This window comes from Pipistrellus kuhlii, unplaced genomic scaffold (assembly GCF_014108245.1).
Source record: "Pipistrellus kuhlii isolate mPipKuh1 unplaced genomic scaffold, mPipKuh1.p scaffold_m20_p_2, whole genome shotgun sequence".
Taxonomy (NCBI): Eukaryota; Metazoa; Chordata; class Mammalia; order Chiroptera; family Vespertilionidae; genus Pipistrellus; species Pipistrellus kuhlii.
The window spans coordinates 69,736,520-69,801,704 of NW_023425515.1; the positions used below are offsets into that span (position 1 = coordinate 69,736,520).

General features: G+C 39.5%; 1 protein-coding gene, 1 long non-coding RNA gene and 1 pseudogene across 5 annotated transcripts; 1 reads left to right on the forward strand and 2 right to left on the reverse strand.

Moving 5' to 3' along the window:
* Positions 1–24,870: 24,870 nt before the first annotated feature.
* LOC118722418 lies at positions 24,871–25,716 on the reverse strand. The gene is made up of 2 exons (XR_004988997.1): positions 25,425–25,716; positions 24,871–25,319 (listed from the first exon to the last, which is right to left on the reverse strand). It is a non-coding gene; the product is annotated as an uncharacterized LOC118722418 (long non-coding RNA).
* Positions 25,717–44,759: 19,043 nt separating this feature from the next.
* LOC118725056 lies at positions 44,760–44,855 on the forward strand (annotated as a pseudogene).
* A 5,199-nt stretch (positions 44,856–50,054) lies between these two features.
* Positions 50,055–60,447, reverse strand: NFKBIZ (NFKB inhibitor zeta). Of its 4 annotated transcripts, XM_036443845.2 has the most exons (13): positions 58,697–59,392; positions 58,444–58,616; positions 57,562–57,701; positions 57,018–57,048; positions 56,792–56,895; positions 55,895–56,670; positions 55,061–55,166; positions 54,513–54,659; positions 54,293–54,356; positions 53,837–54,006; positions 52,895–53,005; positions 52,598–52,765; positions 50,055–51,374 (listed from the first exon to the last, which is right to left on the reverse strand). In XM_036443845.2, exons 2-13 carry the CDS (start codon positions 58,607–58,609, stop codon positions 51,321–51,323), a joined length of 2,037 nt encoding a protein of 678 aa, XP_036299738.1. In that variant the 5' UTR covers positions 58,610–58,616; positions 58,697–59,392; the 3' UTR covers positions 50,055–51,320. The 4 variants fall into 4 exon arrangements, 3 of the variants coding, with proteins under 3 accessions (XP_036299738.1, XP_036299737.1, XP_045439976.1); XM_036443844.2 differs by lacking the exons at positions 58,444–58,616; positions 58,697–59,392 and adding an exon at positions 60,052–60,444; XM_045584020.1 differs by lacking the exons at positions 58,444–58,616; positions 58,697–59,392 and adding an exon at positions 59,607–59,683.
* Positions 60,448–65,185: the final 4,738 nt, after the last annotated feature.

Consider the following 65,185-nt stretch of genomic DNA (forward strand, 5'->3'; position numbering starts at 1 on the left):
TTGCCTAATAATTTTTAAGAGACTATCCAAGTTTTGGAATATGAATATAATTGTTAAAATAACACTATAAAATAGCTTCTATAAACAAGACTGCTTAAGTCACTCTGTAGGTCTGGCTCCCAACCATGAAATCTGCTTTGAACCTAACCATGAGAGCAAGGTTCCCAGATGCACAGCTCCTTCAGAGCCTGGAAGCCACATGGATTCACTGAACACTGCCCTTTTACCAATTTAGGATTTACCTTTTCACTTTCTTTTACATGCAGAGATTCTAGCAGCTTAAAAAAAAAATAGCTTGGAATAAAAAATTCAATATTAGCTCCTTGAATAAAAAGATAAATGTTTCTACTAATAAAATGATATATATTTACTAGAAACAGTAAATTTACCTCTGAAGCAAAATACCTGAAAAAATTACCTTTGAAAATTCACCTTCTTGTAGACTCTTATTTTGTAGAGCCTTCAGAAAAAAATTGTGAATGATCTCTTAAATTGTTAAAAATCTGGATTTTTATTTTTTTTTTACCATGGCACATATACACACAAAAACCTTGCCTTCACATTCTCATCATAAGGAAGATGAGAAAGCAAGTCTCCTTCTCTTGAGGAAAAATGACTATTAGTAAGTGCATGTGATTTTTTTTTTAAAGGACCTTTGCTTCAGATTGTAAAAACAAATTCAACATTTTGTTTTACTTTCTTTGTTAAATGCCAGTCTAGATAGATTTTTAGTGGCATGAGAAGTCTGTGAAAGTAAGTTCTGAATCCATAAATAATTTTGTAACATTACCTTGGACTTATTGAGAAGTAAATAGTAACTTTTTTAAATTAAAAGAAATAAAAAAGGCACCTGATATATTGATGCAAAATATAAATTATCAAATTATCATCACTAAATTCCCCATTTCTCATATCTATGTATATATGTGTATATGCATGTGTGTGTGTGTTTCTTTTTATCCAGCTTGCCTGAGATATTTATTTTTGTTTAAACCTCTGGCAATCCTAACTATCGCCTAGCTTCCCCAAATGCCATCACACCCCTGTCCTAATCACTGAGTACTGCTCAACTGCCTGAGTCTATCATTGCCTACTGGGGTCATAAAGTCTATCATTGCCTACTGGAGTCATAAAGAAACTAGATTTATTTTTTAGGCAATGTGAGTCCATTGAAGATTTCAGATATTAGAAATAATGTACTTTTTCAATATACATTTGTTCAAACAAATGTTGTGCATTAACTGTGCAACAGGCACTGTGCTAGGCTGTGGAGATACAATCACAAATAAGACATAGCCTGTGCCCTTAGAGATGAATGTACAGCTGGTAGGAAAGTGGCTGGTTGGAACCTGAGCCTTTGGGGAAAAAGGCAATAGCAGTTTTTTATAATAGTCTAAGAAAGATGGTACAGTGAAAGGAAATCCAAGGGACATGTCAAAGATAGAATTAATTGGGCTCTCTCAACCAATTCCACCATCAGGTTTTCTTTCCCTTATCAACTCTCAGCTAATACCCTCCAGGATTTTCTTAATGGGTGTTTACAACATATCAGAACTCTGTAAGTGATCCAAGTTCAGAGAAATGTACTAGAGAACCCTACTTTATTTGCCTATAAATAAGTTGAATAAATATTGCCAATGAGTTTAGTCAGGATTTGAGTGTCTGGGTGTTATAGTAACTAAGAAAAGGAAACATCTAGAAAGTTCTGTTTTATAAGCCAGGAAGATAAAGTAAAAGTGCCAAAGTCCATATTAAATAGACAATATTCATCACTTTCAATAAAATACTACAATGTTTTCCAGTATTTCAATGGAAAAGAAGAAAAGGCTCAAGTTTTGGCATGAGCTACAAACTGATGTTTAAACCAGCAGACAAGCCTGCCTTTCTCCTAGGATCTCCTCTAAAGAAAATGCAGTCTGCGTCATGTCAAGAGGAAGAAGCTTTGAGGTGCTATTTTGTTAGCTTTTCAGAAGCAAATGAATAAAACAGGATTAGACCAGAGACACCAAGTTTCCCCAGATTATCACCTGATACATTTAGCCACACAGAATAGGGGAAATTTAGTTGTGTTGAATGAGCCCATCAATGGGGAGCAAACATCTTCCAAGTGTATCTTCCAGGTGAAAAACCTACACACATTTTGTTCTATATAATGGTTGATCCTGCTCAGAATGACAGCTAATTTACAAAGTCTGAGGTCAAGCGTTAGTCAGAGTGCAGGCAGCGGTTACTGTGTACACACTTCTATATCCAACCAAATAATCCTGAGTTCTCAATCTTTGCACAAAAGTGTCTGTGAATAAACAGGGAAATGGTGGTAGACTGAGAAAAGTGAGCTCTCAAATGTCTCTGAAGGCGTTACTGTCTCCGTTACCTATCTGCATAATGCATCACCCAGAAATGTAGTAAGTGGCATAAAATAACAAACATAGCTCCATAGATAGAGCTTTGGCAGGTGGACTGAAGGGTCCTGAGTTCAATTCCAGTCAAGGGCACATACAAAAAGCAAACAATCAATATGTCTTTCTCATATCCATGCTTTTCTCTCTCTCTCTGTCTCCCCACAACCCCCTTGCACTCTCTCTAAAAATCAACAGAAAAATATCCTCAGATGAAGATTAACAAAAAACTAGATTAAAAGATAAAAGGGGAAATATGTACACAGATAATAATTTAATAAAAAATAAAAATAAATAAAAATTAAAAAAAGAAAATGATTAATCCCACACAAAAAATAAAATAAAATAAAATATAAAAGATAAAAGGAGGAAAACAACAGCTTAAATAAAATAAATAATAAAAATAAGTGGATAAGTTAAACATATATACAAAAAAAAGCATAAGAGGGCATAGAGGGGTTAAGTGGTGATGGAAAAAATAAAATAAAAAGTGAAATGGAAAAAAAAATACCTAATACAATTTACCAACCTCTGGTAAGATAGATTTAAAAAGTAAAAGCACAAATAATATCAGAAATTTTAAAAGAAAATCAGCAGAGAAAATGAATCAGAATTTTCCCAGAAACATCCAAAGGGCCTTCAGGTACATTAAAAGGTATTCAGCATCAGTAACCATAAGGAAAATGCAAATCAAAACCACAATGAGAGGGAAACCAAGATGGTGACATAGGTAAACACCTAAACTGCTTCCTGACATAACAATTTCAAAACTACAACTAAAAGACAAAACATCTATCACCCAGAACCATGGGTGATAGATGTTTTGTGGAAGATCTACAATTAGAAGGAAAGAGAAAAGATCATTGAGACATGCACAAGCTCTGAAAAGCTGAGGTATAGAGGCACACGAAATAGGCTGGCAGTGGGCGACTGGGTGGGCTGCTTTTTTCAACCCAAAGGGAGACATGTTCCCAATTACTCTGAACTCCAGATTCTGGGGAGACACTGGGGACTCAAACTCCTAAGGAGAGAAGCTGGACTGTCTGCCATTGGGTCAGAAAGTGAGGGTGGCTTTTTGCAGAGGTGCATGCAGCAATAATTGCTTACTACGCTGGGGCATGAGATGCGAGGACAGGGAAACTCAGAGACACAGAAATGGCTGATTGGTAGCCATCGCTGTTTGCCATGCCCTAGCCTAGTGATTCCCTGAGACCCCACCCTTCACAATCTATAAACCCACCCAAGCTCCATGCAGCAGCTTTTGCATATAAATGGCTTTCCCTATGGCAGCTTAACCTAACAAACTTCAGCCCCAAAACCTCCAAACCCCAAGCAAAGAGGAGAAAACTGTAGTTCTTGCTGTAGTTCCTGCTGGGTAGCCTCAGACAGTAGCTGACATGCACCCCATTGGAGATCCAGAAGCTAGTATATCTAGTTGTCAGTATGAGATGACACCAGATTTCAACTACTCACATCCATAAGTAACACATTCAGGAGGCGGACTCAGTGAGCATCGAAGCCCCACTGAAACAAGTTCTGCCATAAGCATGTCTCCAGCACACCAGTTCTTTCATTATAGACATAGCATGTCCTCACAGCCAATTGGCCTGGAGGTCAATTCCTTCCAGTGTACCAACAGCAAACAAGGCTTAACTACACTAAAACTTTGCACTCAGCCAACAAAGGGGTGCACCAAGAGTGTCCATCTCAGGTGATAGGAGGGGCTTAACCACTGGGCCCTATAGGTCACCTACCACAGAAAACCACTCCATCAACACAGGGAAGCAGCAAAATGCGGAGACAAAGAAACATGTCACCAATAAAAGAAATGGGGAAAGCAAACTACTGAAGATAGAGTTCAAAACCAGTTATAAGGTTACTCAAAAAACTTCTAAAAACCACTGGGAAACTTGATGAGACCTTCAAGGAGCTTAGTAAGATCTTTAAGGACCTTAATGAGAATGCCAAAAAAAATGGGAAAGAAACAGTCAGAAATTAAGCATACACTGTCTAAAATAAAGAATATACAGAAATTCAACTGTAGATCAAAGGACCCCAAGAATCAAACCAAAGATCTGAAATATAAGGAAACAAAAAACACCCAACCAGAAAAACAATAAAAAAAGAAGAATCCAAAAATATGAAGATAGTGTAAGGAGCCTCTGGGACAACTTTAAGCATACCAATATCCAAATTATTGGGGTGCCGGAAGAAGAGAGAGAGCAAAATATTGAAAACCTATTAGAAGAAATAATGACCAAAAACTTCCCCTACCTGGTGAAAGAAATAGACTTACAAGTCCAGGAAGCACACAGAACCCCAAACAAGAGGAATCCAAAGAGGACTACACCAAGACACATCATAATTAAAATGCCAAGAGCAAGAGACAAAGACAGAATCTTGAAAGCAGCAAAAGGAAAACAGTTAGTTACCTACAAGAGAGTACCCATACTATCAGCTGATTTCTCAACAGAAACTATGCAGGCCAGAAGGGAGTGGCAAAAAATATTCAAAGTGATGAACAGCAAGAATCTACAACCAAGATTACTCTACCTAGCAAAGCTATCATTCAGAATTGAAGGTCAGATAAAGAGCTTCACAGATAAGAAAAAGCTAATGGAGTTCACCACCACCAAACCAGGATTATATGAAATGCTGATGGGTATTCTTTAAGAAGAGGAAGAAGAAGAAAAAGGTAAAGATAAAAATCATGACCAACAAAATGACAGTAAATACATACCTACCAACAAGTGAATCTAAAAATCAAGTGAATAAAAAATATGATGAACAGAATGGACTGGTGAATATAATAGAATCAAGGACATAGAAAGGGAGTGGACTGACAATTCTCAGAGGAAAGGGGGTATGAGGGGTGTGGGAAGAGATTGGATAAAAATCTTATACCTATGGCCGAAACCGGTTTGGCTTAGTGTACAGAGCGTCAGCCTGCCGACTGAAAGGTTCCAGGGTCGATTCTGGTTAAGGGCATGTACATTGGTTGCGGGCACATCCCCAGTAGGGGGTGTGCAAGAGGCAGCTGGTCGATGTTTCTCTCTCATTGACATTTCTAGCTCTCTATCTCTCTCCCTTCCTCTCTGTAAAAAATCAATAAAATATTTTTTTTTTTTAAATCTTATACCTATGGATGAAGACAGTGGCAGGGGGTAAGGACATGGGATGGGGTGGAGAATCAGGTGGAGGGGAGTTATGGGGGACAGGGGGAGAGGAACACCTGTAATAATCTTAACAATAAAGATTTATTAAAAAAAAAAAAAAACTACAATGAGAAATTACCCCCACACCTCAGTCAGTTTTTTCAAATTCTCCCCCTCCCTCCGACCAGTACATGGAGGTCAAGGAGATACAAGAGAAAGAAGTTGGTCATTCGAGATTAGGTTTAATAAGTAAGGGATCTTACATTTAAGGCCTATCTTCCGCAGCCGCCAAATAAGGACAGTTGACCCTTGAACAACACCAGTTTGTGCCTTGCAGGTCTACTTATAGGTGGGTTTTGCCTCCTCAGATCAACCAACCCCTGATTAAAAACAGTATTTCAGCATTTCCAACCTCAGATTCTCAACGAGGAATTCCCAACTACAGATGAAAACAGTATTTTCGATATACTGGTTGAATCCTCAGATATGAAGGAAAAATACATTAGAAAACTTTGTTGAAATAAAAAGTAATTTAGAAATACACCACTTACAAAAACTGATTCAAGAAGTACGAAACTTTAATAGTTTTGTAACCATTAAAGATACTGAGTCAGCACTTTAATCTCTTGTGTTGGGTTCTTTGAGATATTTTCCTTCACATGGTGCAAGAATATTTAACTATTGGATGCATACAAATCAATTTTAAAATACAATTTAATTCCAATTTAATATCAATTATTCCATACTATAGAAAAGAAAGAAATACTCCTTGATTATTTATGCTTTTTGCCTAATCTTGATTCCAAAAATTGGCCAACATATTATAATACAAGGAAGGAAAATTACAGTCAATCTCAATCATAATTATAGATGGAAACAAAAAAAACAAACAAAATATGACCTAACCAAGTTACCCCAGGCATACTTAATGCACTGTGATGTTCTACTTCTTAACCTGGCTGGTGAATACATTGAGTTTTTTAAGACATTATCCTTTAAATTGAACAAATGCATATTTTTTAAATGCATTTTGTACACTCTTCTGTTTTAGGCTATATTTCATAATAATAATAATAATAATAATCCCTAGGAGCGCCTGACACACTCACTCTTTCCCATTAAATTCATCTGTTCCTCAAAACCTCTACCAGATGCTTCACGAAGTGTGGCCCACGCACTAAGCAGCAGCAGCAGCAGCACATGAAAACTGGTTAAAAATGAAAATTTGGGCTCAGGCCAACCTACTGAATTAGAAATCCCTGGAGGTGGGACTCAGGAAGTCCTCCAGGTAATTCAGAGGCTCATGTTTGGGAAGAACTGCTCTGCTGATAGCCACAAGTAATAGAGGGCTTACAAGTGAGAGGTGGAATAAAGCCCAAGAACTTGAGCCAGAAGCAACATGGTACCCCAAACCACACCCACTGCCTTGCCTGTAACACATATTGCACCATGCTGAGTTTTCCTTCTCTGAGGAACCAACGTGCATGCACCTGAGCCATTCTCATTTCCCAATAAGAATAATGACCATTTTTCAATGACTCACACCGGAACATGTGTCAATTATAGGGCAATGGTTCTTTAATTATAATACAAGATTCTTTCTCCTCAGTGTTCACTGTGAAGCCATCCAGAGTAAATTGCTGCTTTAGCTCTGAGTAAAAAGAAAATAAGTCCATTCTGAATTATCCAGGGACAGGACTCTCCTCAATTCATAGGTTAATCATCCATCTGTGGGAATATCCAAAGTTCTTCTCCTTCCTGTTCCTTCTCTTTTGTCCTCTTTAATATTTCCCAGAACATTTTCATTCACAGAAAAAAACAGGTCACTTTCATGTAAGCTTCTCAGGATACCTGCAAATGATTCATTGGGCATATGTAAGGTGACCGATTGTCCCGCTTTTGGTGGGACAGTCCAGATTTCTAACAAATTTTCCCGTGTCCCATGGCTTTTTAAAAAGTCCCAATTTTTGGAAAGATTGGAAAGATGGGAAAGACACAAACTGGTTCATTTTCAAACTCTTGAAACAAAACAACAACAAAAACCAAGCAGTTAAATAGAGATTACTGTTGATGCTTTGGTCCTACTAGACTAGAGTTTATCCTCTTAACCACTGCCTTATACTAAGGACCTCTAATGAGACTTAGCACTTCTTGAGCACTTATGCATCAAGGACTGTATTAAATGCATTAGATGGATTCTCTTATTATATAGTCACACAACCTATTCCCCTTATAATTGGAAACAACATTAGGGAGGCAATGTAGCTTAACTCCTAATGCACAGTAAGTGGCAGACAAGGTGGGAAGTGACTGATTCCAGGCACTATTGTCCCAGTGGCACTTTGTAAAAGTCAGTGAGTCTATCAGAAATACGGTTGGTACTGAATCATCTCACATGTATTTTCTGGTTTCCTGGGCTCGGATTTAATCCCATATTAACTCATCAGCTGTTTTCATTATGCTCACCCACTTACTGTTGTATAGCCACCAGTTATCTTAGCTTGTTCACTGGGAACTTCAGAGAAATTTTTCTATTTTCTTAAATTAACTCTCTCTTTGGTTTTTTATTATTTTCTCATTTTAAAATAAAACATCAGGAAAGGATGGAAATTGCTATTTCTTATCACCACCATCATCATCATTCTACATGTTACCAGGTTTTCAGTCTTATTTGGGGTCAATTTTTCTCATTTGTAAGTTCCTTTTGGGCAGGGACCATGTCTTTTCATTGAAAACAAGAGCTTCAGAATAAAAGCTTAAAAGAAAAAAAAAAATGGTTAACAATTGTTGCTCTGGGTTAATGGGCCTATGAGTAATATTTATCCTTTCTGTACTTTACAAAGTGCTTATAATTAGACTAAATTATTATTTTAAATCATGTTAACTTTCCCTATCTAGGATAGCATATGTTGATTTCTATTAAACATCAACACTGAAAAATATCTAGGAGAGACACAATAAGAAACAAAATTCCTACATTAAACCCAAGGCCAGAGAGGTATGTGTTAAAGGCCCAGTGAGAGGAGGGCCACTCCCACAGGGAGAAAGGACAATAGTTGCAGGCAAAACAATGTAGTGACCTCACCATTGCTCCCCTGAATCCATGTGGCCCAGGTTTCCATACCTGCAGAATGCTTTCCATAGGCTCACAGAATAAAACCTGACTGTGTAGTGAGCTGGCATGACTTACTGGTTGAGTGTCAATCTATGAACCAGTAAGTCACAGTTTGATTCCCGGTCAGGGCACATGCCTGGGTTGTGGGCTCAACCCGCTGTGGAGGGTGTGCAGGAAGTAGCTGATCAATGATTCTCTCTCAGCACTGATGTTTCTATCTCTCTCCTTCTCTTTTCCTCTCTGAAATCAATAAAGAGATATTAAAAATAAAAAATTTAAAAATGACTGGGTAAAGTACAGCATAGGGAATATATGTATATATATATATATATATTATACATATATATATACACACACACACACACACATGCACACACATATATATATATGTATGTGTGTATATATATATTGTATATATGGCTAAGCGACTGTCTCACTGTTCGACCAGTAGCTATGATGCACATTAACCATCAGGGGGCAGATCCTCAACAAAGGAGCTGCCGAGCAGCAGTGACTTGGTAGTGGTGATTCTCGGATGATGAACCCGGAAATCTGAGCAGAGGGAGCCAGATTCTGGGGTGTGTCACCCAAGAACTGCCCTCTTACAATCTGGGGCCCCTTAGAGGATGTCAGAGAGCTGGTTTCAGCCCTATCCCCACAGGCCAGGCTGAGAGACCCCACCTGCTGAAGAGACCCACTCACTCTGCAGATGCCCTTTAAGCTGCAGCACCACCCTAGATGCAGCTGGCTGGGGAGGGACCACAAAAGGGTGGCTCCGGGGCATGTCTGGCCTGTCTTGCCCAGTCCTGCCCTGCTGGCTACCTTCTAATTAATTTTCTTTCCATGTGCATGAATCCCTGCACTGGAGCACTAGTATTATGCATGGTGCCAGGTGGGTATTGGAAATATCAGGGGACCACTTTCTAAAATATATGATTGTCTAACCATTACGCTATCCCCCTGAAACTAATTTTAAAAATAATATTGAATGTCAATTATAATTGAGAAATAAAATTTAAAAGAAAAACTCACTTTATTTCACGAGGGAGACAGGCACTATAGTTAAAACAGGATTATCACCTGCCCCAGTGCATGGGCCATTGAGAGTCCCAGAGGTACTTTTTCTAGGTGATATGATGCTTCTGAAATTTTGTCTGTGATTGCTTTAATCATAGATTCTGATATAAAAGGTAATGGGGCTAATTTGTTCTGGAAAAGCCTTTCTCCTTCTATCTTGGGCACAAACACACAAAAAAACAACAACTTAGAAGCTAAAACGACTTGTTTTGTTTTAAATGAGGACTTATATGACTGGCATTGGTAATATTTTGAAATCAGTAGAAATCATTGCTGACTGCTTCCTGGTGCGCTCGTTATTGCTGCTCCTTCTGGTGTCGTCAGCTGTGAGCGGGTGACACCACGGTGCATTGTTTGTGTTGTATTCATCACCCAAGTGCTGCAGAAAGGACAGGTGGTTGAGGATGACAGAGAAAATATTGGAATCTCTCCTAGGCATGAGTCAGAGAGGAAGTTGCTAGTCTTCGTGGCCCACTAAGGGGAATGCACGCCATGTGCTGGAAGCACCCAGGGAGATCCCCGGCTGTCCTTGTCAGCACAACCCTGACAGGAAGATGAGAATGGCTGCTCCAAGATGGAGCCAGGCCACAAAGCAGAAATTACAAGTGACAGAAACAAGGGAAATGAGAGAGGGTGAAGGGCTGGGGCAGACTTTGAGATGAAGTTCTCTAAAGAATGAAATCTCCCACAACACCTCTGGGAGTTGGGAAGGAGGTACAATTCAGCAGCAGGTTACTCTTTGTTCCTTTTGGAATTACAGGTTTTTCTGGGCCAGAATCCTAATGAGGTAGCTCAGTGAATGCTGGAAGGACAACCATTAAAGGCCTGATGTCATGATTTGTATATCAATTAACCAGGTTCAAATCCCACTTCTGACAGTGATCTCAAGTAGTTATTTAATTCTCTCAGCCGTGGCTTCTTGTCTGTGAAATAAATAATGGTACTGAACCCATAGAAATGCTATAAGGATTAAATGAGGAGACGTTTAGAAAGTACTGTGTATGTAAAGTACACAGTGCCTGGCATACAGTAAGCCTACAAAAAAATGATAGCTATTATTAATTATGTGTGTTTTTATATGTATAAAATTGTGTGTATACATATAAATAAATGTATATATGTAAATAAATGCATATACAGGGTGAGGCAAAATGTTTACAGCTGTTTATATGGAAAATAATACAATTGTTAATAAATGACAGTACCAGAATAAACTCTGTTTCACATGCTCACAACTGTAAACCTACTTTTGCCCCACCCTGTATATATGCATATATATATATATATATGTGTGTGTGTGTGTGTGTGTGTGTGTGTGTGATCTCTGGGATACCTTATTTATATTTTATATCTTATGGCAAAGAAAGATTTGACAAGCATTTTGGTTTGGGCTTTGGATTTATTGAAGGCAATTAAAAGCATGTGAAGTATTTTATGTGTCAGTTTCCCCAAAAATGAGTCCAAATAACAAAGCTCCATGATAAAGTTATCCTGTCTTCCTGGTTAATGGCTTTCCAAATTCTCTGAGAGTCAGCTTAGGCCAGTGGTCGGCAAACTGGCTTGCAAGTCACATGCAGCTTGCAAGCCTTGGTTTGCTACTCCATTGCCTAATGAGTTTGCCGACCACTGGCTTAGGTAAAACGATATCTGCTGTTTCTGTAAATGTGTTTTTATTGGTTGAGTATCATTCCATGCACTGAAAGGTCACCAGTTCGATTCCAGGTCAGGACACATATCTAGGTTGTGGGTTTAGTCTTCTGGTTGGAGTGCATGCAGAAGGCAACTGAGTGATGTTTCTCATATAGAGATTTCTTTCTCTCCTTTTCTCCCTCTCTCTTCCTGTCTCTCTAAAAGTTAATAAAAATATTTTTAAAAACAGGCAGGAGACTAGGAAAATATTTACATCTCAAAGGGACAAAGAATCTACAATTGCAATTGCCACCAGTTACCACCCATTTAAGATAGTTCCCCACTCCCATCTATAAGAACATGTCTCTTTATTATTTGTGTGGACATTCCCACCATTTGTGTCATTCCCCATATCAGACAAAGATGGATGACAGTCTGTAAAGACCACTCTTACCATGCTGGTGTGTTTGGGGGGCAGCAATGAATTACCTGCATCACTATTAGCCATGCTCTCAGGGCGAGGCCCTCAGCAACATGTTGAAATAGACAAAGGTTCTCCTCCCTTTCCTTCTTAATGTTCCAGACACCTTGTGCCCCCCAGAATCTCTCCTCTTCTTTTTTTTCTTCCAAAAAACCTTGCTCCTGGATCTTATACAAAATGTAAAAAACTGGCTAAAAGCTTAGAGGGAGCCAGAATGTTTATACTAACTGAATCTTAAACTATGTGGTCTGACCAACAGTGGGTTGGAATCTTAGCAGACCTTCTCCTGGATGCTTAAAGTGGCCCCTTCACAGAGAACCACAAGGCAGGAAAGTACCAGTGAGGACCCAGCCTGACAAGGACCAGCCCCACAGGGGAAAGCAGGCACAACAGGGAATAACTAGAGATGGGGGAGGATGGAGATTCTTGAGGTGTGTGAGGAAAGATATCAAAAGGGTATGTTTAACCCAAGTGAGGTAATGAAAACCAGTGTTTGCTTCCTCTCTTTTATTTTTGTTTAAGATGAGCTCTAAAGATGAAAAATAAGGAACCTAAAAAAAGGACCCTGTTATCCAAATCTATTCCTCAAGCATTATCTCAAGCCTTTCCTTCTGGCTTCAAAGCTATTTTGTGAAATGAGTTTGCCATACTCCAAATATGAATACATGTCTACTGTCTTTAACAATGTCAGTCTTAACATATGTCCCCAGAGCATTGTAAATGAATTAATATATCTAAGTAGAAGGAAGAGTGTTTGGTATGTCACAAGTGCTATATATATTGTAGCTATTACCTCATCATTATGGCAATGGAAGTGAAGATGGTGAAGATGATGATGATGATGATGATGAAGAAGATGGTACCACAGCCCTGATTGCGAGCCATCTTTGGCAAAAGCAGAAGACAAAAGTGCCCTGGGTCAGCAACATAAAACACAGACACTCAGTAAATTTTCAAAAAGGAAGATGTAATCATCCTGTTCATTGTGAAGACATAAGCTAGCAGATGGGTGATGTTTTTCTAGGGACAGTCTTCCCCAAGAATTCTGGTCTTACTGCCTTGTAACTATTTACTCTGAAGGTAACTGAATCTATCCTTATTTGGGGTTATCTCTACCCAGCACTACAAACAAATTCAACACCTGGATGTGGAGTGTTCCCAAATCTCGTGACATCTCCTAAGATATTTCTTAGGAGAAATTCATCAGTAACTCAGTTATAAAGAAAAGTTCTGTGATATTTGAGGAATGGTCTCTCTTAACTTCTTTTTTTTCAGTATTATTTATTATTATTATTATTAAATCTTTATTGTTCAGATTATTACAGTTGTTCCTCTTTCCCCCTCCCCATAGTTCTCGCTACCCAGTTCTCACCCCTCCCCCCAGTTCCTCATTCATAGGTGTAAGATTTTTGTCCAATCTCTTCCCGCAACCCCCACACCCCTTCCTCCTCTGAAAATTGTCAGTCCACTCCCTTTCTATGCCCCTGATTCTATTATATTCACCAGATTATTCTGTTCATCAGATTTTTTTATTCACTTGATTTTTAGATTCACTTGCTGATAGATATGTATTTGTTGTTCATAATGTTTATCTTTACTTTTTTCTTCTTTTTCTTCTTAAAGAATACCTTTCAGCATTTCATATAATACTGATTTGGCAGTGATGAACTCCTTTAGCTTTTTCTTATCTGTGAAGCTCTTTGTCTGGCCTTCAATTCTGAATGATAGCTTTTCTGGGAAGAGTAATCTTGGTTGTAGGTTTTTGCTGTTCATCACTTTGAATATTTCTTGCCACTCCCATCTGGCCTGCATAGTTTCTATTGAGAAATCAGCTGGCAATCCTATGGGTGTTCCCTTGTAGGTAATTAACTGTTCTTTTCTTGCTGCTTTCAAGATTCTCTCTTTGTCTTTTGCTCTTGGCATTTTAATTACCATATGATGTGTCTTGGTGTGGTCCTCTTTGGATTCCTTTTGTTTGGGGTTCTGTGCGCTTCCTATACTTGTAAGTCTATTTCTTTTCACCAGGTGGGGGAAGTTTTCAGTCATTATTTCTTCATGTAGGTTTTCAGTATCTTGCTATCTCTCTTCTTCTGGCACCCCCATAATTCAGATGTTGGTACATTTGAAGTTGTCCCAGAGGCTCCTAACACTATTTTCATTCTTTTTGCTTTTTGCTTTTCTGTTTAGCTGTTTCTTGCTTCTTTGTATTTCAAATCTTTGACTTGATTATTGTGGTCCTCTAGTCTGCTGTTGGATCTCTGTATATTATTTTTTATTTCAGTCAGTATATGCTTAATTTCTAGTTGGTTCTTTTTCATATCCTTGAAGGTCTCATTAAATTTATTGGCTTTTCTAGAAAATTCTTGAAAAACCTTATAACTGTGGTTTTGAACTCTATATCCAATAATTTGCTTTCCTCCATTTCTTTCATTTGTGACCTGTTTCTTAGTCAATATTTTGGCTGCTTCCCTGAGTTGATAAAGTGTCTTTGTGTGCTAGGTGTCCTATAGGTCTCTCTTAACTTCTGGCAGCATCCTTGAAAGTTAGCAGTTAGATTTATTACATAACAACAAGAACTAGCAAAAGCAGTTCTGCTTCCTGGGGAAAGCCAACTTCCAAAAAAAGCAATAGAACTGTTGATATAGGGTAATTGAATGGTAAACTGACCCAGCAGGGGTGTTTTGGTAATATTTTTTTTTTCTTAAAAGGGAACAGTGCAGGAAGACAGTTTGTGTTTATGCATGACCTAAATCTTTCACTTCCTCTGGCAGGAAAGGAGCAGATGTTCAGTGAGGGTTGGGGAGGGGATGGGGAAGATGAAGGAAACAACTAAACTGTGATTCAAGTTGTTCTTTTAAGATATCAGCCAAATGCTCAGTCTCTCATGTAAATCTTAAAACTTCAACACAGAATAGTGTTTTCCTCTTCATTCATACATCAATTCTTTATGCTCTACCTACTTCTTTCTTTTTTTTTTTCTTTCTTTTTAATATATTTTATTGGTTTTTTTACAGAGAGGAAGAAAGAGGGATAGAAAGCTAGAAACATCAATGAGAGAGAAATATCAATCACCCTCCCACTGGGGATGTGCCCACAAACCAATGTACATGCCCTTGACCGGAATCGAACCTGGGACCTTTCAGTCCGCAGGCCAATGCTCTATCCACTGAGCCAAACCAGTTTCAGCCCTACTTCTTTCTTTAAGGTACAAATGTAATACCAGTAAAAGCAGAGGCAACAACTACACACACCATCTTTTTAACAAATGGTACTGGGACAATTAGATACTCACAAGGAAAAAAATGAATTTAGACCCTTCATAACACAAGCAAATATTAACTCAAAATGAATCATAGACCTAACAATTCTTATTAAGTATAAGAAATAAATGTATAAACATTTAGAGGAAAACATAAGAGAAAATCTCTGTGACCTGGGATTAGACAAAGATTTCTTAAAAATGATGTCAAAAGCATAACCTGTGAAACAAAATTAATAAATTAGACTTTATCAAAATTGAAAAGTTTGTACCTCAAAAGACACCATTAAGAAAACAAAAGACAAGCCACAAACAGAAAACATCCTCATATCATATATTTGATAAAGAATTTATATCCAGAATATATAAAGATCTCTTAACAATTCAATGATAAAAAAACAAATAGCCCAATTAAAAATAGACAAAGATTTGAATAAACATTACACTGAAGAAGATATATCAATGGCCAATAAGTAATTGAAAAGATACTTAATATTGTCACTAGGTAAATCCAAATTAAAGTTGCAATAAAACACCACATCTCATCCTCTAAAATGACTACAACCCAAAAGGCGGACAATTGCAAGTGTTGGTGATGAATCAGAATTTTTGGACTAGAACACAGAGTCTTTGTTCATTGGAGTTGAAGAATGAATTCAAGGACAGAGGATAGTATAGCAAAGGTGGAGATGTATAACAGGTACAGACTCCCACGTGGGGAGAGGGAAAGAGTCCCACCAACTTCCTGTTTCCATGGTTTATAAATGCTGCAAGTCCCTGTATCCAGATATCCCCTCTGATTGGCCACTATAGCAACTCCTGAACTCAAAGGTCAAATACCACATGGGACATAAGATGCCCTCTTTCCTCATTGTTCTTTTCTTTCTGGACTTTCTTCCTTTTTCTTTATTTTGGAACTATAGAACTTTTTGGCTATTTCTAGCTCCATTGTCTTATGTAAATGCCACTGTTGCTGCTCCCTGCACCTGGCTTCTTTGGGGGAGATGTACCTGTTGCTGCTTCCTTGTCTTATGGAGATGTGTCTGCACCTGGCTTCCTTGTGTTATGGACATCTACCTTCTCCCAATCTGTAGCCCTGTGTTTTTCTATGGACCCCAATTCTAAAAATTCCCTAAGCCTGTCTATATTCCCCTAAAATCCCTGTTTCAGTGAGGACATGAAGAAACTAATACCCTCATGCATTGTTAATAAAAACATAAAATAGTAACATTACTTTGGGAAACAGTTGGGCAGTTTCTTAAAAAGTTAAATATAAATTAACCATCAATCTCAGCAATTCTACTCTTAGGTATCAACTCAAAAGAAATAAAAGCATAAAAACATACATCCACCCAAAGATTAGCACATGAATATTCATAGCAGCATTACTCAAAATATGCAAAATCTGAAACCAATCTAAATGCCCTTGAACTGATGAATGAACACAACATGGCATATCTATACAGTGGAATATTGTTTGACAGTAAAAAGGAATGAAGTACTGATATGTGCTACAACATGAACCTTGAAAACATTATGCTCAATGAAAGAAGCCAGTGACAAAAAGCCACTTGTTGTATGATTCTCTTTATATGAAATGTCCAGTATAGATCTATAGAGATAGAAAGAAGATTATTGGTTGCCTGGTGCTGGGGAGGGATCTTTTGGGGTTAATAAAAATATTCTAAAATTGAGTTTTGATATTTTTAAAATTCTGTAAATTTACTAAAAACAATTGAATTGTACAGTTTAAGTGGTTTGTCTTTATACCTTAACAATATTTTCATATCAATATTTGCTGACTTTGTTTTTTATAAAGTCAGCAAATATTGATATGAAAATATTGTCCACCATCCAGAACTGAAATATCATTGCTGACATGTATACATAAGGAATTGTTTGACATTGAAATTGGGACTCAAAAGAACTGTTGGCCCACAAAGAAACTCACTAAAGACTAATTCATTTGCCTCTCAGCATAACCATTGTTGATTGTCTCATTTTTGGTTCTTATAAGTATATTTCTAGTATCACATGATCTCACTCACCTAGGGGAAATAATGAACAACATAGACTGATGAACAAAAGAAGACCCAGAGACAGGGAAGCATGGATCAGACTGTCAGACCTCAGAGGTAAGGTAGGGGAGGGTGGGGGTAAGGGGGAGAGATCAACCAAAGGACTTGTGTGCATGCACATAAGCCTAACCAGTAGTCACAGACAACAGGGGGTTGAAGGCATCTGTAGAGAGAGGGGTTGGGGAGGAGAATGGGGAGTGGAAAATGAGGACAAATATGTGATACCTTAATCAATAAAGAAATTTTTATAAATAAATAAATAAATAAATAAAATAAAAAGAAAAAGAATGACTGAGTTTAAAACTGACCTTCCTGACAGCCAAGTCAAAAGCAATGAAATTTACAGGGCTACATATCTTGATTTTTGTGAGGTTTTTTTTTTATTATTAGAAGTAAGCAAAAGTCTTTAATAAAAGACTTTTTTTTTTTTTTTTCCTGGCTGAGGAAAATAGAACAGTGTTTATTGCAGTTTTATCCAAAGATTTTAAAAAAATCCGAGATGTCCTATACATACTATTTTTTATAGAGAGTCTCAATAAAAGTTGAAGGGATGTTGTTAGGTCTTAGGGTGAGTCCAGAATTTTCTGTGTGAAGCCAGAACAATCCACTACAGAATGAAGTTTGGGGCACTGTGACTCTATACCAGAAAATACTAAGAAGCTAAAGGAATGAATGGTTAGCATCTCTATTTGACTGTATTTTTCATATATCATTTTTCACATTGTGGCTTTCATAAGGTTTCTATAGAAGACAATTCAAAATTAATTTCACTGGTGAGTTCATTATTTTCATACCTGGTCTCTGTCACTGATTAAAAAGAGATTCTTTTTCTTTTTTAATATATATTATTGATTTTTTTACAGAGAGGGAGATAGAAAGTCAGAAAGATCAATCACCTGCCTCCTGTATACCTCCCACTGGGGATCTGCCCACAACGAAGTTACATGCCCTTGACCGGAATAGAACCTGGAACCTTTCAGTCTGCAGGCCAATGCTCTATCCACTGAGCAAAACTAGTTAGGGCTGAAAAGAGATTCTTATCTGAGATACTCAGCCTCTACCAGGGGTCCTCAAACTTTTTAAAGTGGGGGCCAGATCAGGGTCACTCAGAGAGCTGGAGGGCCGGACTATATGAACTACTAATTCCTACTGTAACACCTCGGCTGCGCTCACTGCCCAAAAAACCTGGCGGGCCGGATCAGACTCCTCTGCGGGCCGCATGTGGCCTGCAGGCTGTAGTTTGAAGACGCCTGCAGACCAAGCATCTCAAACTCACTGCCCACGGGCCACATGCATCCCACAATGAATATTTTTTGCAGCCCAGACAATATAACAATATGTAAACAACATTTTAATGAAAATTTCGTAACTTAATTTTTACAATATCCTGTTATACGTAATTATTAATAACAAACTACAATGTTTGCTAATGCTTGATTTTTATAATTGTGTTACATTCATTTTCCTTACACACAGGCACACAATTTCTCTCCACTAATAATACTAGCAGTGAATATTGTAGCACCTGATTGCCACATCATTAGTCTTGGACTGACTTTTTTGGTGTGTGCAACAGGAAATATTTCATTTTCAGAGAACAAGAAAAATAAGTTTATCTGCATTAGATTTATTAATTTGTGCAGTTATTCAGTGACTGGTATGTTAATATTCACACAAAAAATATTAATTTTTTATTAAAATGTTCTATTATTTTATGTTAACCATTACTCATTTATTTCAGCCCTTTATATTCAGCATGTCTCTATCAAAACAAACCTATCCTACCTAATAAAAGAGTAAGATGCAAATTAACCATCACTCCGCTACACCCATATTCCACACTCACCAGCCAATCAGAGCAAATATGCAAATAAACCCAACCAAGATGGCTATAGCCACAGAGAGCAGGAGGGAGGCTTGGGTTTCCCAGGCAATGGAAGAAGCCAAGCTTTCTGCCTGCCCTTGCTGGCCTAGGCCTCCACTCAAGGCTACAAAGTTTCAATTATAGAAGGTAAACAAATCCAAACAGAAATGGCTGCTGGCCATGGAGTGAGCGGGAGGCTTGGCTCCACTCCAGGCTACAAAGTTTCAATTGTAGAGTAAATAAATTCCAGATATCAGGGCCTCCACTTAGGTCGCCAGGGGTGTGTGACTGGCCTACAAACCACCACAGGCCCCTTGCCCAGGCCACCCCAAACTGCAAAGGAAACCCACCCTGATCCGGGACACCCTTCAGGGAAAACCAGCTGGCCCCCACCCATGCACCAGGCCTCTATCCTATCTCATAAAAGAGTAATATGCAGTTTGACCATCACTCCAACACACAATAGCTGCCCCCATGTCAACACAAAATGGCTACCACAAGATGGCCAGGAGGGGAGGGCAGTTGGGAGGCACCAGGCCTTCAAGAGAGGGCAGTTGGAAGTGATCAAGCCTGCAGGAGAGGGCAGTAAAGGGTGACCAGGCAAGCAGAGAAAAGAAGTTGGGGGCAAACAGACTGGCAGGGGAGCAGTTAGACATCAATCAGGCTGGCATGGGAGTGGTTAGGGGGTGATCAGGCTGACAGGCAGAAGTGGTTAGGGGCAATCAGGAAAGCAGGCAGGTGAGCAGTTGGGAGCCAGCAGTTCTGGATTATGAGAGGGATATCCAACTGCCCATTTAGGCTCGATCCCACCGGGCCTAAACGGGCCATAGGACATCCCTCTTGGGGTCCCAGATTGGAGAGGGTGCAGGCTGGACTGAGGGACACACACACACCCCGGCCCTGTGCATGAATTCCATGCACCAGGCCTCTAGTGTTTCTATAAAAATTGAAGCTTTTGGTTTTTTGTGGCCCACATAAACTTAAACCTTATTTATTTGGCACGTGTTAAATTTTGAATTTGACATGCTTGCTCTAGAGCTATAAACAGTGAGGAGACTAGAAGGCCTGGTGCATGCTCTTTCCCAATAGTATAAGTGGGCTAAGAACACCTGTAGGTAAATCAGACTTTTCTCAAACATTAGCTTTGTACCTGTATCCAAAGCACTAAGGAGTACAGCAAAGCCCTAAATTTCTGTATCTATAGCTCTTAAGAGAAATCCTTGGCCAAAAAGATTTTTAGAGGAGAAACTGGCAACTATTTGTACTGCCACTTATGAACTTTTTGTGGAGACATTAATTTGGAGCAGAATTGAATCTCCATAGCTCCAATGGGCAGTGTAAGTGCCAATATAATGCACACCACTACCCTACCACCCCTGCATCATAACTACTCTTGTCCGCTCAATAGAGCTATGTAGTTCTACCTCACAAGAACAAATTCTAAATAAATAAATATATATATATTAATATATATATATATATATATATATATATATATATATATATATATTTTAAAAAAACAAAACATATTTAATATTGAGCTTTTACTCCTGATAGAAACCAACCATTCAGTGTGGGACCATGTCATCAGCACAGAGAATGATGGATACCTATTTATTTGCTATACTAAGAGACATAGCATCTAATTTATTTCTTTAAAAGTTGACCCAGATTATCATAAGTAAAAGTTAAAGACACATATTTAATGCTATCTAAAATTAGAATTTAGCCCTAGCTGGTTTGGCTCAATGGATAGAGTGTTGGCCCACAGACTAAAGGGTCCCAGGTTCAATTCTGGTCAAGGGTATGAACCTTGGTTGTGGGCTCAATCCCTAGTAGGGTCCCTGCAAGAGGCAGCTGATAGATGTTTCTCTCTCATTGATGTTTCTCTTTATCCCTCTCCCTTCCTCTCTGTAAAAATCAATAAAAATATATTTTAAAATAAATAAATAAATAAAATTAGAATTTATCTCAAAGAGCCCACAGTGTTTAAAAGCAGGAACTGGGATAGAGACACTGGAGAAAAGTTAAAAGCCTTTGTCATAAATAGCCCTACCACATCACTCTAGAAACATGCCACAAAATGTTAAAATGTTCTTAATTTCAACAACATAAAAAACAACCCAATTAAATAATGGCCATCAGGCTTATATAGGCATTTCTCCAAAGAAGATATACAAATGGCCAATAAGTACATGGAAAAATATTCAACATCACTAATCATTAGGGAAATTCAAATCAAAACCATAATGAGATACCCCTTCACACCTATTAGGTAGGCTACCATAAAGCAAAAACAAAGTCAAAAGTAACATTTTTATACAAATGTGGAGAAACTGAAATCTTGTATACTGTTGGTAGGAATGTAAAATAGTGCAGTCTTTATGCAAAACAGTATGGTAGGACTTCAAAAACTTCAAAATAAAGTTACCATATGATCCATCAATTATACTTCTGGGTATACACCTAAAAAAATTGAAAGTAAAGACCAAGATATTTGCATACATATTTTCATAGCAGCACTATTCACAATAGTCAAAAGATCAAAGCAACCTAAGTGTCCATTAATGGATGACTAGAGAAACAAAAAGTGGGGTAAAACAAAATATTATTCACCCTGGAAAAGGAAAGAAATTCTAACACATGCTATTAAATGGATAAATCTTGAGGACATTATGATAAGTGAAATAAGCCCTCTGGTCCATCACAAAAAGTTAAATATTGTGTGAGTCCACTCATATGATAAAGTATTATGGTTGCCAGGGACTGGGGGATGGGAGAATGGGGAATTGTTTGATGAGTATAGTTTCACTTCTACAAGATGAAACGTTCTGAAGCTTGGTTGTGCAACAATGTGAATATACTTAACACTACTTAAATTAGAAATGGTTAAGATAGCAAATTTTGTTAGGTATATTTTACCAGAGTGTAAAAATTATTTTAATGTTCTTAATCCATTAGGTGTGTCTTGAGCCAACAATCTATTGCAGAACTGAGTCCAAAGGCTGCCAGATTCAAGCAGGATATCAAACCTACTGAACCAGACCTGTGGTTTCATTAAGAAGAAAGCTAATACCGAGTTGCACTTTGAAAGCTGTTGGGTACTGTGCTAGTATTTTGAGCCAATCTTTCAACGCCTTCGCCACATATTTACCAAGTTTGAGCTTTGAGATGTAAAGACAAAAACAGTAAGATGAAAATGAAAGATCCCTGGCCCAGAAACCTGACCCCTCATAATGGCTTTGTTCTTACTCTCTGTATAATTAGGGCCTCTGTGTACGAAAAGGCTAGAAACATCTCTGACACTGTATCAACCAGCTAACCTTGTGGGAGGAAAAGAACCCTCTGATTAACTAGCAATGTTGATAAACTGCCCCCAATCCTCCCCACTATTCCAAGTGTCAGGAGGGAATGAGAAATGAGGTCATGCTCAACTCTGGCTATCACTTTACCTCCATAGTTGCAGAGGGTAGAGAGGGGAGTGGCTTACTAAGTAACCCTGCAACGAACCTCACCTCCATGGCACAGTGAAGTAGAGTCCATCAGGCAAACATCTCACATTCCTACAAAGGCCCATGCCTAAACATCTATCTACATCCACGCCCACAGTCCCATCTTCCTCTCCATTACAGGGCAGCAGAGTCTCTTCTCTCTTTGACCCACACTCTGGATTCATCTCTTCTGCATTCTCAGGAACCATGTTTCACCCATTATTCATTCTTAACCCTATATCTTCATTCATTTCCCTCCTTTTAGCATGTGCTCACATCTCACCCATTCTTTAACTATTTATAACTCAAATGTATAAAAAGTGTAATATATATATATATATATATATATATATATATATATATATATATATATCTCCTAGAAAAGAAAGGCAATCTTGCCATTTGCTACAATGTGGATGGACCTTGAGGGTATTATGCTAAATGAAATAAGTCAGAGAGAAAAACAAATGCTTTACGATCTTACACATGTGTGGAATCTAAAATAAACAAACTCTTGGAAACAGAGAATACATTATGGTTTCCAAAGGTGAAGGGTAGGGGCTGGGGAAATGAATAAAGGTAATTAAAAAGGCACAAACTTCCTGTTATAAGATAAATAAGCTCTGGGATGTAATGGACAGCATGGTGACTACAGTTAACAATATTGTGTTGTTTATCTGAAAGTTGCTAAGAGAGCGGATCTTAAGTATTCCCTTGAGAAGAAAAAGTACTTGTAATTATATGAGATGATGGATGATAAACTTTCTGTGGTAATCATTTTGCAATGCATACATACATCAAATCATTAATGTTGTAAACCTTAAAGTAATACAATTTTATATATATATATATATATATATATATATATATATATATATATTATATAATATACCGTATTTTTTGGTGTATAAGAAGACCCCCTAATTTTACAGTTAAAACATAGGTTTGGGCCTATATTCGCTGTATAAGACTACCCCCCACTTCAAAGAAAAGACTTACTTTGCCATCAAGATCTGCAGGTAATTTTTTGTGCAATTTTGGTCTTTTGCCCCCTATTTTCAGTTGACTTTTTTTCGTTTCAAAAGTCGTCTTATACGCCGGAGAATTTTATATATATATATAATTAAGATTAGATATATATAGATATATATAGATATAGATTATAGATATTATATCTTAATAAACCTGGGGGAGGGGGACTTCTAGACCCTTTATTCCCTGTCAAAGACTATTGCTTCACAGATAGAATTTTTAAAAATCAGTGCCCATTTGTTTTCATTTCCTTATCTCCTCAGCCAATGGAAATTTTACTGCAATCACCAAAGTCACCAATAACCTCCTTGCTGTCCCTTCAAAGAGATGTTTTAGATTATCATATCACGGGACTAGTCTGCACACAGACCATTGACCATTCTGGAAGCATCGCCTTTCTTCACGCCCCTGAACACCCTCTTCAATGTCCTCCCTCCTCAGACTGAGCCCTCCTCTAACCCCATTGGCTATTGTCAGTGCCTCTCTCTGGGACTCTCTCTAGTCCCAGAATGTTAGCACAATATCAATATATAAGTGAACCTCTAGAAATTCTTGTTGATAGATTGCTTCAAACAAAGCAGTCATTCCCAACTATGGCTGCTCACTAAATTCATCAGGAAGTTGTACAGGGGCATCAATATCTCAACAGGTAGTATTTTTTACTTAATTGGTCTTGGGGGAGCCCCAGGCAACAATATTTTCTAAAAGCTTTCTAAAAGTTGAGTGTTAGTGCTGTCCTGTAAACTTGTCACCCCGTGCTAGGACTACAATGAAAGGAAATTTGAAAATGCATAACTGTCATTTTAGAACTTAATCCTTTAATTGGACTTTAGGTGGAGCTTTCGATTCTGAGACAGAGTAAATTTTAAAGGTCTCCTTGTAAGTTTACAGAAGAAAGTTGTTTAAAGTCAGCTCATCTACAGTCATGCCAAATCTGTAATTCCAGATTTCTCAGCTGGGAGTCCAAGGATCCAACCAAGTTACAGATTTTTTCAAATGGACAGGTGGTCCTGATGGTTGCAAACCTGGGGGATTTCTCTTCCTTTCCTTTCTGAGACGGCCAGGATTCTTGGTAATGCCTTTCCCCCCCTGCACTCCCCCTAGTTTCCAAGAACCAACCGGCCCAAACCCTTCCAGAAGCTCTGGCCTTTCCTCTCCCTCTGCCTTGAGGGTGCAGAGTCTACCATGTGCCTTGCCCATGGCAGAAATCCCGCAGGTTACTGCTTTTGAGGGAGGAGTCTCATATGGATGGCGTAACCAGAAAGGCACATTCACACAGAGGCAGTTTTGTTTGTTTTGTGTGTTTAATTAGTTGACTGTGGTTGTGGTTTATGGGGTTTAGGGTGAAGAAGTGGGGAAAGACTTGGTAAAAAGATGGCTGGGAGGGCAGAAGCAAAACAACTAAAACGGCTGTGAGGCCAGCCCACAGTAAGAAATTCATCCAGCCAGCCCACCCCTTCCGCCCATATTTCACTACACATGCATCCACTCACCACCTACCACCTATTCTAGAGAGGGAGGAACAGAGGTCACAAAGGGTAGTAATACTTCAAAACTATATCTTGACTTGAGACCCACTTGCTATTTTAAGATAATTTGGACAGTCATCTTAGTATCAAGGGGACTAAGTGCTAAAAGTCTGAGCAGAGGTTGTGGAAGATCTCATATTGCCAAAATATTCAGGAGGTTTAGATATTCCCTCTCTATGAAATCCCTCTCAGCAAAGCTACAGAGTCTCTCTCTCTCTCTCTCTCTCTCTCTCTCTCTCTCTCTCTCTCTCTCTCTCTCTCACACACACACACACACACACACACACACACACACACAAACACACACACACACACACACACAAATCCATCAAAGTTTAATTCATAGAAACAGGCCTTTACCTAAACCCACAATAAGATTGTGTATAGTGCTCCATATAGGGAAAGGCTTAGCAAGAACAAAGAATTTATTTGTCCTTTGGTAAAGACCAGATTCTTCATATTTACAAATTAGAAGAGTGTGCTAAAGATGAGGGAAAGTGGGGCAAAGGGGATGAAACAACTATTTGTGAAAACAGTAAATTCAGTCGAAGAGTGGTTATTGCCATGAACAAACAAAATAAAAACAGACTCATAGATACAGAGAGCCAGAGTGGGTGGAGGATGGAGGCTGGGAAAAAAGGAGAAGAGATGAAGAAGTACAAATTGGCAGCTACAAAATAGTCACGGGGTTATAAAGTACATCATAGGAAATACAGTCAATCATATATAAACATAGTCAATAATTATGTACATTGCCAGGTGGGTACTTGAAATATCAGAGGGACCACTTTGTACATGGTTGTCAAGCCACTATGCTATATCTCTGACACTAATACAAAATATTGAATATAAACTTTAATTTAAAAATAATTTCTTTTTAAAAAGTGGTTATTGCAAAGCATTGGGCACTGGTCCTAGCATTTGCCAGGAGCAAGGGATGCTGTGCTTATGATTTTAACCTTGTTTATCCCCCTTCTCTGCTGTGAGAAAAGAGTAACAATTGTTCCATGCAGGAGAGTGGGACAACGAGTACTGGGTGACCTTTTGGGGAGGCAGGTTTTGGTTCTGTCAGAAGAGCTGCCTACAAAGGCGAGGAGTTCACTAAACTACAGGTTCACAGGTAAGCTAGCTGCACTTAGAGTTTAGCAGGGGATCAAGTTAGAGCCACCGGATCTTTAAAATATCTTATTTTTCGGACCATAAGATGCACTTTTTTTCCCCCAGAAGAGGGGGGGAAAAGTCCCTGCGTCTTATGGTCCAAATATAGCCTACACATATACTTTTTTAAAAAAAAGTTTTTTTACTTGCCCGGCTCTGTGTGGTCTCTGTGTGCTTGCCCGGTTCTAAATGCTGCTGTTTACTTTACAGGGTTGATTACATGTGTTTATGACTGTGATGTTGGGTTTTAATGCACATAAAATATTTTAGGACACTATTTGTTTCAGAATCTTTTTTTCTTCATTTCCCTTCTCTAAAAACTGGTGCGTCTTATGGTCCGGTGAGTCTTATGGTCCGGTGAATCTTATGGTCCGAAAAATACGGTACTTTTTGGGCTAGAGTCAAAGATAGAAGCAACATTATATCACTGAAATTATCTTTCTACTGCCATTACTACAACAATCTACTACATCTAAATCTGGATTCTTCATTCCCATTTAACCTTTTAAAATAAACTATTTTAAGGGTCTATTTAGTTCTCTGTACATTGAGAGGATTTCTAAAGAAGAGAGAAAATGTATTATTTCAGAGAGCTAGGTTAGAGAGAATGAATGGAGTAATCTAACTAGGAGGAAAAAAAAGGTGGGGATAACATATGGCGGGCAGGGGAGACTAAAAATCAGAAAATTCCAGAACCCCTGGAAATCTTTCTTCCTGTTTATGATCATGGTTCTTCTTTGTAAAAAGCCAGACTGCCCTGACCTTCTTCCCGGGTACTCCCTTGCTTGACTCATTCTCATCCAAGGGTAGGGAGGGCAAAATCAGAGTGAGGTGTTTATTGGGTTTCAGCCACACATTTAAATTCTCCTAGCTTATGCTCTGTGTGGGTGGCACAGCCAGCTGCCTCTCTTTGGTGATTAATGGAGCTACACTGAAACCTCCTGCTTTCTGTTCCCCCCGGGAGCCAGAGATGCTCAGGCTGAAGCTGAGAGGCCCCTCTGAAGAAGGCTTATCTGTGAGGAAAGACAACAGGGCAATAAAGACCTAACACCGTGCTTACAGTGGCATCCCCGAGTTCTCCTGAACCTGGAAAGCTGTGTAAGGCAAACACCCTTATGAAACCCCATTTGTCCTTGCTGAGCAAACAAGGACGTCAAACCTCATCCTTCCCTGGCATGTGTGACTCAGTTGGTAGAGCATCTCCTCCACCCCTCACCACGGTGCACCAAAATTTTGCTGATTTAATTTCTTTCCATCAATGTTTCTCTATTACATTGCGCTCTCTCTCTCTCTCTCTCTCTCTCTCTCTCTCTCTCTCTCTCTCTCTCTCTCTCCCTCCCCTCCCCTCTCTCCTCTCCCTCTCTCTTCCTCTTTCTCTTTCTCTTAAAAAGAAAAAATCAACAGACTCACTCATATCAGGCTTTTGTGGACCACAACCCATCCTCCACACAGGTCTTTCTTCAGTTCTTTTTAGATTATATGATCCTAGTTCTTCCCTGACTGAGTTATTTCTAGGTGTTCCTCTCTCCTATATACCAACTCCTTTGCATAGAATTTAAGGCCCTTCAAGATGCAGCCTTTGCCTCTTTCTCCAATCCCATTTCCCACCATTCCAGGTCTCAAACACTTGTACATAAGCCAACACAACATTCTGTTTTTTCTCTCTGCCTTTGTGTATATTTTTCCTGCTATTCAATGTTTGACCACTTGATAAACCCATACAGGTGTAGTCAACCCTGGTTTTTCTTGAGTTAGAGCAATGACAGGCCAGTTCCCCTGGGGCAGTATGTGAATGGAGCCATGAGGAACTGTCAGGTTCTTGCTCATTTTGTTGTTGCCATATGCAAAGAACTCACCTAGACTCCTTCAGATCTCACTTTAGCAAAGCAACGCCTCTTTCGAAGCCACGTGGTTAGCTCTCTTTTACCTAGAAGGAAAATGATGGAGAAAGACTTAAGTGGAGCTTTCCTTAATGACCCTGGGAGGAGACCACCCTCTTCTCTGAAGGTTCTGGGTAGCACAAGCCCACACTCTATTGAAGGAAGTACCTTCTTGTAGAGCACAGGGCACGTGACTACAATAGTCCTCCACTAAGATCAGCTCCTTCCCCTCCGTCTTTCTCACCACTTCTTTGTATCTCACCACCACCATTTCCATTAGCATTAGTGTTTCATGGCCACTGGACATGTAGGAAAGAGTTAACATAAACAATCAAGTTAGTTTGAATTTTCTTCAAATCTTTCTATTAAAGTCACATATGGCTTTGTTTGAGGGGTTTTGATACATTGGAGAAAATGTATGTCTTTAACTGGCAGACATTTCAGATACAGTTTCCTTTAGGTAATATGGAAGGTGTTTTATGTTATAAATTCCTTCACTAGTTATTTGATAATTCTTCATCTTTCTAGGGTACATCATCTCTTATTTCCTTAAATATATTTGTATTGATTTCAGAGAGGATAGGAGGAGGAAAGAGAAATAGAAGCATCCATGATGAAAGACAGTCATTGACCAGCTGCCTCCTGCATACCTCCCACTGGAAATTGAGCCCACAACCAGGCATGTGCCCTGACAGGGAATCGAACCATGACCTCCTGGTTCATTGGTTGATGCTCAACCACTGAGCCACACTAGGCAGGCTTTCTTTTATTCTTAAGCACATCTTATTACATTTAATCCCTGCATCAGTCCAAAATCATAGTTAAAATTCATGTTTGTTCTGTCCCCTAAGTATCTCTCAGACTTGACCCATCCTTGCTTTTGCCTTAGTGCAGGCTTTCATCAGTACTGACCTAGACTTTTATATTAGCTTTCTAACCAGACAGCCAGCAGCCTGAACACTGTCTTGCTTTTTCTTTCTCCCCACCATCTCCCTCAAAAGCCCATACCTTTCTAAATAACACCCAATCCTGTTACCTCTGTGATTTAATTACTTTGGAGCTTCCCTTTCAACCACACAAAACCCACTCCTTTGCATACATAGGACACAGGGCTGTCCAAAATCTTCCCCTTGCCTCCCTCTAACCTCATTTCTTACCCTCCTGATCTCAAATTTTTGCAATTGACTAAAGATATAATACTTGCTTAAACACTGGTGCCTTTATATAAAGATCAAAAGGGCATTGCAGATCTTTATCTACTTTATGAGATCTATTCATCCTTTGATAAACAGTTCTAGTATCTTCTGCTCTGTGGAGCTATTGTTCCCCACTGCCCAAAAGCAGAACTGATTATTCTCTGCTCTGGGTCACAACTTAAGCTTGTACTTATTTCTACAATAGCATTTACTGTACTTTTTTTTGAAATATTGTTATTATGTTACTGGCTCCCCTAGTAAGCTTTAAACTCCACAAGAAGAAAAATGTATTATATCCATCTGTATATGCTTACTACTTGCACAGTGCATTGTGTTGTTCATCTATACATCATCCTATCTAAGAAAAAAGTAATATGCAAATTGATCATCACTCCAACACACAAGATGGCCACCCCCATGTGGACACAAGATGGCCACCACAAGATGGCCTGCAGGGGAGGGCAATTGTGGGTGATCATGCCCACAGGAGTGGGCAGTTAGGGGTGACCAGGCCACAGAGGAGGGCAGTTGGGGGTGACCAGGCCTGCAAGGGAGGACAGTTGGGAGGGACCCAGGCCTGCAAGGGAGGACAGTTGGGAGGGACCCAGGCCTGCAAGGGAGGGCAGTTAGGGGTTACCAGGCTGGCAGGGGAGGGCAATTAGGGGGGCAGGCCTGCAGGAGAAGACAATTGTGAGGGACTAGGCTAGCAGGGGAGGGCAGTTAGGGGCAATCAGGCTGGCAGGGGAGCAGTTAGGTGTCAATCAGGCTGGCAGGAAAGTGGTTAGGGGTGATCAGGCTGGCAGGCAGAAAAGGTTAGGAGTAATCAGGCAGGCAGGCAGGTGAGTGGTTGGGAGCCAGCAGTCTTGGATTGTGAGAGAGATGTCCCTGATTGGAGAGGGTGCAGGCTGGGCTGAGGGACACACACCCTTACTCTCTGCACAAATTTTGTGCATAGGGCCTCTAGTTATTAAATAAGTGAATATGTGAATAAATGAATTACAGGATGTGGGGGATAACAAAGAATAATGCAGGTCTGTTATTATTATTTCCAGGTAATTGGAGAAGCAACTGGGCTTAGATGCTGGTCTACAAAACTGAAGGCAGGTAGAAAAGTTAAAATCTACCCTGTTTCCCTGAAAATAAGACAGTGTCTTATATTAATTTTTTCTCCCAAAGATGCGCTAGGTCTTATTTTCAGGGAATGTCTTATTTTTCCATGAAGAAGAATATGGTACGCATTTATTGTTAAATGAAAATAAAGGAAATTTATTACCTGTATACTGTACGGTAGTACAGTAGTTGTCAACACAAACCAAACGGTGAATCCTAGAGTATCAAGAATTTACTCATTTATTCAATGACAATCACGTCATCATCTTCTGGAAAATCATCATCATAACAATCCAATTCCTGAATTTCCTGGTGAATTTCTTGTGACTCCATTTCTTTCAGAATCAGTGGACCAAATCTCTCATCTTTAGCAATAGCACTGCCTTTAAATGAGTACTTCTTGTCAAGGTAGCCTGCTCGCAGTGCATTTGCAATGCTACTGTCAGTGATTTTCTCCCATGAGTTCTTCACCCAAGTCACAACTTCTTGCAGTTTAGGTTTCACAAGTTTCCACACTGATATCTCTCCATTCTATTTTCAATGTAGTCATTAATTTCCATGCGCAAATTGTCTTTGAATGGCTTGTTTATTGCAATATCAAGGGTCTGGAGATAGGCCGTCATTCCTGCGAGAATCATTATCTGATCTATTTTTCTTTCGTGAAGAAATGTCTTTATGTCTTTAGCACGGTGAGTGCTGGCCGCATCCCAGACTAGCAGACCTCTTTGGCTCCCTTGCATAACAAGCGGCAGCATTAAATCGACCCACTTCCTTAAAACTGCTTGTGTGGCCCAGGCTTTTTCAGTTTCAAAAATAAAATGCCCAAAACACATTCAATCTTTTCCTTCTTGCCCTTATAAATGATTAAAGTTGGGATTTTAGTGCCATCCAGACAAATTGCCAAAATACAGGAAACACGAGCACTTTCGTAAGCAGTGGAGGGAATGTACACTAAGGAGGCACTCTGCTGTTCAATTGGCCCATAAACACTGCAGTTTCATCCATAGCAATCATGTTGGAAAGATTGTATTTAGAGAAGTCAGCATCATCAATAAAGGACTTGAATGCAAGTGTTCGCTTAATAACTTGAGTATATTCCAACCTAAACTATGTTGTACTGGTAGATCTTCTTAAAGACAGTTCACTTTGCTGAAGGAAATTATCCAGCCAGTGTTGTGATGCTTTGAAGTCTTCAGGGGCTATGTCAAACTGTGGTGCCATTGCAAGGCCAAATTCTTGAATCTGAGCCCTATTCACAACCAAAGCCTTTGCTCTCCTGTCAATAACCCATTCACAGATCAGGTCTTCCAGCTCAGAAAATAATGGTTGCCGACCTGATCCACACTTCCGCGTTTTAGCATTTCCCTTGTCCACTTGTTCAATGAGGTTACCATACTCTGCTCACCATTTTCGGACCAATCAGATACTCAACATCTTCTCTTTGCAGAAAGCAGTAAGATTTTGACCCCAAGAGTCTTCCATGCTTCCTTTCTTTTTACACTCATTTCTAGGGGTAAAAAAAAGGAATTGGGGTATCAAGGTGGGGGGAGAGGGATCCCTTAAAATGACACAGGGGGGATCAGAGAGGGGAATCAAAATGGCACAGGAGAATCAGAGGGGGGATTACCATTTTAGTAACCCCTTTTGATCCTCCTGTGTCATTTTGATTGCCCCCTCTGATCCTCCTGTGTCATTTTAAGTAATCCCTCTCCCCCCACCCCTGTGCCACTGAACACCTTCACCAGATATCCCCCCTACCCCTTTATCAGACATTTACCCCCTGCGGCCTGCCTGGCGCCTGTCACTGGGCTTTCTGGGGCCTGGATCTGGGCTGGAGCAGGGTCTGCCACTGACTGAGAACCTTCAGGCATCATGAGGGCGGCCGGGAGCATCAGGTAGTGTCACCAGAGACAGACCAGCACTCACCACCTTTACCGCAGCGCGTCCACTCTAATCCTCCTGTTCATCTACACTCATCTGCGAAAGTCTCCTCCTCTCTCCCACCCCACGCTCACTGCTCACTCGGACCTCCGCTCCGCCTCCACACAGCAGCTATGTCAGGACTCCGAGTAACGTCACTGGTTGCTAGACGCCAGTCAGGGTAGCCCTAGCGACCAGTTTACAGTAAATTAATTTCATTCTGAGACAGAGCCTAGGGGAGGCCTTATTTTCGGGGGTATGCCTTATATTTCACTCAGAAGGAAACCTATAAGTAGGTCTTATTTTTGGAGGATGTTTTATTTTCGGGGAAACACGGTAGTAGCTACACTACAAAATAGAAGGCAACACAGAGTACTATCGAAGCTCAATGACAATAATTTTCAATTGGGAAGATCTGGAAACTGTCATTATATAGATCTTTAAGGATGAGTAGAAATTCAGCAGGAATGAAGAGGATCACATTAAGACGTTTTCAGAATAAAGGGGGAATAAATATAAAACCCTGAGAATAAGGGAGAAAGACTATTCCATAGAAACAACAGGAGCAAAGGCTCAGGACAGGTGAGTATGGAGGGAAGGCCCAGCAACTCACTAACCAGACTTAATGGCAGTATCAGGTCTGGAAAGTTAGGCTGAGATCAATCAGAGCTTGACATTTTGACTGCAAAGGAGGAAAATTGGGATTTAAAAAAAGTCACTTTTTAAAATGTTTTTTTTAAAAACCACCTCTTGTAAAGGAGATCAGAGCAATAATAAATGGGAAGTCCTCAGGGAAGGCTGCTCAAGGCCTGAGTTCTTGGTTCACCAATTTCTACTACCCAGTTTGTTCATCCACCTCACTTGGTTTCTGATGACTTTCGGCTCTTTCCAAAATTCAACTTCATTTTGAAGAGCAAGACTTAACACCTTTGAAGGTATTAAAAAACTAAAGGTTCTGCCAAACTGGTTTGGCTCAGTGGATAGAGCATTGGCCTGCGGACTGAAGGGTCCCAGGTTTAATTCCAGTCAGGGCATGTACCTTGGTTGGGGGCACATCCCCAGTAGGGGGTGTGCAAGAGGCAGTTGATGGATGTTTCTCTCTCATTGATGTTTCTAACTCTCTATCCCTCTCCCTTCCTCTCTGTAAAAAAATCAATAAAATATATTTTAAAAAATAAATAAAAAGGTTCTGAAATGGTGAAATCCCCCAAGCTTGAAAATGTCAATAATGTAGAAATAAGCTTTCATTTTTGAAGAAGAGAGGCCATATTTGAATATATAAACTCAGATGTTTGTCAAAAAAGAATATCATATTCCTTTAGAGTCAATAACAGATACGTATGAAGAGTTTGCAAATCTGTGTGGAAAGGAATATATATGTCAGACAGAATTAAGAGAATAAGAGTGAATAAAACAATGTATTGAATGCTAGAGATGTCACAGCTCTCCACTGGACACCACTGCCTCTTACTCCTCAGAGAGTGCCTGTCATTTGGTCACCAACCAAAACCAAAGTAATAACCTAACTTCCAAAACAAGTATGAAGTGTGGCAGGACCTGCTTTTCCCCTCATTACTTTCCCAGCCTGACTCTATTAATACAGAGAATAAATTTCAATTGTAACAAATACTATGGAGGGAAAGTAAATATCCTATAGAGGACCATATTATTGTTGTTGCTATTATGGTTGTTATTGTTATCTGGGGTTCTTCTGAAACTAAAAGAGAAAACTATTTAGCAATCTTCCAGTAACATTGTGAAATTTAAATGATTTGTGTAGCGAAAGCTACAGCTCCATATGATTCAGCCAAAGTGTTCAGTGTTTTTTCTTTAGAATGAAATAAAATCAGCTACATAAAACTAAATTTGTCTCACAACCACAACAGGAAACTGGCAGAATAGCCTTTTTTTTTTTTTTCAACAAATTTTTTCCACTAGTTGCTCAGCAAAGTTTTAGAATAGCCTTCAGGGAATCTCACTAGCAAGATTGTAGACTTATTGTAAACTTATAATTATTCAAATCACATTTTGTTTTAGTAACACCAATGTTCTCTTTTTTGTATTAAATAATATATTTCCTTCTTTTTTTTTTATACTAAGCAGTTTCTTAACCACCAATACAATTTCCTTTTTCTGAACCTCCTAACATAGACATACATACAACAATTCAAAAAACTCCATACAGTACTATCTTAATTAAAACAATGTCTAAAATCAAGACTTTTAAAATGCAAATTACAGGACTCACTCCCTGATCAATACAAGATTTTTCTCTGCAAAGGAAACCATGTATGACAGATAAAGCAGAAGTTTACTAAAAGATAAGATGAACCATGTCATGACCTGATATTATTGGCTTTCCACCTCTTGTGACCTCAATGTTTTCATTCTCAGAACTGAGATAAGCTACCACACAGGGTTATTAGGAGAACTAAACCAAGCCATGCCTGAGAAATAAGTTTGTAAAGTAAAATAATTTATACATGTTATTGCTATTATGGTGAAAAGTTACCATTTCTGGATACACTTCCCATGAAATGTATGTAGGGCAGGAGAGAGCAATGGGGAGGCATTGGTCAAGTTATTGAGAAGATTGGGGGCAGAAGGAAAGCATACTGTCGATGAAGAGAGATGCCTCAGGTTGTTTGCTTTTAATAGGCTCACTTTTACCTCTAACTCTTAATTTGTTTTTCCTTCTATGTCCCCTGTTAAATCTTGTTATAATGTCTATCCTACTTTGGAAGAGTGAAATAGTAATGCCATCATAAAAATGTTATTTACCCTGGTAAAAGTACACAATTTATTGCCTCTATTGTTTTCCAGACATTTCACACATGTATTATTATTCAATCCATTCAAGTTATAGTGGTAACACTTTACAGGGGAGAATTGAAAGGTTTTGCAGATCAAATGGCATACTCAAAGTCAAACACCCAGGAAATTCTCACTCAACTGTAAATGGCTCCACTGCCAATGCTGTTTGGCAGACAAGAGAGACTGTTCAGGAGTTTATGTTCTACCCAAGTGATTCCTTGACCAAAAACAAAACTTTTTGGGCTCTGTGACAGCAGGTATTGGCGTACAGCACTCCAATGGGACAAAAGGTGGTTCAGAGGTCCTCACCCAACCCCTTTCCATTTTAATAACTTATATAAAGTAACTTATGAAGGGAAAGTAGCATTGGATTATCCTGTTCTATCAATAAAAAGCCACACAACCATTTGTAAGACAAGGCTAAAGGTGAACCTATGTGGTAGGACCTGGTACCTCTAAGGTTCCTTCTTTCTTACTAGTATATTCCATAAATCCTTAATTTTTAGTGCCATTTTCTAATTTTCCAAACCTAAAGATAATTAAGCTCCATTATTTTAAGAATAGTACAATTTCTAATTTCCTCAACCACAGAAATGAGGATATAACAGATAGAAAATTACGTGTCAGTTTCATGACATATTTTCTCCAAAACAGAAACCAGGGCAATTCCTTGTCCTGTAACAGGTTACTGAGACATACTGAAATGTGTCTACAGTCTGTCACAAGTTTTGGGTGTGCTGCTCTCACCCCCTAAATCTCCCAAGCTAGCATCTGGAAAAATGACTGCTTAAAATAATGTCTCTCTAAAATGTCATGCTTCTCAAGAATACTATATAAGTTACTTATATTCAATGAAATTTAAGTGAAAATTCTCAGCTACTATCACTCCTTAACCTCTCTACTAGATGACCTTAATTCCACAGCTTATAAAGCAGAAGGATGCTACAAACACTGAGGCCAAACCTACTTTTTTGAGACCTGCACCAAAACCAAGCTTTTAGAATTCGACTCATAGCGGAAGCAGGTTAAGAGACAACACATCCACATACCTGTCCTCCTGGTCAAGCACCTATGCATCTTCTATTTCTGTTCTGCCCCATTCCATTTAGACAACCACCATGCCAAACATGTCCAAACTTTAGGACAGCACTAGCTTTACAACCAGATGTAAGGCATATCAGGAAGGTCCAATGATGAAAACTCAATTCACTCCACAGTGGATCAGTAGTGCAGTGGTACTCCACAGCTCAGTTCAGTGGAATGTTTATCCCAGCCGTATTTAAGAGTGGGTTGCCCAGCTCACTCCTGATACTTCTCAGCCATCTCCTTCTTGAATGCCATCCTTGCTTTCTGCTCATGAGGGTTCCACAAGTTCAAATGAACTTCCGGACATTGCAAACAGGTGAAGTTTTGGATAAGGAGTCCCAGTTTTTGGAACCTATTTTTATAAAGGTGCACTGGTCTGTCAGCAAACTCGGAATGCCCAGGCCTCCTTTCAGAATAATCACATTGTTATTGGTTTTTCAGGTCCAACAATCCAAGAGAAGAGTTTTCCTTCTTTGTGCATCAGAATCATGCAAAGAGATTATTAAAAATATAGCTTCCCAGGGTCCACCCCAAGCATACTGACCCAGAATACCCATGGATAGAAACCAGAGATATCTATTTTAACAAGCTGCCTACTTGATCCCAGTAAAAATGCAAATTTGAGAAACATTGCTTGTCCTAAATTGGTAATATGAAAATTTGAAATCATAGTGTTAAATCATAGTGTTAAACTTTTTTACAACTTGTATCTTTCCTGGAATATATAATTGTCCTAAGAGATGACAGTTCCCTTTCTAGAAAGCTCCAAGCTTACATTTGTGAGCATTCATTTGAGAGAAGGCAAATTCTTATCCAGACCCTAACCCTGGTCATAATGAGGTAAAGACATAGAATATTTTCTTCCTTCTCCCACCCACTCTCACTCCTGGTCAAGAGCTAGCTGGTCATAAATGTGGCTGCTTTATTAATAAGAACCATATGTCAGTGTTTTATACAATGAAATTACATGATTAGTAGGGCAGAAATATTTTAGAGGATTTAATGTCTTTACTTTCATAAGGAAAGACTAAGCCTCTGCTTTCATGGCAAAGATGTTGAACCCAAACACCATGAGACTAAGACTCCTGGGGTGAAAGTTCATAAAGTTAATATGACACTGAACACAAGATCAAAAAAAGCTAATAGTATGACCTGTAACCAGTTCAGACCTGCGCACACATTGATAGCTTTGAATTTATTCTGAGCCTCAATCGAGAGGAAGTTGAAAGTCAGTTAGCCACTAATGAGAAATTCATGTCAACTTTCAACATCCCTTATTTCCCCCTTTTTTACTTCCATAGTTACAAGCTGAGTTTCTATATGCAAGCAGACAGCCATGAGTGAGTCTAGTTGAAATAATGCCAACTGGCTAGGTCACAGAGATAGATGTGTAGTGGGTGACCAATAGAAGGCTGACGAGAACTTCAAGTGGTTACACAAAATAGGATCATCATCTTCTCATGAAATAAGAGCATACTTGATCAAAAATGTTTCAAAACATCAAAAAAGAGTAAAACAGATTTATTCAATTATTAAATTACACATATGAAACATAGAGAGTAAATATAAGCAAAGAAGTATTAGAGGCTTAGAAACCATTATGAAAGCCATTACAATTATCTGAATAAGATCACAAAGCCGGAATTAAGGCATGGTAATGAAATAGAGATGTGTCCAGGTCTTAGAGCCATTAAGAGAGTAGAACTGATAGGTTATTGACAAAAACCCAATTGACCTCTTTTTATTCTTCCAAGAAAAGTTATTTGTTTAAACAATTTTGTGGGGGGTATAAATGGGTAAGGCAACTGTCTAAATTCAACCTCATTTCTCTGATAAAGTATTTAGGAGTGCTACTTAGCAGTAATATAACTGAAATACAGACAAAGCTTGACAGAAGGTAAAAGAAGAGCCCAAGATAATATGAAATAAGCAATTCTCAATGTTTGTCAGAGGATAAAGGTTGAGACACAGTTTAATTACAGAGGGAATTTATTGGGGAAGGGGAAGGGCAGTAAATTGTTCTATATCTTTTGGTTGTGTTAGTTACATGTAAACAGAATTATTAATAAATAATTAGTACTTTAACATTGGACTATTATAAATAATAAGTTGGTTAATAGAGTCTTAAGAATAGCACCTAGAACATAAGTACTTAATAACAGTAAGTTATTATTACTACTATCATTATTAAAGACTCTCTTATGTTCTTAGAGAGAAGACATAGCTATTAGATTCAATTTTTAGAGACAACATAGAGAAATTGCACTCTAGCTGAGTTTACTAACTTCCTATGAATGGGGCCAGTGTCCTGAGCCATAGCATGGGATTAATGACTATTAAAAATTCTTTCTCCACCCAAGAAGGAGGCTTTGGGGTCCTTCCTTGATAAATCCATCCTGTTTACCAAATGTAAACCTTAAGAGAAGATCTTGCAAACTTTCGTGTCTAGGTGTGATGGAGCAACTGGTATTGGACTGATCTTTTCACTATTACAATAAAATGGGAGAAAATATATGAGGTAGTTTTTTTTTTAAGTATTGGATAACAGGAAACTCAACACTGTGATCTTTAAGAGAGAAGAAATCCATGATTTCCCTGGATCTCTACCTAGGCACCATTACCCAACTATGACACAGCAAGCTAGAATCCACACAGAGAATAGTGGTCCTGCTGAGCTGAAGAGGCAGAGGAAAGCTAAAACAGTCAGAATCTATAGGGAAAGCAACATAAAGTAAGGAAGGTATATTGAGAGTAGAGAGAAGGGAGAGTCCCAGAAGTTGTGCAGAAGGTTCCCTATGAAATCTTGATTCAAGGTTAAGATGCACATACCCATGGCAAGACTACCTGAGGTTTGTAGTAATTATGGAGAGCAGTTACTATAGAGACAAGAGCAGCATAGAAATACTTAATATCAAACAGTGTTAGCAGATATTGAACTTCTGTTCAAGACAGAGTGACAAGATATTGTTATCAATTTATTAACACACCAGGCATTTATCTGAAATACCAGAAAAGATTAAAACCATGGTTTAAGGTTCACTCCAGGCCCACACTAACAATGTCTAAAGCCAAGCCTTTACAGGGGTGGAGAATGTTTGGCTGTATGCTTTGGTCTGGCCCTGCCAAGGCAACCTCAGGCCAGACTTGAAATTCAATGATCTAGGAGCTTTTTTCATAATAACATAATTTTTAAGTTGATAATTTTGTATAGCCTATAATGAATTTCTAAATAGCCAAATGGCCCTTGCAGAAAAAAAGATTTCCCACCCCTGCTTTAGAAGATCTGCAGTGAAAACCAAATTTGGAAGTTGAGACCTGCCAAGATAGAGGGGCTTGGGAAGCATATTGAGCTTCCCAAAGATATACCCTAGCAAAGCATAAAGACAAGACTCAGAAATACAAGGTAATTAACCACGAAATGAGTTACCCCATAGAAGCAAGGCAACATTTCTCAAAGAAAGATAAAGTCCAGAGCCAACAATATTCCATATACAATAAAAAAAAATTACTAGACTTGAAAATTAAAAAGGCAAGCATGACCAGAATAAAGGGAAGAGCCCTGGTCCAAACATTGCTGAGATGATGAACTTAGAAAAGAACTTTAAAGCAATAGCTATAAATATGGTCCAAAGAATTTTTTATTCAAAGAATTCAGAAAATATGGACTTAATATGTAAACAGATAGGGAATCTCAGCAGAGAAAGGTAAACTATAAAAGAAGCTAAATGGAATTTTTATAACTAAAAAATAAAATAACAAAAAGATTCACAGTATATCAGAGATGAGAGAAGAAGTGGTAAACTGTAGAAATTATCCAAACTAATGAATAGAGAGAAAAGAGATTGGAGAAAAATAAACAGATCCTTAGAGACCTGTAGGACAAATTAAAATGATCAAAATATGTATATGTACCCAGAAGGAGAAGAGTATGAGAATGGGGCAAAATTGACTTTTTAAAGATAAATAACAAAAAGGTAAGTCATATACTGGGAGATTTTGTAATATATATATCTGACAACTAACATATATACAGAACATACTTTAAAAATTTTACAATTTAATAAAAATACAATCTAATTCTTTTTTTAATGGGCAGAAGACCTGAACATATGCTTCATCAAAGAAAATATATAAATAGATAATAAGCATAGGAAGTGATGTTCACTATCATTAGTTATCAGGGAATTGCAGGTTAAAGCTACAATAAGATACCAGGAAGGCTAATATTTTAAAAGATTGACAAACCAAGTATTGACAAAGATGAAGAATACCCTGTTTCCCCGAAAATAAGGCAGTGTCTTATATTAATTTTTGCTCCCAAAAATGCGCTAGGTCTTATTTTCAGGGGATGTCTTATTTTTCCATGAAGAAGAATACGGTACACATTTATTGTTAAATGAAAATAAAGGAAATTTATTACCTGCATACTGTATGGTAATACGGTAGTTGTCAATACAAACCAGACAAACTGTGAATCCTACAGTATGAAGAATTTACTCATTTATTCAATGACAATCATGTCATCATCTTCTGGAACATCATCATAACAATCCAATTCCTGAATTTCCTGGTGAATTTCTTCTGACTCCATTTCTTTCAGAATCAGTGGACCAAATCTCTCATGTTTAGCCTAGGGGAATGCCTTATATTTCACTCAGAAGGAAACCTGTAAGTAGGTCTCATTTTCAGAGGATGTCTTATTTTCAGGGAAACACGGTAGTTGGGTGTCTCTTTTACATTGCAATTGAAAGTGAATTATGGTATAATGACTGTAAAATAGCTTGACAGTTTCTTTTAAAATTAAGCATATACTGCTGAAACCAGTTTGGCTCAGTGGATGGAGTGCCGACCTGCAGACTAAAAGGTCCCAGGTTGGATTCCGGTCAAGGACATGTACCTTGGTGTGCAAGAGGCAGCTGATCGATGATTCTCTCTCATCAATGTTTCTAACTCGCTATCCCTCTCTCTTCCTCTCTGTAAAAAATCAATAAAATATATTTTTCAAAAATAATAAAAAAATAAAATAAAATAAAGCATATACTTATCATATGAACCTGCTACTTCTCTCGTAGGTATTTACCAAAATTAAATAAGAATATATATCCAGCCAAAACCGGTTTGGCTCAGTGGCAGACCGTCGGTCTGCAGACTGAAGGGTCCCGGGTTTGATTCCGGTCAAGGGCATGTACCTTGGTTGTGGGCACATCCCTGGTAGGGGGTGTGCAAGAGGCAGCTGGTCGATGTTTCTCTCTTATGGATGTTTCTAGCTTTCTATCTCTCTCCTTTCCTCTCTGTAAAAAATCAATAAAATATATATATATTTTAAAATAATATATATCCACATAAAAACTGTTCATAGCAACTTTATTCATACTAGCCAAAAACTGGAACAACCTAGGTGTCCATCAGTAGGTGATTTGCTAACAATTTGTCATTAATACAAGAAAATACTACTCAGCAATCCTATCTAACAAAGAAGGAATATACTAATTGACCACCATGCCATCACAAAGATGGCAGCGACCACAGCCAATAAGGAGGGAATATGTTAATTGACTTCCATGTCCTCAAAGATGACAGCTCCCACAACCACAAGATGGTGGCACCCAGTCCCCTCAGTCTAGCTGGGATGGCAGGCACACAGCATGTCCAGGCCCATTCCCAGGTGGGTCCAGGAGTAAATTGGGCTGGCAGGGAGGGCAGTGAGAGGTGACCAGGCTGGCAGGGAGGAGGCAGTTGGGTGTGACCTGGCCGGCTATGGGGGGCAGGTGGGGGCAATTAGGCTGGCACACAGAGGCAGTGAGGAGTGATCAAGCTAACAGAGCAGGGGGCAGCTAGGAGCGACCAGGCAGGCAGGCAGGTGAGCGATTAGTAGCCAGTGGTCCAGGATTATAAGAGGAAATTCCAACTGCCAATCTAGACTGGCAGTCAGATATCCCCCAAGGGGTCTTGAATTGGAAAGGGTGCAGTCTGGGCTGAAAGGATCCTCCCTCAATGCACAAATTTTGTTCACCAGGCCTCTAAGAAAATTATAAATTAACTAGAAGTCTTTTGCAGGAAGATTCCTGCAATAATAGGGCTTCCTCAGGCCTGTTCCTGCAAGAAGATGGCTTCCTGTGGCCTGAGAGAAGCAGAGAAGGGAGCGAAGCCCACATTGGCAGGCTTCACTCCCTTCTACACTCACTGCCTTCTCTGCTGCCTCACTCCCACCCATCACCACTGCCTAGCTCCCTCCCTTCTCCGCTATCTCACTCCCTTCTACACTGTCTTCAGTTTTCATTCTGAGCCTGCATATGCAAATTAACTGCCACCTTTGTTGGGTTAATTTACATACTTGCTCCTGGTTGGCTAGTGGGCATAATGAAGGGACAGTCAATTTGCATGTTTTTCTTTTATTAGGGTAGTCTAGAGGCCCGTTGCAGAAAAATTCCTGCAATAGGGCTTCCTGCTGTAGTCACTGCCCCTCTGTTTTCATCTCTTCTCCCTCACCAGGCTTGCTTGCTTCTCAGCAGCTTTTTGCTCTTCTGCAGTGCTTGGCTTTTTTCTACACTGTCTTCAGTCTTCACTCTGGCCTGGGTATGCAAATTAACCGCCGTCTTGGTTGGGTTAATTTGCATACTAGCCATGATTTGGCTGGTGGGCGTGGCTTGTGGTGCAATCAATTTGCATGTTTCTCTTTTATTAGGTAGGATGTGCATCAATGTGGATGAATCTCAAAAACATTCTGCTGAATGAAAGAAACTCAACACAAAAAAGCGCATACCAGTGATGTATGAATCCATTCATTTGAAGTGCTAGAAAGGCGAAACTAAGCAGTAGTGACAGAATCAGCTCAATGGTGGCCTGGAGTAGAGGGTGGAAGCAGGAATTGACTGCAGGGGTATGTACCAGGGAACTTTCTGGTTCAAAAAATATTACCTTGGTTGTGGTAATAGCTACATGGGTGTATACATTTATTGCACTATACACTTAAAAGGCATGCATTTTATTACATGTAAATTACACCTCACAAAGTTGATTTTTAAAAGAAAACCTACCTCACTCTTTAAATTAAAAGCCATATCTTTATCATCCTGTAATGAGTCATTCAGTAATAAATTTTATAAGGAACAAGTTTATTATGAATCACACACAGGCAGCCCAAATGAATGTCTAACCATTCTCTTGTGTTGTACATACATGGCTGGAGAAATAGATGCCCGTTAAACTAGTAAAACCCCTGCCCAGCCCCTCTAATTCTGGGCTGCAGAAGAAATTGTAACTTTAGTTCTCATTTCCTAAGCATCCTCAGTGACCATTTGATGACCAGTTCCTAAAGTATGTGTGTATATTGATTTTTTAAAATGTGTTAAATATACACAATGGAATTCCACTCAGCCATAGAAAGGGTGAAATACTGAAACTTGCAACAACATGGATAGACCTTGAGAACATTATGCCAAGGGTCTGTATTTATTTTATAAACTAGTTCTACCATTTGAAATTTGGGCTGCTGCAGAGCTTACGGGTATATCCCCTGAAAAACCTGCCCCGTCTCATGGCAGAAGTAAACGGTTAGTGTTTGACTGCCTAGTCAACAAACACTACTGCTGGTTCAAATAAGCAGTCTTTCTTTTAATATATTTTTATTGATTTTTTACAGAGAGGAAGGTAGAGGGATAGAGAGTTAAAAACATTGAGGAGAGAGAAACATTGATCAGCTGCCTCCTGCACACCCACTACTGTCTATGTCCATTGGTTATGCTTGTATGCATGCATACAAGTCCTTTGGTTGATCTCTTACCCTCTCAGCCCCTGCCTTACCTCATAGGTTGGACAGTCTACTTGATGCTTTATGACCCTGGCTCTATTTTTTTTACAGAGAGGAAGAGAGAGGAATAGAGAGTTAGAAACATCAATGAGAGAGAATCATTGATCAGCTGCCTCTTGCACACCCCCTACTGGGGATGTGCCTGCAACCAAGGCACATGCCCTTGACCGGAATCAAACCTGGGACCTTTCAGTCCGCAGACCGAAGCTCTACCACTGAGCCAAACCAATCTCGGCCCTGACTCTATTTTTGTTCATCAGTTTATGTTATTCCTTATATTTGACAAATGAGTGAGATCATGTGATATTTATCTTTCTCTGACTGACTTATTTCACTTAGCATAATGTTCTCCAGGTCCATTCATGCTGTTGCAAATTGTAAGAATTACTTTTTTACAGCAGTACAGATAAGTTGTCTTAATCACAGTCCCCTGCTCAAGGGACCTCTTGTAGACTTTCTGGAAAAACAGGCAATAGGCAAGTCATAGACTGGGAGATTTCTAGACTTTCTTTTTCTCGATCTTTTCCTATCTAGTAGGAAACTGATGGACAAGAGCAAGATAACATAAAGTAAGGGCACCACTAGCCTGTAGAATGGCCATGTGTGCTAAGATGAGAGGTTTTCCATTTATTAGAAAACCTCTCTTACCAATTTGGAGTCTTAATAATAATAAAGGGTGTTCACTCTGGCTACAATTGGAGCAATACGGAGAATATTAGTATGGCCCCCGCACAAGGATGATACATGATCCTTGGAATCTTAAAAAAAAAAAAAAAATCATGGGGGTTTAATATATTATTCTTCCTACTTTTGTGTGTGTTAGAATATTTCCATAACAACAACAAAAATTATGTCTATTGTTGTAATTCAGGAGTGAGGTCATGAAAACCCAGACATGGATGGTGGCAGGGAAATAAGAAAAGCAACAAATTAATTCAACAGACATTTTGACATTGATAAGAGATTTGATATAGCAACTTTAGCTGGAAAAAAAAAAAGAAACAAAATTGACTCATTTATATAGACTTCATAATAGAACTTACCCACTGTCAATTAATTACTGAACTTTAAATGAAATATCTAATAGATCTGTATGATTGAAATGAGAGTGGAAATTAATAATCTGTGTAAATTAAACTTCTGTCTATATATTTATTTGTTTACTGCACCACATGAGAAAACAACAAATTTTCATCAAATTTAGGGGGTCTGTTGGGAAAAATGAACCAATTAAAATAGAGCCTTATTTAGTCTATACAAAAACTCATTTTGTGGGGCCTTAAATGTGTCTTACTTTTTAAAGATACATTAATGTAATATCTTATTTTAATGTTTCCCACAACTTGAGTCCAGAAATTTACATTTTAAAGAAAATTTTCAGGACCTTTTTAGGTATTAGCACCCAAAAGGTCCAAGTGTTTACTTATTTCCCCAAGTGATATACGTATTTTAAATTTTCTTGAGATAGATATAAAAAGTTGCACCAGATTAAATTGCTATCCTGAAGATAAACAGTTCTTATTTCCATATCTGCAAGATCCTAAAAAGGAAATTGTTTTTTAAATTTTAATGTAATTCTTGAAGGAATACTTCTTGTGAGCAAAATGGAAGAAATAGGTTTTAAAAGATTAATGAAAGTGATATCTAATCTAATACATGTATAGAGCCAATTTTGAAAGACAGGCTCTCCATAGACAGACTCTCACTGACTCAAATGCCCAAACTAAGAAACCTTGATTCCTGAAGAGAAGAGCAGTTCACTTCCAGAGCAGTCAACACTTGGGGCTTCCATGCAACCCAGTCAACAGGTGCCTCACACTGGTACAAACCCTTAAGGCTAACATCCTGCCTGAGAGGCATTTGGCTGCAAATACAAAAGCCACATGGATTAAGATGCCACAAATGGAGAAAATAAACTGTGATTCCAAACTTAAGCTCCAAAGTAAGTAAGCTAAGGGATCTAGTATTATTGCTCAATCTGAAATGAGTACCCAGTTGTCAAGCCCAAAGTTACTAAGCTATTTCAACAAGAAATATATGTTGGATCCAATTGCCAAGTCCTAAGAGCTACAGAAATTCCTATCTTCAGATTAATAACCAGATGCTGTCAGTTAAAAAAATAATATCTAGACCTAAACAATATACCTTGTTTCCCCAAAAATAAGATAGTGTCTTATATTAATTTTTGCTCCCAAAGATGCGCTAGGTCTTATTTTCAGGGAATGTCTTATTTTTTCATGAAGAAGAATACGGTACACACTTACTGTTAAATGAAAATAAAGGAAATTTATTACCTGTATACGGTACCGTAGTACGGTAGTTGTCAACACAAACCAGACAAACTGTGAATCCTACAGTATGAAGAATTTACTCATTTCTTCAATGACAATCATGTCACCATCTTCTGGAACATCATCATAACAATCCAATTCCTAAATTTTCTGGTGAATTTCTTGTGACTCCATTTCTTTCAGAATCAGTGGACCAAATCTCTCATGTTTAGCCTGGGGGGGGGGGGCTTATTTTCGGGGGAATGCCTTATATTTCACTCAGAAGGAAACCTGTAAGTAGGTCTCATTTTTGGAGGATGTCTTATTTTCAGGGAAGCATGGTATTTCTATGGAGTTTGGATTAATATTTATTATCTAAAACCACAGATTTCCTTAAGTTGACCCTTCACTTTCAAACATCTGCATTTTCCAATAGTGACTACTCTGGTGCACATTACAAGGTCAGATGGTCTCAAACACAGGCATTTAATTTATGATCATGTTGCTTCCCACATGAGCAACTCTAGGTAGTGTGATCCAAGGTAAAGAGAAGCAAATTTATTCAAATGGTACCAAAGAACAGAATGACTAATGATAATCTAATAAGCTTTGTTGTAAAGTTTAAATAATTAAATCTCCTGCAGTCCTTATATTAGTTTTTTAGTTACAGCTCAATAATTATTTTTTTTGTTTTTACTAAAGTTTATCAATGCTAAATGAGTCTTCTGGTCAATGCCTAATACAGCTAATAAATAATACAACTAATAAGTGAAATGTAGATCATATATCATACATTAAATCAATCTCTACTAACAAAAGCCGAGGTGATCCTCACTCGAGACATCGTCAGAAGATGGCCACCACAAGATGGCCACCACAAAACCAAGATGGCGGCATACCTAAACTGCTGCCTCACACAACAATATCAAAACTACAACTAGAAGACAAAATGGACACCATCCATAACCACAGGAAAGTTGGCTGAGTGGAAATTATACAACTAGAAGGAAAGAGGAAAGAAAGCACATTGAGACTCAGAGGAGCTGCAAAAGGCTGAGGTACGAACATGCACATGCACATGGAGAGGACAGGCGGCTAACTGCACTGGCGACTGAGTGCATGGCTGGCTTTACAAGACTTTGCGAAGAATATGATTGCCTAACCAATGTGCTGTACACCTGAAATTATACAATATAATATTGAAGGTAAACTGTAAATGAAAATTTTTCTAAAATAAAAAAATGAATAGGAAAATTTTCACACACACACACACACACACACACACACACACAAGCTAGAGGCACTTTGAGAACAAGCTCCACCCTTATTACTCTTGGACATGTGCCATCCATGCCGTGTGTCCGGGTGTGCACAGACTACAAAGGTGGGGTGAGGGTGCTGAGAAAATAAAGCAGAACCAGAACTGGTGTATAGCTAATGGATAACAGTACTTGGGGATTAAATCATAACTTTCATGTTATGAAACATTTGTACAATGAAGTATAAAATATATTGAGAAAATATAAATTTTAAATGGAGCCATAAACTTAAATGCCATTTAAGATGTAATAAATGTCTACTCTACCATTATATCAGGTACTGTGCTAGGCACAGGGCCTTTGATGAGAGGACTGTCCTGCCCCTCTTCTCAAGGACAGATCCAGGGCACAGCAGAAAAAACACAAAGCCAGCAGTCTGGTCATAACTAATCAAAAACCTTGTGCCCAGGCTCAAACATGGGACCGTTGAAAACTTAACCAGTGGCTGAGCTGATTTTTCCCTGAGGTTATGTTCAATATAGATTGATATATGATGTCATCAGAAAATGGAAGTCAGTGGAACTGACTTTAAGAAGTTGACATTTATTAAATGTTATAGAAGTTTGAGGAAATTCTCCACTCCTGATTACATAAAAATAGACAGGATATTAAATGTTACTGATTTGATTAACAAATAAAGCCAGGAGATTTGGTCTCTGACACTTCAGGGGATTCCTACTGAACTGCCAAAGAACAAGAGTTAGTTCTTTGCAAAGAGGGGCTGCCCAAATTTTTTTAAAAAGTACAACTGTACCCATTTTCATTAACACATCAATGACACTTAAATTACATGGCTGGGTTCGGACTATGATACTCATTACTTCGTATTTAATAATATAATTCTGGCTGCAAATACCACTTCCTTCAGAACTGGTGATCCCAACAAGGATTAGCATAAATCCATTCACTCATTTAACCAATATTTGTGAGTCACTACTATATGCTAGACTCTGTGCTAGGCACTGAGGTTGTAGCAGTGAGCACAGGTAAGGCTTGGTTTCTGTGGGGCTCCTTCCTTAAAATATGTTCCATCAAGTGCCACCTCCATACCTCTAGGGCAGATAACTGCTCACTAGTCACAGTACTGTCTCCTGCCAAGCCTAGACTGCTTGAGGACCTTTCTCAACATGCTGCTATATTACCAAAGGTAGAGCACAAGATGAAACTTATTAGCCATCCAAATGCTAACCAAACTGCACTGAGTCACCTGTAGTTCCCCCCAAAATTCTACTGTCTTGGTTCATGTCATTTTCTGTTTCTGTCTTTCGTCTTCTTCTCCTCCACCACTATGAACATCCAAATCAACTCTCTGAACAGGTCAAATGCTCTGCCTTGATATTCCCCCATTCTCCCATTTGGACACAATTCTTCCTCTTCTGAACCTGTTTCTCCCCCTTTTTGTGGTACCTAATAAAGTACATGTCATGTCTCTCATGTATGCATCTTAAGGATAAAAAATGTCTTTTATATCTTTGAATGCCTCATATTATCTATCATACAGCTTAGCACATGTACACACACACACATACGTACAAACACACACACATGAAATCACATGCTAAGCACTGGTTCAATTAGAGAACTTAGGTTGATGAAGAGAACTCATAAGCACACTTGGGAAAAAGCTTATTGGGTATCTATGTTCAATGGGGTATAACATTTCTACTGTTCTATGAAGTTGCATTAAGGCAAATCGCTTTTAAGTTTGTATATGTAAAAGAATAAAAATTATATTTGATGTAAAGAAATAGTACAGTAGATTCTTAATCTGAGTCATGCACTCCTGGTGGCTGTGATGCCTCTGATACTGTATATAGCATAGGTATGTTTGCCCCAGGGAAAGGACTCACCAGATCCTCAAGAACTAAATTATATAGCAACTGACTGATGCTGATGGAGATGTTTATGTGTTTGTTCTCACAGGTCAAAATGGCATATTGGAAAGAGCCCATTTACTGCTATTTCCAGGTTTACATCTCTCAGGATGATCCTGGTAATTTCCAAATGGTTTTTCCTATGTTCACTGTGCCCACAAAATAAAATATGAAAAAATGAAGCCATAAACATAAAGATTGAAGTTTTTAGCACATAAATGTCAAAATGATCAACAATATCTAGTATTAATCTTCCATATTTTCAGAACCTAATAAACTTCCATGAACTCAGCAGGTTTGTTTTGTTTTTTGTTGTTGTTTTTTTTTGTTTTTTTGATGTTATGTATGTACATTTAGGAAACACATCTCCAAAAAAAAAAAATTAAAATCCAAATTAAAATGTATTTGTTAAGGTATTCAGATTAGTAATTAATAGCACTTTTTCAACCTAGGGAAATATAAACAATGGACTAGGCGGGAAATAAAATGCACATCCTTCAGACAAGTATTATTATTGAATTAAAGTTTATTTAAAACCATGCAAGAGTTTCTCCATGAGTGTAAGTAGATTGATTCATATGATAGCTATATTTACAGATACCAATAACTATAACTTTTGTCCACAAGACATACTAAATCAAACAATGTGATTAATTAAAGGTTATCTTTTTTTTAAAGAATTTAAGCCACAAAGATGATTAGTCAGTTGCTTGTGAAACCTCTTATTTAAAAAAAAAAAAAAGTATTTTACTAAATCTAATGTATACAATGAATTAGTGTGCAATCAAATCCAAATACATTCCTCAGAGTACGCCAGAAGTAAGCAAATGATATTAATAGAACCAAGATTATTAAAAAGTAAAGGATTTTTTAATAAATGATAATATAAAACATCATGGCACATTATCATTATTGGACATGGAAACACAGTAAGACATGTTTCAATATTGACTTTTTGTTGACCCTATAAAGCTAAAACAAAATCCCCAACAGAACAAGAAAATGATAAATTCTAGAAAGTGAGACATAAAGCAGAGTTCTCTTTAAGAACATGCAATTCCCTACAAATAATGTCTCATCTCAATGCATGAGGAAAAGCATATTTAAAATTCAAACAGAGCTCTGTCAGCCACCAGGGGAACAACTCTCCATCTGCTTCATCAACACAGACAGACATTAGCTGGGTGATGACACAACTCCTTTGAATGTTTATAATTAGTGACAACTCACTTATTCTTTTCTACTTTATTAATTTATACATTTCAAATATGGCCATGTTCATGACCAAATATGTACAAACATTTTTAAAAATGAAAATAACAATTATATATAGTTTGAAAAATCAAATTGTAACTATGACACCTTTTATCTAGTCCAATGACTACAGACTTTCCAACACCAATAATTATTAGATATTATATCAGGCCAAACGAAAGTTTACAATTTACCTGCTTTTAAACTGGCAATAGCTACATGAGCAATGCCATATGCAACAAATCAAAGTCATTACTATTAATTGAAATCAATTTTACCATTCATATTAAATTCAGATGTCTAGATCCCAGATAGCTGGGTATGAAATATTTAAATCTGCCAAAGGAATTAAATATTTTTCTTCTTTTCTTTTAATATAATCCACTATATAATAGTGAACTAAATATACTTGTTTCATAGAAACAACTTGCATTTGCCAATACAGGGCAAATGGTCTATATACAGATACATTAGGACTGCCTAACTGACAGTGAGTATTTCCGGCTCCCAGTCAATAGAGCTAATACGGTGGAGCTCTCTGCTGAATGGATTTTCCCTTCAGGATACGTCGGATCTGGAATAGAAATGAATAGGATTTGTAAGTTTTCTTTTTTATGGTCAGCTTCAACAAGAACCCAGGACCCACCTTATATACACATAAATCCTTAATATACTTCAAGTCAAAACAGCTGTTCTGATACCCAGGAATAAAATATCTGCACATAACTACATGGATCATAGGAAAGCCCCTAGGCTCATTCAGAGCCTAATGGTTGATTTAAACACCAGACTGAAATTTTCTTAACTGTCTCTCAGTCCACAGCAGAAAAAAAGCAACAAATTAGAAGAATAAGATTAGGGTGGGAGATGCAAATGACAACTGCTGGAAGAAGACACATGACCACAGTCTGAATGACTACAGTTTGACAATAGAAGAAAAGGAAAAAAGACTCTCCCTACAAACACACACACACCAAAAAATACAAAAGCAGAGAGTAATCTGAGAACATTAAAAGTCAAATCCTGAGAACATCGCTGTATGACTACACACCACAAACCTGAAGTAGAAGCAAACACTAGGGTTAGGACATTGACATTTAATATTCACGATGGTTCCTATCTGTGGAACTTCTGTAAGCCTCATTTTCTTAGCTGAACTCTTATACTGCAAAGTTTTCATAGCTATTAAATGTATGCATGAAAACTTCACAAATTAAAGACCTCTATCTTAAGTTATAAAGAGCCCTTACAAATATGGGTTCCTATGACATTATGGTCATATGAGGAATATAAATCAAAGAAACAGCTAAATTGCACTCCATATAATTTATAATTATGAAAATATGTAATGACCTACCAATAGCCATAATCACCCTCATTTCCCCCAGGGAAAAATTTCCATCAAAAATATCTCAAGTTCTTAAAAGATTCAGTTCTTATTATCAAGAAAAGTTCAGTCATGTGAAACTGTTCAATCTCTGAAGATAATATATAAGCATATGATGAGTAAAGTATAATTTTGTTTAAAGTATAAAATAGTTTTAGGTTCTAATTGCATTTTAAAAACCTTCCTATTTCTTATTTAAAATCGGTTACTAGAAATAATCAGACGTTGACTGAGCACTACTATGAGCCTGGGAATTTCCTGGACACAATACAGACACTGACTCATGTAACACCAACACACACACTGGTAGAACCTGCCTGAAGAGCTTGTCCACCCTGAACAAAATCACCTCCCTTTATGTTTCAGACCGAGTGTCTGAAAGCTCTGCCTGTCCCTTCTGTCACCCTCACCTGCTCTCCCACGGGGCCATCAGGAACCAAATGCACTGGCTGCTCGTTCTCCAAGTTCCGAGTACTTGGGTCCGCTCCCTTCCTCATCAACAGGCGGACTGCGTCCAACTGCGTCACCCGATACTGCAGGCTGGCAGCAACGTGGAGCGCAGTGTTTCCATTGTAGGCCTGAGTCAATGAGACAAAACGATGCCCATCAGGAAGGGGGACTTTCATGAGAACAACTCGAAAGCTTGAAAAAGGTGTAAGAAAAGTCACTCCAACTCTTGTGAAGTTACTGAAGCTTTCTAACGGTACCTTTGCATTCACGAAAGACAGGCAACTGGGCAGCTCCAAAAAGAGGCGAATGAGTTCCAGATTTGCTTCCTCAGCTGCCAAATGCAGGGCTGTGCGGCCACTTTTACGATCCTTGTTAAAGGCAAGAGGGGAAAAACGTGACCATCCAGACAGCATGCCCCATCATGCTTTTCTCCCAGTCTCCCAAATTCTGACCCAAGCCTTCCTTAACCCCAAATGAGATGAAATTTCTTATTCCTGTTAAATTCCTATAAATCTGCCTAGTTGCCTCTTATCACAGTCTACCTTTACATACAGGGGGTGTGGGGAGGGCATAAAATGTAGAAACACAAACGATACTGTTTTACAAGGACTATAATGTAATACAGTAAATGATTTATTATGTACCTGACTACGTAGACTTATAATTAGTTACATTCCTCACCTCAATTAGAAGGTCCCTAAGGACCCAGTAGCTTATATTCAGGCCTCCCTCCCATCCGCAGAACCCCAACTCAGTGCATTGTACATAAGAGATACTCAGTAAATAAATCTCAATTTTACAGAGAAAAACTATTATCCATTCTAAAAAGCAGAAGACTAAGTCTAGATCCCACAATGATGAAGCAACCTTACAAAAAAGCACAACAGTGATTATTAGTGATAAAAATGAAGCCAAAATGACAATATCAATTTCAAGCATTTTATTACCTTTCAAAGACTAATTTATTTCATAGCTAAAGGATCTCTTGAATAATAATCCAAAGATTGAAAGCAAATCACGACAGTAAATCAGATGATCTTTTAAAATCTAAGCTGCTTAGCTACTCAACTCCATTCATTTAAAAAGATTGGGGGTTGGAGGGGGAGTTTTAATCTCTATTTGGGAACAGGTGTTTGTTATAACCACTTCTCCCCATCCCATATCCAAACTCTTCTTAGCTTCCACTGCTAAGAATTTACCTTAGCTTCCACTGCTGCCCCCATTTGAATCAGACACTTAATGGTGTCAACCAGACTCTTATTCTTCAGTAAAAGCTCCTGAACTTCAGGCGAATGTGGCTGTTCATTTCTCTGGAGTTCATGCACCACAGCATTATGGGCCACGACCGCACAGTGCAGAGGAGTCAGGCCTAGAAAAGTATAATAAAGCAGTGGTTAAGCATGCCAGCAAGTCTTCCGGTTGTTCTATAATTACAAAGCTTGAGGATGGCCACGAATGGGCTCCACAAGAACTAGGAAGGCAATCTGAATAGTTCCTCCATTGGTTCTTAGTGCTAATTTCATCTATAGAATATTTTAGCATTAATCACCTCCCTTCCTTCTTGGTATGAAACTCCATATAACTTTAGAAATAATGGGCCCCTCTCTATAAACGGGTTTTGTTTATTTTTACCCAATAAAGTGTCATTTGCTTACCATCATAGTTAGTTGCCTCGAGATCCACAAACTGATTGCTCATCACTGCACCCTTCTGAATTGCCTGAAAAATTTTAAAAACGTGTATCTGTTAGCAAGAGACAGCTACACGAGTATTCTAAGAAATGAATAAGTGAACTCAACCCACATCCAACATCCAATACTCAAGCCCCATCTCTCTGGCCCTGTGCTAACGGGAGCCTAGCTCACGGCCTCTTACCTGAAGCACCTGGGAGTGGCCCTTCTCAGCACAGACGTGCAGAGGGGTTCTCCCCCAGCAGTCGGTGGTGTTCACCTGGGCTCCAAGGTTCACCAGATCCTGCACAATTAGGTGCTGATTGGCAGCCACCGCCACCTGAAAGGCACTCTGTGGACATTCAGAAGAAGGAGAAAAAAAATGTTTTTAAAACAGGTAATACTACCATGATATATGAACCTACACTAAGACTGAGGGGAAAACCCACATAGAAAAAAAAAACCCACATAGAAAACCCTATTAATAAATAATAAGATACTGTAATACAAGAAAACTAAAGTAAACTTATGGTATGGCTTTATTATACCCAATTAGTCTTTGGTCAAATAACTATGAAGTTAATGTTAATAACTTCAAGGGTGATGGTGACAAACAGTCAACCTCTCAAAGTTAATATTAACTAGACTCGTTTGGTCTTGAGCTCTGAAGCTATCTGTAGATGAGTACGAGGCTGGCTGTCATTCTCTTCACAGCGACCACATCTTTGCCACTCCGCTCTGTCGGGTCCTCACCTGCCCATTGTGCTCTTTAACATCCAGCATGTGGAGTGCATTCATCTTCCTTGCAAGGACATAGGAAAGTGCCCTTCGCCCTTGGGCAACAGCAATATGGAGGAACCTGGAAGACAAGGAAAGGAAAAGAGGTGAATTACTTCTGATTTCACTAAGTTCATTTTTCAAAAAAAATATTCCTTCAGCCCCTTTCTTAATATGTTGGTACACTCAAAACATTGCAGAGCATAAATTGCCCTGTCTACTAAGTTGATAATACATCTGGATAGCACCGGGATGAGTCACTTTAAATCTATTATTTTTAATATTTATAAAAACCCTATGAAGGAGGTGTTGTCATTTTACATGTTAAGAAACAGGCATAGAGAACTTACATAACTTGCCCAAGGCCAAAGGTATCAGGACAGCAAAGAATTCAATCTACAAATCAACTCACAGTTGACCATGACCAACTAATCATAATCGGATGTTCTCTATAGATTCAGAAATTATTCAAAGATAATACATATTTTTTTATTAACTTAGACAAGGTAATTTGTTCAGCCAGAAAAAGAAAAGAAAAAAAAAAAAGAACAGAAAAGAAGAGGAAAGAAGAGGAAAAGAAAAAAAGAAAAGAAAAGAAAAGAAGAGGAAAGAAAGAAAGAAAGAAAGAAAGAAAGAAAGAAAGAAAGAAAGAAAGAAAAGGGAACCTCTTTCTTGAAATATTAGCTATCATTGAACAGCAGTTTCTACCTACAGTCTTCATCTCAATTAGCCAACCATTTGGTAAGGTCTAATTTGGTATAGCTAACTCCTCTGCCCATTATTAGGTACATGAGATAAAGGGATACTCACGTGTCACCATCTGCATCCTTTGAAAGAAACTGGTCTTGGGAGATATTTGCCAGTTTGCCTTCTTCCTGCTCTACTTGCCACTGAAAAAGTGACTTCCCTAACTGGGTGGTGTTCATGGAGTCTCCGATGATGTTCTGGAATGGCAGAGAGGTGCTTACAGGCACAGAGCCTGCCTCGGGCCTCGCCATGGCCTCACAGGCGAAGTTCTGCAGGTGGGCGTCATTTTGTTGCTGAACACTGGGGGAAGTCTGAATGGGAACAGCAACATTCTCACATTCCCTGTGACTAGTTAAAAGGGATGCAAAACTTTGTTCTGAGCAGAACTGTAGTGCTTGGTCACCAAAGAAGTTTGCTTCATAGTTGGGAGACTGGGAAGTTCTGGAATAAGGACTGTATTCCAGAGCTGGGTTGTGGGTATAATGCTGCTGTGACTGCTGCTGCGGCTGCGGCTGCATGTTCTGGTTCTGAGGAGAATACTGGTACGTGGAACCCTGATCCATCATGTGTGGGGAGCTGCTGACTTGCAGAGGTTGGTACTTCTGAGGTGGACTGAAGATCTGCCCTCCACGGAAGTCCTGGCACTGCTCTCGGGGAGAGCCCTGAGGGACCACCGCAGGGCTCATCCAGCTAACTTGGACAGTATTCAGGGAAACTGGGCTGTATTCATTCTTAATGTTGATAATGTTCTGAAGCAGATTGGCACTGCTGTCCTGTTTGGGTTCATTGGGGTGAGCATCTTCCATGCTCTCTGCGGGTGTTGGTGTTTGAGGTGGTGTCTGGACAGAAAGAAAAAGCAAATTGCATACTCCCTTCCAAAATCATTCCAGGAATAATTTCTCTCTATAGAATATAGTTCAATTTTTGAAAGGCATCAGAGGAAAATAGTGAGACACTTACCAAAAACTGGGTGTGCAGCAAAGCTGGCCTTTTACAAGCTGATCCATCAGACAACGAATCTGGTCCTTTCCTTTTCCCACAATACGACACAGTGTTTGTCAACTCTACACCCAAAAAAGGAATGTGGAATCTGTGATCATTTTATTTTGAATATTTTACCCATAATCACACTACATTATTTTATCCTAAAAGGCCCCATAATATCATGAATAGAAGTAATTCTTACCTGCAAATTGCTCTCTGTTCACACCTTGTGCCTATAAGGAAAAAACAGTTTCCAATTTAGTATAATATTAAATGGCTTTCTGCTTGATATAGATCAATAAACATACTTATCTCTCCCACTCTTTACAGCTCATCATAAACCTTTGATGCAGCTGTTCTATCAATATTTATTTTCTATCTTAATTTTCATTCTATCTCGCAACTTCCCCCCATTTGCCCTTTCACCTTAGTTCAACTATGTCAAGATAAAATTAATAAGGCCATTTGAGTTTTCCCTTTCTTAATCAAGATGTTCCATTTCAGTTGAACCCCATCTATTTCTTTGCCCCAATTTCATTCATTAAATTTATCTTATCCACTTACCGAGTGCCTAGCACTGAGCTAAGTGATAGGAAACGACAGACAGCAAGACACATATGCTCCCTGTCCTATGGACTTGGTGGTCTACGAAAGACTTACAGGACTTAGGTCAGCAAAACTAATAGCCCCAAAGACTAATCTTCCTGATCTCTGACCCAAAACAAAAAAAAAATAAGAGGTGCCACCTTAAAATCATCTGTGGCTTGACCAGAAGCCTTCTGCTTGTGGCTTCGGATGTGCAGCAGGAGCTCCTTCACCGAGTTCTTCACACGAACACCTTGAAAGGGTCCTCTCTGCTGCCTTCCAACCCCCATATGGGGCTCAGCTGTTCAAAAGAAAAAAGAAAAAAACATATCCCAATTAAGTCTCTGCACAGACACAAATCTTAGGAACCTCACAAGCATAGCTGTCTAATGTATCAAGTCCCCAATCACCAGAATGCAAAGCCTTGACAACTTGCTCTGGTCAACAGCCTACATGTCATTCCCCAGTCCTCATTAAGGTTTGATGCTGCCTGAATGCTTTGCCCCGATAGAGCACCCTGAAGAATTAAAGCTCATACAATTGTGGTTTCGGGGATCTTCAGAGCCAACAGACAACCCAAATTAAACCTCTCTGTCTCTCACCCCTTTCAACCTATGAGACGATATCACCGATTTGCCATGATAACTCTCAGAGATCTATCATTATCCTTCACTTCCGAAAAACCTTGGGGGATCAAGGGATACATGATGAATTTTTAGCTTTTCAAACCAAAGGCTTTGTGCCCACATAAAATTGTAAAAGTCTATTAACCCCCTAACCTAAGAAAGCACAAAACAAACTTCCTCCAAAGATCTCAATGTACCAAAGTCTAACAATGAACAATGTCTTAGATTTTGTTTCTTATTATCTCACTCAGTTCAGTCAACTATGCCAAGAAATCTGCCTGAATTCGCTCAGATTAAACACAGTTCCACATACGCACGCAGGATTTCCCCTCACTGACTTTTGGAACTGCTCACAGAGGCCTTCTAAGTAAAAAGGAAATCTGTAATCTCATTTCATAGTTAAACTTTAAAACACACTTTGAAATGTAGTCTGTGAGTACAGCATTCCACTTCTGACCACTGCTATGTCATAACCTCTTGGGATGAGTTGAACACAAAGTAAACATGCAAAAAAGCTAGGAAATGAATAATCCAGCCACCTCACTGACAGTGGAAAAAGAAGATGGGACAAGAAACAATGCATGATTTGTGTGTGTGTGTGTGTGTGTGTGTGTGTGTGTGTGTGTGTATATGTATATGTATATATATATATACATATATATATACATATATATATATATATATGATAAATATGGGAAAGAAACAATTTAATGATGGGGCAAATTAAATGACTAGTTAGTTTTACATTTAAGTTAAGGAATGTCTTGCCAGAGTCTAACACAACATTTCTCTGGAATGACAGGAGTTAATAATTCAACGTCACAAAGAGAAAAAATGTAGTTTGAGAAATCCCCTAATGGTTATGCCATAAACCAGGGAAGTAGCAAAATAGTTTCAACCAGATGAAAGCCAAATGTGAGAGAAAAGGTTCTAATTACACACACACACACACACACACACACACACTTTTACATACAACTAAGTGGATTAAAGTACTCCTTTAAATGAAAATGAAAATTCACTTTTTAAAAGAAGACAACCAAAACAGCAGTGGCTAGCAGTGGGGAATACCTAAAAAAGAGAACATCCTTTAAATCATGCTGATTTAGATTCTCCAACATTTGAGATTATCTAAAGGTTCTTTAGTCTACCCACTGTGGCATCCTGTTTTCCCCCAAAGTATGCAGCTCGGTTCCTTTAGAAAAGAAAGTAACCAGCCCTGGCCAGGCAGTTCAGTTGGTGAGAGCGCCCGTCCTCCCAATACACCAAGGCTACCAAGGCTGCGGTTTGATCGCTAGCCAGGGAACAAACATGTAAGAACCAACCAATGAATGCATAAATAAGTGGAACAACAAATTGATGTTTCTCTTCCTTTCCCCTTCCCCCCCCCTTTCTTTCTCTCTCTCTCATCAATAGAAATTTTAAAAATGAAAGAAACTAACCAACTCACAACCAAAGAAAGAAAACATTGTTTCTTTGCTAGAGGTGGCTTAACCATCCCAAAGCACACAGAACAAAATCCAGAAGCGCGGAGATTCTGGGCAGACTCCAACTGGCCAAGAGCAACAAACGAAACACACATTGAGTTGGTTTTCCGTATCGCTTTCCTTTCTTGAACATAAAGTCCTTTTACTTAAAATCTCCATAAACACTTAGGAAGAACCAACTACATTATACCCCAAACCTCTCCATAATATGTGAATTCTAGCTTAATAAAGTTGTTTTAAAAAGAGAAAATCTACGGTGGTTCGGGTTCGTACTCCCTCCACTGCATCACCACCCTCCCCGCACCCCAGAAGTCAGAGTTTTGTTCCCAAAACTACGAAGCCAGCTGTAGGGAGCCTGGGTTTCTCAGGCCGTCAAACGCCCGGCACTGGGGAGGCATCCAGCAGTCGCCTAATCAATGACCGCCGCTATGGAAGGAGCACAGGCACTTCGGATCCGCGTGGGGCGCGGGTGGCCGGGGCGCAGGGGGTGCGGGGGGTGCAGGGGGCGCAGGGGCCGCCCCGCCGGGACGCTAGGTACCTTGCATCCGCTCGGCGCGGGCGCTGCCTCTCGGCCGGGACTCCACGGCCCCGCAGGAGGACACGGCGGAGGCGGAGGACAGGTCGGAGGAGTCGGAGCCCGGGGAGCCGGGCGCCGAGGGCCCCGAGGCCGAGCAGCCGGCGTCGCAGGCGCCGGGGGCGGCGGGCGGGGACGCGCTGTAGAAGTAGGCCAGGTTCAGCGGGCTGGTCATGAGGCCGCAGTCGCCGGCCGCGTCCAGCAGCCCCTCTGCGCCGCGGCTGTCGTCCAGCAGCTGGTCCACGATCATGCTCCCGGCGCGGCGCGCGGGGACTGCACACCGGCGGGCTGCGCGGCTGCGGCTGGAGCTGAGCTGCGGCTGCGGCTGGGGCTGCGGCTGGGGCTAGAGCTGAGCTGAGGCTGGGGCTGGGGCTGGGATTGCGACAGGCTCGGGACCGGACGGAGAGGACGGAGGACGGGCAGACACGGGCGCAGCCCCGCGGCCCAGCTTTATACCCGGCCCCCGCGGTGCAGGGCGGGGCGAGGGGGCAGCCTCCGCGCCGGCCCCGCGCGCCCTGCCCGGCCATTGGAGCGGCCGGTCCCCTCCCCGCCCCGCCTCCGGATGCGCTCGTTTCCAGTAAAATGTCCAGGATGAGGCAATGCGCCTCCGCCCGCCCGGCTCCGCCCGGCCCGACCGGTTGCTTCCTGGCCCTTCACCTGGAAACCCCGATCGAGAGCGGCCCCCCCGCCCCGGGCGCCCGCCCGCCCGCCCGCGGAGAGGCCGGCCAGCCCCGCCCTCGGCGCCCGGAGGCGGGGGTGGGGGGACAGGGCGGCCGGGGGGCGGGGAGGCGGCCGGGAACCGGTCGGCCAGGTTCCCGGGGCTGGAAGTCCCGGACCGTGCGCGCCGCACCCTCTGCCGGGCTCCTCGCCAGCCCGAGTGAAGGCGTCTCTGGAAAGGCTCGAAAGACGCATCTCCTCCTGCGCCTCAAAGCCACTTCTGTCCTCTTAAATTCAGAAAACTTTTGCTGCCGATATTCTTTTCCACAGGGCCTACACTGAATATGATTTGAAGCCAATTTTCGGTTTTAAAAACTTACAACCTGGCCCTGGCTTAGAGGATAGAGCGACGGCCCCGCGGACTGAAGGGGGTCCCGTGTTCGAATCTGGCCCAGGACACGGAAAAAATGAAATAAGTTGTAATCTGGGCAACAGCTAAACTTTTTTTTTTTTTTTTTTTTTTTTTTTTTTGGTGGGTGGGAGGAGGAGGGTGTGTGTGTGTGTGTGTGAGAGAGAGAGAGTCCAGAAATTTTTTAAAAAGTAGTGCCCTACAGTACTGTACCCTTCAATACTGGAACAAAGTCATCTTGGCAAAATGGTAAGTGTATTTGTATATGTAATTTATTTATTCTGCATAACTTTACACTGTGTCTGATAAACATTTTGCTCCTGCCTGTCTTAAAATCGATTTACGCAAATTATGGAAGTCATATTATTACTTTGTTGAGCCCATGGCTAGGAGTTGGCAAGAGAAAACGATGAATGATTATGTCTGTCCTTTCAAGTACACTATAATTTTGTAGGAACGATAAGGTAAGTACACCTATGCTATATTAACAGAAACCGATTATGATGAAGTATCATGAGGAATACAAAGTTCAGTGAGTGTCCCGAAAAGAGAAACAAATCTGTGGAGGAAAAGAGGTCGTGAGGAAAATCTGTGTAAAGGAGGTGGCGGTTGAGATAGGCACTGAAGGACGGTGGGATCTCAGCCCACAGCATAGACAGCAGGAGCGAAGAACTAAGATGAGCAGCCGGGAGATGGTAACATGAAATGTAAAAGGTAACTTGGTGTCTTTGGGTGGAGCACTCCAGTGGCAGGCTAAAAATCTCCACTGGGTCTTTATTTAGTAAACATTGAGTGAAGGTGAAAGACTTAGTGGCAGACAAAACTAATCTAGAAGCAGCTTAGAAAAGGTAACACTGAGGTCCCCAGGAACTATAGTGGGGAGAGAGGAGGAATGCAATAGCCCAGGAGGGAACTGACAAGCTCCTGGGGCAGAGGCATGGGAAAGGGAAAGTAAATGGAAAGAAAGCAGGGCTGGGCAGCATTGCGAGGGCAGAATCCAGAGGTCTGGCCCAGTTGGAGGTGAGGAGCCATGTAAGGTCTCCAGTCAGGCTCTGGTTTGGGGCTGGATGACAGATGAACAAGAATGCCAGCTTCAGATCTCAGGGAAATTAGCAAAGGCAGAATATTAGGGTTCCAGGAGAGAAGAAGGGACAGAGGGAGGGAGATGGTGAAGAGTCGGTGCTAGGAATTAATCTCGGTGTAAGACCCTGGTGGGGGTTCCAAAGTAAATGTTTCCTCCTTTCTCACAAGTGTTGGATTGTTCCCAAAACTTCTTGCTGTCTCTCCTTCCCAATTTTTGGATTTTGGTAACTTTAAAAGAATAAATAAGAAGGAAACACCTACCTTGACATATCTGCAGAAAGTAAAAAGTTCTTATAATTGCAATTCCTCAAAAGAGAAAATCACTTAAAAGATGCTCCAAAGAATATGTTGGGTCTTTTCAATACAATCTATTGGGATTTTATTACCTCCCCTGTTTAGAGCGGTCTTTTTAGACACCTTTTGACAACCCAATATTCAGTCACTGTTAGCCATGTCAAGTACTATGTCAAGACAGGTAAGGGGGTGTAATGGTGATGCCCAAAACCACAAGCCTGGACAGCCAATGAGTGGGACTCTATCCCTGTGGCTCTAAGAACTCAGAGCTCCTACCACCGGAAGCTGAAGCTTGGCTGTGCCCTGGGTCACACTCGGAGCCCTGCCCGACTTCCACTGCACCAGACTGTGCTGCCACTAGCCACCTGGCCTGAGACAATGCCTGCCTCTCCAACTACGGCCACCGCCAGAGACAGGCACTTCACAGCTCTGGAACTTTCTATCGTACAAGCGCCCCTCTCTGTGTGTATCTTCCCTATGACTCTATTGGCTTAATGGGGAGGTCTCCCCTAATAAACCGGGCAACGTCCATTTATTATTTTTATGTATAATAAAAGCCTTAATGGTCATTCAAATAAATTCATGGACAAAAAAATCCATGGCAATTGTCTTTTTCAAAATAAACTCTCCCCTAAAATTATGTACTGTTTCATTTGGTATATAAAAATTCACACCTCAAAATAAGGGCCTTATTTATATAGATAAATAAGATCGGCGAAAGAGTGATGTCTCAAAACAGTTTGATATGAAATGCTAAAGCAATCACCCTCTTTGAGAAGGCCACACCCCCAACGGCCATACGCCTTCCCAGACACAGTCCAAAATTACTGTTAATATCACTTCAAAAGGAAAATAAAAAATACTCTGCTTCATTTAAATGTTTAAATATTCATTCTATTTGGTTGAATGATATGACACTGCCATTGTGCTAATCAAATATGGCTGAGCACTCACTCCGTAGAAGACAGCACCCTGTTAGGAGGACACTGGAAAAGCCCACTGAGAATGACAACCAGGACCAACTGGCCACCCATGTGAGGGAACCATGTTGAGAGTAGACCCTCCAGCTCCAGTAGGCCTTTAGATGACTGCAGCACTGACCAACATCTTGACTATACTCTCATGAGCAAACTTGAACTAGAACCCACCCCCAAAACCACTCCCAGATTCCTGACCACAGAAATTAAAATAAAAAACAGAGGCCTTGAAAATTTGCCCAAGGTCACACTGTTCATCATAGGTGGAGAAGAGATTAAAGTTTTCATCTGTCTGACTCTGGAGCCTGATCTCATTTGCTTTAAAAGGGGAGGTTATTTGGTAGTCAAAAAATAGTAATGATATGTAGAGTATAGCACAGGGAACATAGTCAACTAGAAGTGTGTAGGGGGGGGTTTGGGGGCGTGTCCTCAGCCCAGCCTGCACCCTCTCCAATCTGGGACCCCTCAAGTGATGTCCACTGCCCTCCTACAATCAAGGACTATTGGCTCCCAACTGCTCACCTGCCTGCATGCCTGATTGCCCCTAACTGATTCTGCCTGCCAGCCTGATCACCCCCTAACCACTCCCCTGCCAGCCCAATCAACACCTAACTGCTCCCCTGCTGGCCGAATTCCCCCCAACTGCCTTACCCTGCCAATCTGATCACCCATAACTGCCCTCCCCTGCCAGCCATCTTGTCACCACATTGGGGCAGCCATCTTGATTGAGGGTTTGATGGTCAATTTGCATATTACCACTTTATTATATAGGATAATATTATAATGATTATGTATGAGGGCAAGTGGGTACTTAAAATAACAGTGATAATGGGGGAAGCGGGGAGACCACTTGTAAAGTATAAAATTGTCTAATCATCTTGCAGTACACTTGAAACTAATATAAAATAATATTGAATGTAAACTGTAATGGAAAAATAAAATATAAAAATAAATAGGTGGATAATTACAGAAGTAAAAAATTCATACTTTTGTTAGTTAGTTGGGGTTTTTTTTAAAGGGAGATCAAAAGACTTATTTTCCTCAAGGTTCAGCTGCCCTATCTGCATCTAACAATACAGAAACAGATTAAAGTGACATGTCAGAGTTCCCTGAGTCATGGGAGGAATAAATCTATACTAAAGTAACTGGAAAGAAACTATAAGTAAAGAATAAAACTATGATGCTGCTATCATTTGCTTGGCTTTATAGACATTAATCATTTAACTTACTGCATTTTATACAATGGAACATTGTTGAATTAATTGTATTATGGTGCCGGTGAAGTAAAATGTACTGAATTTTTCAATGTAGGTGTAATGAACTTTTGAAAAGCCAAAAATTATTTTGTGCAGCTTTCCAAACTTAAAATGAAAACATTAATGAAGTTTCTTGCAAAGTAAGTTATTGTACAGAATTGGCTGAAGAAGTGGACATTGCAGGTAAGTGGCCAATAAAGCCTGATAGATTTTATTCTGCAAAATGCCTTGTAGATAAAAAGAAATCCTAGCTAAAGATATCCTAGCTCTGCCACTTCCCAATGATATGGTAAGTTATCCATTTGAATATTTAACTAAAAACATGAAAACTGATCTTGTCTGCAAAACTGCCTTTTTACCTTAGAAATGGACAGATCTGCAGACTGTCAGAACTTGCTATTTTGGCTGTATTTATCAGGCAT

Excerpts from the sequence above, each read along its gene's own strand:
- NFKBIZ (XM_036443844.2), bottom strand. The coding sequence starts at position 60,337 with ATGATCGTGGACCAGCTGCTGGACGACAGCCGCGGCGCAGAGGGGCTG. Across the intron at positions 55,167-55,894 it reads AAGGATGCAGATGGTGACAC|GTTCCTCCATATTGCTGTTG; the intron begins GTGAGTATCCCT and ends CTTGTCTTCCAG. Across the intron at positions 54,007-54,292 it reads CGAGGCAACTAACTATGATG|GCCTGACTCCTCTGCACTGT; the intron begins GTAAGCAAATGA and ends ATACTTTTCTAG.